Genomic DNA, 70,990 nt, shown 5'->3' with positions numbered 1-70,990 from the left:
TAGATATTTACAAAGCTTGGCGTACAAAATCATATATTTATGCAGCGTAGTAAATTAGAGAAGGGAAATCCAGCCAATCTTCATCCAGCTCCCAGAAAGATGACTGATATGGGCAGGAATGGTTTCATTTCTAACGGTATGTTTCTGGTCACAACTACTTCTGCATCAAAATGTGCATAGTAAATATCAATCGTTCTGGATATGTGTGCTGAAAATAAACCACGTTCCATACAGCGGGGTGCAATTGTTCAAACGTGTCAAGATAGTGGAAAGCCTCTCACAAAAATACCTACCCTTTCGCTGATACAGCTGACAATTTTGAAATATGTTGAAACGCTTCACTTCTTTACTGATGGCTGGTTATCTTTGGCATGAAGATCATAATGCCGGTAATACAAGCAGAGCCTTTTCATACTGGTATCACGTAATGTGCCCCTACTTTTTAATGTCTGCATTCTTCAGAACGAAGAACCCAACTTTTCTGCATGTTCATGTTTTCGCTGATTTCCACATTCATAAACCTCCGATACCAATCGCGGAATTAATCCCTTGGAACATTGAAGCCGGCAACTACCCATTCCCATGCCACAAAGGCCCCCTGTGCACCCAACGTTTGCACAGATGATTCGGATAGTAATGAGACCGTCTGACCCTCACTGGAATTTGTCGATTCTTAATTGCGATGGGATCCCCTCTCATTTTAAAAGTAAGAAAGATAGAGCCCGGTAGAAAAAAGGGATTCATCTTGGCAAAATTTCATGATTGCATATTACTCAGAAGTGTCGTGTTTCAAAATCAATATTTATTTCATCATGCCGGATCATAAAGCAATGTTCTCTTAAAATCAGACTGTTTCAGGTCTACATGCAAACGTGTATAACACCAGGCGACATCATACAGATGCGCTTTCGTATAATCTGCAGTACACTGGTACGTGTTTCTGTGTTTTCAGGAACTATGTATGATGTAGAACTTCCGTGGACATGGCAATGCCGTTGCCGCCGACAGTGATAGGCGGGCTCACTGGCTGCCGACCGCCACCCAGCTGCGGCGGCACGTGCGATCTTGGTTTGCACACGTAATATGGGTGCGAGTTACTACATACAAATGCGAATTCTGCCTTTAAGCTTCCCATGGATCACCCGTACGATGTAGAAAGTTCCATTTCAGATGGTCAACCCGTTTTTAAATGTATTTATACTGAGGCGAGCAGCTGCGTGTTGCTGCCCGCGCCGTTGAGTTTGCCGTACAGTGCTCCTTAAAACATCAAACAAGTACCGCATGTATCGTATCCACCCCCATCAGACTGGTATGAATGTGAGAGATCCGGCCGGCGAGAATGTTGCCGAGAATATCCTGGTTTGGATGGCTGCTCTATCTCGCCCCGTCCAAACCACGAGATAAAAAACACCAAGCGTGCAGTGGGGCTCGGTGGCAGCTGAAATGATTGGTGAGGACAGAAAAAGCGCTCGGCGTGAGCTGGTACTCAGGCGGCTCTGTGACATATTACCGCATGGGCTCCACCACGGGACGTATCTGGGAAATAACTCCCAAAGCATTGCTGATTTGCTGATTGCACCATTACTTGAGTGGTTGCATCGAGTTAAACCCACCGGGTGACCTCCCACTGTCAGTGTGTAACCCGCGACGGGGTCACAGTATTACTGAACGTGAAGCAATATCCCCCACACCCCTGGGCCAGGGCTGTGGCGCAGCAGAGCCACCTGGTCAAACAGCGCCGCAGATGAAAGTGAACGTCGGCGCCGGGGATCCGCTTCTGGCCGCCTCGCATCGACAATCACCATTACATCAGCGCCACGTCAGCGCTTACTCGGCCCTTGATAGAAGTCGAGACTACCAGCTCACACGTCCGGAGCCGGACGGCCAGTGACATCACACCGGGAGGATTCAGTACGGGCCAACCGGGTAGGGCGATAGCAGGGTGCAAATGGAGCTCGGCGTTTATCAGACCTCTGACTTTCGGACATTGTATTTCGGCCCTTTCATTTGTTTCCTCATAATGAAATTTACACTACCGAGCATACTTCATCTGCTGCAATTTTTTCCATGGAGGATTTATTTCACATGGCAAGATGATGAAAGCCCGAATTCTTTCGAACAGCTCGCATTATTAATTAGAGCCCTTGTGATCGACGCAGAAACGTGTCGTCCGTCGTTCATCGAAGGCGATCTAAGGCGCAGAAAGTAGGGTTTTAATAGAATGCCGTGGCCTTGACATGTGCGGAAGAGAGCCTTTGGAAGCTTTTCAAGCATACTACCACGATATACCTACATATAAAAGTAGAGTTGTGCTTCATTATTTGTTACAACTGGTGCCTTTTGCTGTCATGATTTGATGGGTGTGGAATGACTGATGGCTGCCGCTGGTGCTAGTCGAGTTTTGCTATTCAGCTAGCAGCCACGGTCGTGCGGTGGAAACGCTTTCCACTGCGGAGAGAAACATGTCTTAACTCTAATCTTGGCCAACCTGTTCTTTTAAAAGCTGCCGCATATTGCAGTAAATTGTTATTTATCCTAATGCAGGTGTCATCACTCGAAAACTTGTCAAGCACACGGAGACTCACCTGGCATTTAATAGAGTTGGTATAACAAAACATTAAGCACCTACAGGACACTATTTGGTGCCAATGAACATAATACAGATAGTGATGCGTCTAGGTTCGAGCACTCCACGCTTTGTATCAATCCAAGGATTTGGGATCAGTACACGAGCCTGGTTGGAGCAGATCAGAAATTCCCACCAAAATGTAGATTATGACCGGACCGGATTTTTTAATTTTCCAGCTTGCACGAATTGTAAGGAGTTAAGCCTAATCCAATGGAATTATCTCTAAATGGTTCCTGAAATACTCAATCGAGATACCAACTTAGGCAAGCACCTTTAAACAAAGAAAATTCGGCAAGCGATGCATAAAAAGCTACAGAGCACATAGGTCCCCCGCTTATTCCATGCAAATTGTGTTGTAAATAGATTTCATTCACAAATTGTCATGAGTGAGTGACACTACTAAATGCTGCGGTGGAAGACAAGACTCTTCTCTAGTGTTCAAATAACAGTCTCGTAAGTAATCTACTATCCTATCTTAGCATTACATAGCCACCGTTTTTCATGATCATGCCAGCGATTCCATTTAACCCCAGTGGGTGGCATTACATTTTAGAGTTCAGCAACTTGGCAGAAGCATACTTTGTCGGTAGAAAACACACCACATAGTCTTGAAATTCAGGCTTCTGCCTGAGAAAAGACATTAGTAGTATTAGCATTATTCCTTGGAGAAAAGGTAGGAGAATAGAGGTATGTTGGGTTGGTATTTGGCAACATCCCCTTATCATATCAACCCGACTATAGCTTTATTCTCCTGGTTTTTTTTTCGAGGAATAAGGCTATTACTACTGTTTTATCTATGTGAATAATGTTTCTCGCTAATGCACTGAGCAACTTACGTAATGTTGCTTGAGAAAGGTTAACTCCATGGCAACACTATGGTCTTTGTTGAAATAGTCAGTTGGCCAAAGCTATGTTGATCATCAGTTTCAAATTAAGTTGCTTCATCAGATCCATTTCCAGGTGCCTGCCAGAACAAAGATTGTTGCATCCTCAGATTATATGCATCCCTCCCCCTCCCCAATTATTGTATCTCAAAGAATGAGCACGCTGTCCTCTACAACCAGGGAACCAAGGTAGCTTTCTCACCTAACAGTTCGCTGCTTGATGTGAGGTGGGCACTCTCGCCATTCAGCAACAAAACTTTGGCTTTAGGTAGTTACTCATTGATTTGAGTCCTATCTGTTCTGCTCAGACTTGCTCAGCCCATGCGCAAATTGGACGCCAACAATGCAATTGCATGCCTATTATGCTTATGTAGTGGTTTAGAAGATCCAGTGCACATGACACAGAAAGCCAGAACATGAACGTGGGTAAACATGCCACCGAAAACCGCCCATTCATAGCTCAAATGAACATTTAGTAAGATTTGGAGCAGATTGTATTATCACCAGACCCGTTGGCAAGTGCATATGTGCATGTATAGGCAATGCCTTTATTTGAACTTATATTTGTTTGCTTGGAACTATCCATGAGGTGGCTTTCCAAGTCTTTGGTTCGTTACGATGTTTGTTAGCCCCGATTCGTTACGTCACTCAATCTATTGTTACAAACATTACCAAAAAAACTATATAAAAGACAGTGCTACGAAATATACTATAAAATTATAGAACAAACTAGATTAGAACGACATTGCAATGAAGAATACCATATAAAATACTATGATGAATCCAACAAATACTCTAAATGGACAACAGCCGAATTCGCCAAACCCAGCGTATTTTCACGAAGATGAATGCCACTAAATTGTAAGTTCATGGTATCCGTATTGACTCGCCAATATCACACACATGCATACACATGGCATGCATCCGCAGAGGTAACTAACATAGGCTTAAAACTGAGAGGTATTACCCAACATTTACGTTTTGAAATGCAAGAATGTAATCCCTCACAAGTCCAACATGAAGGTGTGGTGATGGTTGGAGGCAGGCAGTTCCAAGTTGACGCGGTGCTACAAGGAAAGGCCCGCACGGCTTTCAATCGGCACCCGGGCAAGTGGGGAGACATTTACATAGAGGAGCGCGTCTTCCTTGGTGAAACGGGGGACTGTGGCTTAAAAAGAGATCGGGCAGGCGGGGAGCTTTACTTTTTGCGGTGGTGAATAATCTAGCGGTGCATGCGTCTGAAGACACAACGATTAGTCCTTCTCTGACGTGCTGTCCGACGTCTTTCTCAGAAATTTACCCCAAAGCCACTGCCTGACCATATGGGGCTCCGCAACTTTCACGAGATGCGTAAAAAAAACAAAATAAGAAGCACACGAAGTTATGTTGTTTTAGCTTGTGTGGCTTGCTTTAAGATGCTCTTAAACAAGCGAGGAACAATGCCAACCGCATGAAAATAAAATCCTAAGTTGCATGATGAGAAGCTTGTGATGGAAAACGTGACATGAACATCGCACAGCATTACGCGTGAACGCCGTACCAGTGACAGCTTTGGGTTTGGCTGGCTCCACGGGCATCCGGTCTGAGTGCTTATGCCCGGCAGACAGTGAGCGCTGTAACACGACTGTGACCACAATCAGGTGGTCACGGCTGCTGCCAGTACCCGGTCAGGGAGTGTCAGGCCACGCCAGTCCTCCGGCGCCGTCTCCGGCTTCTGCGGGGTGCAGGCGCCGCCGGCCGTCCCGATATGGCCGCCACTTCGCGGACGATCGCGTGTCCGACGCCGGCCGAGCCGGAGCGGCGCGAGCGCTGTCGGCGCGCCCGGAACGGCCCAAGTCCGGGAGATGATTGCACGGCGGGCCCGACAATCTGACAGCGGATCGTCAACACCACTGAATCACCGACCCCGGTTACAGCACACAATCCTCTGGTGTCCGACCGCGGTCGCATGTTTTACGTTGCAAGATGAGAAGACGATATGGTTCACTAAATGTCATTCCACGAACTAAAATCTGTAGGTCACATCATCCAGCCTTAACTCAGGCCATCTGTGCAATGTAAAGGAATCGCTTTCCAAGCACAAATAGCCAAAAAATCATGCAGGTCATCCTTGTACTTTTCGTGACATTTTTGTGTCATATTTCTAGTAACACACAACATTTGACACAGTTCGTCTTCCGCTGTCCACCACCCCTTATTTCGTTGTCGCACCCTCTCAGCTCTTAGGGTAATAAGGTAAATCCTATACACACAAAGCTACCCGTATGACCTGCTCCGTGCTGCATGTCACACGCGCCTTGGATGCAAATGTTGATATGAGAATCGGTTCAGTTAACCGTGGGACCTCGTGGGAGCTTTGAGTTGCCCTGAGCAAACTCCGGGATTATTAGAAAGTTCGTGAAGCCAGTGAAGCGTCAACAAGAACGTAAGGATTTTTAGACGCGACTGTCACAGTCTTGGGCGCATGGTTCTAAAGGCAGGGCGTGACCGGTAGATTGCCATGAGCGAGTCTGACTGAACGCTGGAGGTACTTGGGCCGCCGCGAAGGCATTACAGCCGATTTTTTTAAGGCTGGTGGCCAGCCGTACCGACAACAGAAGGTCGTCCGACTGGCAAAAGGAAAGTCGTGTCCATACCCAGAAAATGGTCATCAAGGCAGATGCCCGCTTGGCTCAGGCAGTACCGCACGATCGTCCCAGCAATTGTGGACATGCCACATTTTGTACGAGCTGCGTTCTTCCACTTGTACGTACGTGCCTCTGCATGAACTCTAGCAGCTCTCATCCCATATACACACAGGGTGTGTGCACGCTTACATATTGAACTAAATCCGACTATGTGTTGCGAGCGTGTTTTTCGCATTTTGCCCTCGCGTGACTGATTCCGGCTCACACTCCAAGTGCGAGGAGTTGATACCGTTTTTTTTTTCTTTGAGCGGTGCATCACATGTCTGAGCCAACTTAAATTCTGAATCAGGATATGTGGCCCAATTTTGTGATTGCCATGGATCGATCTTAATGAATCTTACAGAGATCCTATTATTTCATATCCGAGATTTACCAGGTTTACAGGGTATAGAAAGGCTAAACAGCAATTACCTGGATGCTCTACTGTCTGGCAAGACCATTGGTACTTTGTAGACCTTGGAAATTTTCCAGAACTCTCTTGTCTGTAGCACAGTGCAGAGTTCTGTGATTCTAGGGAGCTGATCAGATTTTGGAGTCTGACCAGTTCGTAAAAAGGTTTTGGTCTGCTTTGATCTGTTTGTGTAAGGTGAAACAGCGCTGGTGGGGACGTTAGGCTGAGCCGGAGCGTCATCCAAGTCCTACCTTTCACGTTCTCAAATTTGGCTCGCTTTACTGCTGTCTTCATTTCTGTAAATGTTGTCTGCAGTCGAGGTATGTACCCCACTGTGTAATCAGGATTCCGACTATCTGTTTCTGGTGTATCTAATGTTTGCAACATGGCGCTTATGTAGCCTGACCACATCCGGGAGGTTCAGGGATTCAGATCTGACAAGTCGATACGAGACAGCGACCTACGATTTCGTCACAACGGACATGGGTTTAACTTCGACACGAGTACATCACTGGCTCTTGATGGCAGACAACACTGGCGAGAAGGCTACGGGGGAGGGGGATAATGACTCGCAGTTAGGAAATGAGGGACAGGAAACTTATCATGAGATGAGATGAAAACGCTACTTATTTTCCAACTGTTAGTATCTTGCAGCTTCAGTATTGATATAATCTATCCCACATGCAGTTCAGTGCAGAGGTGTTACCAGCGTGGGGGACGAGGAAATAATGCGTCCTCCCAAGACGTTTCGAGTTCGACCCTTTTTATGAAGGACTGGAAGGAACTACTCGAATACCCGGTCGTCCCCCTCCCGCTCCTCCCTCCTCCCTCCCCCCCCCCCCCCCCCCCGGTTGTCAATTGATGATAACGCCTCAATAAGCCAGCATAAGCACGCTTATGCAAAAGTAATCCGCATCAATGAGTTGTGGCGCATGTCCACCACTTGATCGAGAGGGTGCCGTTAGTGTAGTAGTTGAGCTGTGTGGCTGGGAAACCAGAAGTACGGGGCTCGGTTCCTCGCAATGCCCGCCCTTCTTGCCAGGGTGAGACAGTGTGTGTCATTGGGGCTTTACGACGCAATCAGCTGCTGAGGCTATATGGCGTCGCTTGCCTCTCACCCTGGTAGGAAGGGCGGGTGAGGCAGGCGGCACCATACAGCTTCAGCAGCTGGAAGCGTCTTAACACCCCAATGACGACAGCGGTCCTTGATCGAGACGACATTCAGCTTTGACCAAGACTAAAGAGCTGTAACGTTTCGGAGAGAACACTTCTTATTTAGAGGGCCACGGACTGACTGACAACAAAAGTGCGGTGTTCGCCCTTGCCGCCCGAGGCCAGCTATTTCACTTCACAGCACAAACCGCGGGACTCGCGTGTTCTTATCCACACTCCGAACAAGAAGCGTCGGCGGTAGTTAACAGAGAAGAGCTCAGGCGCGATGGCTTCTGCGTTCAGGGTTCGATGGCAGCTCACGACGCACAGCATAGCTCCGCTCAGCCCGCACTGGTCCAGGGTAGAGCATAGGCACGGACGTCTGCTTCCTTCTCACCGTGGATAATGATTGTTCAGGTGTCGCAGTGGTCACTGGCACATTAGGTACAACTACACCAGTGTCGAGGCCCATTCATCATCTTGAGGAATGCGATGCCTCCTGCAGGCTTGGCTTTTTGCAGACCGTGACATATATAGCGAATTTTTTAGGCGGGCTGCATTCGTGTTAAAAAATCGGTTTGAAAATAAAAAATATCGAGGCGAGAGAGCTTGAGGTCATTGCTATACAGCTACCGAGTCATAGCTACTATCGAGCAGCTTATTCCGGCCGCGGCATCCTCCAGCAGCTCCTCGACCTCACATCATGTTCAGGTGTGGTTGAAAAGGAACTTCAGCAATTGTGTGCCCAGTAGGATGACACCCCAAAGAACTGGTGGAAGTAGGTTTGGGTGTTCAAGTCATGGTTATCATTACTTTCATCCAATTCTCTGGGAACTTTGTGTTTTCATGGGAGCTTTGGCCTTCTATGCGTTTCTCCGCATCGGCATGCTCTATTGCCCGAGACTTTTCGCAAAGGTCCGGGCAGAAAGCAACTTATTCATTCCCATTTTCAGCTTCGTTTTCGTTGGGAGGGCGGCGAAACGCCACGTCTGGAGAGGTATTTTGAACGGCTTGACTGGTATTAACTTGTATTTGGAGCAAGTATTTATAATGCTGATTTTCTGTAAATGTAACAGTAGTCCTGTTCACAAAGCACAACTTGGTTAAGTTACCTAGAGAACTTTCACGAGCGGCCCCAGGATCGCCGGACTGTCCATTGGAAGAATGCCATGAAATACATTCTTTTCGTCTTTGCCGGACATAGGTACGTACGTTATCTTTGGCTTTAGTTCTCCAGGAACATTTATCGCGCTCCGCTGCCCAGTATCGTCGGCATTGCCGGTGATCGACAGATTCGTCGGTGGCTGACAGCCACTCAGCTGCGATGCCACATGCAATGCTGGATTCCGCATGGAGAGTATGGAAAGTGGCCATCACAGACATATACAATCTCTGCTGCTTAAACTGAATATGCATGACCTTTACGAAGAAGAAAGCCTCATTTCAAATGGCTCAAACGTAATTGCGATATTCGATTTAAATTAAGTGGGCGAATCCACCCCATCGCACGCACTGGCAGAAAACATGTCTCTTCTCAGGGACCAGAAGAGCTTGAGACACATTTTGGCTATCAAAACACGCCTAATAAAGGTATCGGAGGCTATTGACAATATTTGCGATTGCACCACATGCCAGGGAGATGATTGTAGAAAACGTATTGCCCCTTTCAGGGTGAGAGCAAAAATATGGCTTGTAGATAACGATGCCCCAGTGCCTGAGAATGACAAGTGCATTGCGCTAAAATAGATCTACCAAAGAGTGCACCAAACTTGACATGTGCGAAAATCGCCACTCAGAGCAAGAGATGCTTTGGACGATGTTGACGTAAAGAAAAAATTATTTGGACAGCCCTGTACACGGGGCCGAGTGTCACGCCTCATGCTTTACAAGATTCTGTCCCGTATTCTGTATGCTGATCCTGTATCTGTATCTGTATTCTGTATTCTGTAATTGCGACCGCTCGGCATCAGCTCTGGATCGCAACTCAGGCCTTCCGCATAGGGCAGGGCTAGAGGTAGACGCGGTAGACAAAAGACAGATACCAGGGCAGAAACTAAATGAGAACAGCAACAGCGAAAACAGGAATCGGTGCCACCTTGCATGTTAGTCCAAGAAACCTAACTGCTGACATAACAATAAATTTACAAGGAAACAGTCCCCGGTCAAAATCAACTGTCATGGCGAGAGACCATGACGAGCATAACGCTGGACCACAGACGTAATGTGGACCTCCACTTCAGCCGGTCTTTCTATAGAAGGGACTACATTTACAATTCGCATTTTATCTACATTGGAGGACGAAAACAAAACAAAGACGAAAACGCACTTAAGGGCCGGTGGCGTCAGAGGGCAGGACGGACCGTGCCAAGGATTGCAGCATGTTAATATGCGTCCGGATGGCCGGTTAGATAGCCTTCGGTACCCAAACTGACCCTCGGGCGGGAGGGTCAAATTGACCCTCTGAGATCTCAGGAACTAAGAAAGCTAGAGACACCAAATTCACAGGCTGTGTTATTCTGTGCGTGAACTCACCTAGGTCAAAGTTTGAAGTTCCCCAGAACGTATATAACTGTTTCACAGTAAAACGTCACACGCACATTTAACGTCAGTGATTTTTCTTCACCTTTTGAAGGTCATGGTGACCAAAATCCTATAACACTGCTCTAAGTTTTGCATTTGAATTAGAGACAAATATTACGCTAGGCAGTAAGCTTCTAAAAACAAAATGTTGACCTGGGTCATTTTAGGTCAATGACCTTTTTTGACCTCTAAGAAGTCCATGGGAGATGCATAATGCGGTTCCTGCCATCAATGAACTCGAAATGGGCACCGAATTTATCCCATACAGAAAGCCCAAGAGTAATCAAACAGGTTGGTTTTGACCTTGGTATGACCCTCATACCTGACCTTAGGTCAACGTAATTTTCTCATTCAATTGTTGTGTTGCCAAAGAAAGCATCTCAGATGTGTATGGCTTCGTCTAACACTCTGTTGTTGGATCAGATTGAAGGATTCCCCAGAAATTGCCTTCGCTGAAACGATGGCCTGATTTTGATCTGCCATAGGTCAGCGAGCTTAAAAGGTACATCTAAATTTTGAATTTAAATCACTGCTCTATTTAATTGTCTACAGCTGTGCAAAATTTGACGTGGCTACGCCGCGCCTTTCGGAAACCATTCTGGAAAAACTTCAGGGGGTCAATTTGACCCTCCGCCCGAGCACGTGTTAAACTTTCGTTACCAACTTCTGCTGTGGATCTGTCATTGCGTGATCGGATGGTAGGAGCCAGGGCTCGTACACAACGAGCATGCTTAGCGTATGCCTGATCCCAGAAATCCATCCATTCAAGAGGTTCGAATGATATCTAAAAAGCATAGCATTTCCTTCGTGTTACTGTCCCTTTGGACAGAAGAGTTGTCCTGACTAGCCTTAGCCCTTATATCCGCCCTGTATGCACACAACTTTGATTAATATCTTGTTGTGCAGGTTAAGGAATGTGGGTAGAATAAGAGAGCATAGCTTGGTTTATTTTGTATATTTTTATAGCTCCATAGGCACATAGCTTATGTATATTTTTACATCTGCCTGCACGCCCTTTTCTTAAAGTCATCCTTATCCCCAGGTCACTACGCTCTGAGGCTGAATTCATGGTCTCGTTTAGTGGTTAAGGATTGAGGTCAGCCTGTGTAGAAAGTAAGAAAAAGCAGAATTCATCACCGGTTCCGATAACGGGATACACCTCTGTGTCAAGGTGTATTGCGTTATCTTAACTGTTTTACTATTGTAAGCGCAGCAAAACGCATTCGATAACGTTGCAGCCTTTCATGTGAATGCATCAAGCTGTTTGTTCTTTGCTATGGTCTATGTCAAGTGTACCATCACAGCGAGCATTGAGTTTCCCAGTTAACTTGCATTCTTTGTTAAAGGTCAAGAAAATGGTTGCCTTTTGTAGAATTCGGTGAATAAAGACGTTTTCAACTAGATATCATGGTCCCAAAAGTGGGAATGATGCTTACCATCACTGGCACTCCTACTCTCAAAAGTATAGATGCCATGGCAACCACGGAGCCCCCGCTCCTGAGCCCATATGTTTGTGAATGGGAGACGCGTCTTGGGCTGAGCTTGGGCTTTGGCTTTGGTCATGCTGAGACTAAAACTATCTGAAGTCACTGGCGTTACACATCCTGGGCTTGGAACTTACATGAAATGCTTGAAACCGATGTAAAAGATAATTTTTAAACTTCAGGAGCTTAGCATAAGCCGTTCTCGAGCCATGCCCGAAAGGATCACGTGGGATACATTACCACATTCATGAGAAGATTTAGCAAGAACATATCGTACAGAAGCTTTCATAGTCCATGCAGCGGTTTGTTGGGTAAGTTCTTGAACTCTTCACACACTGACACCCCTGTGGATCCCCGCTTGGTTTGGCCGGGGCCGGAATCAGATTAGATGCGTGCTGTATATAATTTCGTGAACGTGGTCTCAGGCGTTGTGGGTCTGCGCGCACAAGACGAATCTGCTCCGGCTCGAGCCCAGAATGTGCAAATAATGTAATTTCAGACTAGAGGCATGTTACTTCCCTTGTTGAGCTCGAGCTTGGCTGTATATGATGGTTATCGATGCACTGTGAAGGTGTGGAGTGTACGGCGTTATTATCTACGCGATTGGTGAAGAACGACACACGCGTAAGGTCGATTGAAACGTCGTTCAGGCATTCTGCCAGAATCCTGAAGGTTTATCTACATGACTGCTTCTAAGGCTAAAAAAAATGGATTTGAGGCCAAGGGCACAGTTCCCGAAGGAGCGTGCCGTTAGGTTCCTTGTGTTTACAATGTGAATTGTACCTCAATGTTCAAACACGACTTGCGACTGACATAGAATAAGAAACATATTTTTATCGTTTAGTCTGGATGCTAATAATTGGTCCTTAATCGCAAATCGGAATAAAATGAGTACCAAGCTATTTTGTACTTTTCACTTATTGTTGCATCAATAGCTCAGATTTCGATCTGAAGTAGCCTACCACGCGGAAGAAATATCATTTAGCTCACTGCTCACCACAATGAAAGTAATGCTTTCATTTGCCTGGCTTTTCCCGACGTGCGTTTTATGTAATGTTTGCAGTGCACCAAGGCGTCAAAATATGCTTCGAAGGCTTGAAGCATTCTATTCGGGCAAAAAGATACGCCAACATAACACGATTACCCCGCGACTTCGACGAAACGTTATACTTTGGCTTTGGTTTCTCCCCTGTGGCATTCACCAGTGTCTTTTTTCGAGGCGCACTTTGGCTCTGAGAATGGGAATATCACCTGATCCACGTTACGTACTGATTCCAACCTCGGTCAACCAATTTCACGTAACAAGCCCTTACTCGTTGAGGCAATCACAAACGTTCTTTTATTCGCACTAGCGCAGGGGACGGTTGCTGTCATGACAACGGTGGTCGCAACTGGTGGGAAGAAGCATAGTGCGGTTTCAAAGCGTTGGCAGCGTAATTTGGATTCAAAAATAATAAAAACTGATGTCCTGGCCATTGACCAAACGATTAACGATTCGTGAACGACATCGTTTTATGATCCGCAAGTAAAGCGATTCTGTTGTATTAAAAGTAAATGTGAAGCAAAAATAAAATTATTAGTTCTCCAAAAAGAGCTGTGGACGCGGGACGGTGGGGGACTTATGGGATGATGTGGGATGAATCAATGCTGGATAATATCATAGGAGATTATTGATTTAATCAAACTAAATCATTACATTTGGACTGTGGATCGGCAAAAAATCGATTCATACAAGGGCAAAATTATCACTTGAATCAGATCTGAATTAACATAAGTTGTTCAGAGCATAAGCGGGGAGCATTATTCAAATAGATAAGACAGCAGTATTAGCATTATTCTTCGGAGGAAAACCAGGAGAGTGGAGATACAGTTGGGTTGATATTTCGGCAACATGCCAATACCCAAGGCCATGTAATAAGGTATGATCATGCGGGAATTTTTCCGGCACTTTTCCTTCACCATTACGGTGACGCCACAAAGTCGCAGCCTGGCATCACCGCGCCGCCTGCATCACCTTCGCGTCTGCTGCACCGGTGCACCTACTAAAACATGCATGTCATGATCGCCACAGGGCACTTTACGAAGCACTATGAGGAAATATGAGAGGGGATTTTTGCCACGCTGGTTGCATAATAGCGAACATAGGCCCAAGAACCAGGACCCCGTGTGTCATTGAGTCTACGGCGATGCATTGAAATTAGCCAGCCTACAGCTACTTAAATGTAGGTTGGCGAACCTGCCCAAGGTCCAGCCACTGCCAAAGGGGGAGCTGGGCGGTACCTGGATCATCAACCTACCTGTCGCGTTGAACCTCAGCACTATAAAGAATGACGCGCCGGGTTGCACTGGTGTGCGATTGAGGCAGTTTGAGACGACGGAAGTGGTACGCTGTCTGGCAGAACATAGGACATTGTGGACATTGCACATTGCGTCAATTATGTCACGAAGCCAGCGGAGGCCGTTGCGTGCAGCGTTAATCAAGATCAAGAAAGAAATAATAAAAAATGGATGTGGTCCACCTAGCCCGGGCGCACTTTTGGTACTCTGGTCATGCTAAGAACGTTTCATGTTCTGCATGAGGTACTCTATATCTACTCGCTTCTTCAGAACGCGTGTACGCGTTCAACAATTTCGGGTCTATCAAAGGCTGCGACGACAGTCCCTCACGATTTAAAAGTTGTTAGCGACGCGTCGCCTACATCCCGTAACCAGCACCTGCCTTGTTGCCTCCATGGCTACATCCCTGGCCGCTCCAACTCTCTTTCACAGTCCGTAGGTGGATTCAGGATTTGGTTAAGGGCGTACGGGACCCCACAGCATCGGAGAAGAACGTGAGTAGGGTGCATGCTCGACCGCCCACCCGGTTTGACCTGTTTGACCTGTTTGACCTGTTCTTGCTAGACCATCGGTCCCCGCTAGACCATTCGTCCGCGCTAGACAGGGCATCCCGCTAGACCACTTGTCCGCTAAAATAGCTGCCTCTGCCAGACTATCTGTCCCTCCCAAAGCAGCTGTCCTTTCCGGACCCCACGTTGCTCTCCGACTCCTCGTAACTGCCCGACCACCAGCCCGTACACGGAGATCTCGGCATAATTCGACCGCATTACTGCGTGGCAAGTCTGTTTGCTTGCGGCTTAGACGATCCAAAATAAGTCAGTAACCGGCTCCGGGATGCCTCCGGATCTTTCGCGACGCCCCGCCCCCTCACACCTACGCAGTCACCTAGCACGACTCGCAGTATTTAAGAGGCCCGCGGACCACCTGCAGCCACCAGTTCGACCGCTGTGAGCATTCGAGAAGATTCTTCATCATGAAAATGGTTTGTTGAGCAGATCGTAAAAATGAAACGTTTCACTTCTGTTTTTCGCATTTTCCAATTTATTTAACGATTGTGGGCTGAATAGCATTCTCGCATGCTATTTTTGGCTATTTTGATTTGTTGCTGTTCACAAGATACGAATCTTCCTCCAATGCTACAGCGCTGCATTGGAGTCATCATAAGGCATGGTATAACGAAGGCAACAATTTATTTTCATTAATTATTGATGTCTAGCACCCAAAAGTGCTCTGACTTTTGGTATCACTGTAGAGAAAATATGACGCAGAAGTAAATGTTAACATACGTACCTACTCATACTGCCTTGTCAAAGTGTTTCAAAGTGCAAAAATGTCCTGTTATTAAGGCCTTATTAAGGCCACTGACCGTCGTTCGTGTTCTTTCAGTGAAGCTAACACCGTACTTTGGCTGTTGGTCAAGCCTTATCATCAAGGCAGGCATCGTTCTGAACATAAGGGTCGCCATTCGGGTGGGAGCCATGGCGCTTAGAATCACTTGAAAAACTCGAACTCACCTGTTTATAGATTCTGTGGGTCCGAGTCCACATCATCGGATTTTAGCCAGAGCTCCAGTAGTTGGTGCTGAGCCGGGCGTTCGTTGGATATTTTGCATTGACTCTTACCTTTTGTCCAGCAGTTTCCGTTATCTCTGACGAAGCCCTGTCCGGCATTTTTCTGATTCACGTTTTGTCCGACAGTTTATGCTCGCCTGTCTGGTGGCTGTGGCCGCTGCTGCGCCACAGCAGGTCTTTGACGAGTTCGGCAACGTTGTGGTGGAGCAGTTCAGTCTGCCCAAGATCCGGCTGATTTCACAGCGGTTTGTACAGGACGGTCGAGGCAACTACGAGTACGGATACGAACAAGACAACGGACAGAAGGTGAGCGGAGGGAGGCGAGCAACGCTGCACTCTAGCCTGTTAAAACTGAATCCAACGCACGCAGTTATTGTGGCAATGTGTGCTGGGACTCATGGGTTTCGCTTTGCTTTTCAGCTCATGCGTCTGTGTTTTTGCTGCCCACGTGCTGTGTGCATCTGTTGAGATGTTTTGCATCAAACTCCTTGCGTGTGGATAGCTGTTTGTACAAAAATGCCACGACTGGTTGTCTAGTGGTCACCGCTCCGCCGTCTCAGCCCAGCATCTAACCATCGCATCGCGTCACCTGCTCGGCCACGACATCCCAAGATGACGGCCATCCTGTCCCCTGTCTCCTGTGCTCTTACCCTCTGCACACGTGAAGCAGATGTGGTGCACCTACACGGAACACGAGGCAGTGAGGGGCTGATGGTGTGTGTCTCTTCACAGGTGGAGGAGGTGGGTCGCAGCTTCCCGGGACCCGAGCCGGGGACGGGTAGCATCAGCAAGGACGGCAGCTTTGAATTTATTTCGCCCGAGGGTCTGAAGTTCCGTGTCGACTACCAGGCCGATGAGGGCGGCTTCAAGCCAGTGGGCGACCACCTGCCCGTGCCGCCGACGCAGCTCCCGGAGTACGCCCAGCTGCGGGCCCAGAACCCAGAGCTCTTCATCCCATCCCCGTAGAGGCCCTGGCAGCGTTTCCGGGAGGGATGTTCGGGGCAGCATGAAGGCTCGCGAGACGCCTTGCATCGGGACCAGTCACCAACACCTGTGTCGTCAGCGTTTTGTGCTCCGACTCGCATGCCACCCAAGCTCTGCTTAATGGCTGCGAAAGCCTGTCTGTGAATGTCTCCTGTCCCGTGACGAGTCGTTGTGCGCCGAAGGCAAGCATCGCATTATGTGTGATAGAAGTGGGTTTGAGTTCCCGAAATTTAGTTCGCAGTGCAACTGTAATAAACTGGCCGTGTTTCCTTTACATCAAGGCACAATGGATTCTGTAAAGCCGGGAGCGGAGAAGGCGGTTTTGCGCCGTTGGAGGTTGGCATTCGATCTTGGAAGGTGATTTCACCGCCAGTGCGCTAGGCTCGCAGCTATCTCAGAGTGACAAATAGCATATACAGGCGGTGTAAATGCTTTCTTCGACAAGCATCCCAGTCACTGGGAGCCAGGCGTCTGGTCGGACCGTTATCGAGCCACGCCGAAACACATTGAGCAAACCTGTTTCTTATCATTCTTCCGTTTAAGAAACGACCTGTGCAGTGCAGATGCCTGAGGATGTGTGTCCATAGGTCGTGGAAAAGTTGCATATCCATTTCTGTCCTAATGGGGGGGGGGGGGGGGTCATAATCACCCGCCACCTCGCAGAACACGCCCTGATCGTGAGTCATGCTCGGTCACCAGTCGCCTCGCAGAACTCGTCCAGATTTGGGGTCATCATCGGTCACCAGCCACCTCAAAGAACTCGCCCTGATCGGGGGGTTATCACTTCACCAGCCACCTCACAGAACTCGCCCTGATCGGGGGGTTATCATTTCACCAGCCACCTCACAGAACTCGCCCTGATCGTGGGACATCATCAGTCACCAGCCACCTCAGAGAACTTGCCTGGCTGGCTGGTAGACCATTTCTTTGGTAGAACAATATTTTCCGGGAAATGTCGTCTTTACCTGATAGATTTCGGGGGCGTTTTCCTGAGCAGCACATAGAACTTGATAATCTCAGTAATAATTTTTTATTTAGCATCGAGTCCTCTTGGGTTGTTGAGTCTTTAGCATCGACCTCTTAGTCTAACTTGGGTTGTATTTACCTGTCACATCATTACCCTTACTCCGTTGGGGTGGGGCTCTTACCCTCCTAGCTCTGGGGGGAAGGTGGGTTAGATTCGCTTGCATACATGTTTGATTACTATATATATATATATATATATATATATATTACTTGTGTGTGGGGGCAGAACTACTCATTTTTCTTTGATAATCCCCAACTAATTTTGCAGCACAATACACCCGCACCATATCTATCTTACCCTCACCTCCACGCCCACACCATACAAAATGTGATACGATGAGCATCAAATATTAATGCATGGCTATGCATCGGCTGATTATCCCTCGACCCCCTCCCCCTTCCCCCCCCCCCACTGCTTGCAGTTTGAAGGGGGCCATAAGCGGCGAGACGAATTGAGTTTTAACATGAAATGTGAAAATTGCACACAGGGGCCTGAGTCCCCACCCCCTAGAATGCTCCTTTGATTATCCCCAATGAATGTGAGCAAAAACGGAATATTGGCCGAACAAATACTGAACAATTATCTTTAGTAGTATGTCAGGCAGTAGGCTAGAAAAGAGAAGAAACACAACATTATTAGTACCATGTTAACATTGAACCAAATAGCATTCTGCTAGTGCACTATGTTTTTGTTGTGCTAACACCTTCGTACATCAAGCCAGTACCAAATAGCATTGCACACCAGGTACACAGTTGGTACACAGTGTTTTGTCGTGCTAACGCCTTCGTACGTCAAGCCAGTCTGCAAATATCTGACAAGCTTTTTTCCAAGGGCAATGCCTGGATTGTGATCAGGAACAATTAACCGTAAAATTCCGCAATTTTTAGGGGTACAGGGTGGCCCAGATAAGAGTTAGCGTATGAAATCGTGGCTGTGGTAGTTAGACAATACGATCAGGGACAGTAGTGGCAATCAGTGATCCGTTTCTTAGACAAAATGGAATGTTTTTTCAGGCATAACACCATATTCTAAGTTTTTCGAAAGAAGACAGTCCACATTACCGTGAAACAGGAAGTCATTCCTTCGCAGGAAACAATTTTAAATCAATGAAATATTATAGTTCTTAGATTAATTATGTTCATACCAAGCGCACAGCTTCAATGTTAGGCTAGTGATATGTTTTTTCTCCTATTGAGTTCCAACTTTACTTAACGTGATGGTTATCGATGCATTGTAAAAGTTAGAAGTGTACAGCAATGTCATCTGACCAACTCGCGAAGAACGACAAGTGCGAGACATTCGCCGACATATTCGTCATTCGCACATTTTGTCGGTATCCTGAAGGAATATCTACATACCTGTTTTTAAGGCTAGAAATACTGGATTCAGGGCCAAGAGTACAGTTCCCGATGGAGTGTGCCGTTAGGATCATGGTGTTAACGATGTGAATTGCACCCCCATATTCAAATTTGATTTCCGACTGACAAAGTAAAAAACCATTTCTCTGTTGTTTAGCCTGGACGGTAATATTTGGTCCATAATCGCAAATCGGTGTAAAGGGAGCATCCAATCTGTTTTGTAATCTTCACTTATTGTTACATCAGACACGTACAATTTGATCAGTAATACCAGTATTCTTGAAATATTTCTGAATAGCTCAGATTTGGATCTGAAGTAGCCCACCATGCAGAAGAAATATAATTTAGCTCACTGCTCACCGCATTGGAAGTAATGCATTTCATTTGCCTTGAGTTTTGCAACGTGCGTTTTCTGGAATGTTTGCAGCACACGAAGGTGTCAAAAAGTTTGTGTATGAAATGCTTCGAAAGCTTAAAACACTCTATTCAGGGAAAAAGATACCCCAAGATAACACGATTACCCCGCGACTTCAACGAAACGTGATAATATGGCTTTGATTTCTCCGCTATGGCATGTACCAGAGCCTTTTTCGAGGCGCACTTTGACTTTCGGAATGGGAATATCACTTGATCCACGTTACGCACTGGTTCCAACTTCAACCAACCAATTTCACAGTAAAAGACCGTTGTTCGTTGGGGCAATCACAAGCCTTAGTTTATTCGCATTAGTACGGGGAACGGTTGTTGCCATAACGACGGTAATCACGACTGGTGGGAAGAGGCAAAGTGCGGCTTCAAAGCGTTGACAGCGTGATTTGGGCTCGAAAATGGTTAAAAAAATGATGCCCCTACCATTGTTTTACGGGGCGCGATACGAAACCTCACTGTAGTTACGAAGCCGTATCCGCATGATTAATGAAGATAACAAATATGTCATGTCCTCGCAGACGCAAGGACTGCCATGACGCTGCTTGGTTTACATTTTTCTCACTTGCTGTGTATGCCTAGTAACGCATGCAACATTTCGGAATCGGAAAAACTCAAAATATCCACTGAGGAACTTTTTAGCGCGCAGCAAGGTGCGATAATTTTTTGGCGCCGCGATTATCTAATTTTATCAATTGTCGACACTTCGTCACCGTGCTGACAACGATGTAAAAATGTAATAAGTATGATACGGAGTCCGGGCCTTCTGTTCTTAATGCCAACCGGCTTTGTGCCTTATTTCACCACAATGACGCCGGAAAATGCTGGTAAAAAGTCGTTGCTGGCAGCACCTTTAGCACCGATCACGCCCCAGTCAGAACGGGGCATAGTCCTACGAGAGGTAGTGCAACGTGCGGTCTGGCTATAATCAGCACCAAGGCCGAGCTCACAAGAGACAACGCAGGACCGAACGAAATTATGCACCAGACTTATGTTTGATTCAAGATGAATCGGTTAACGATTCGTGAATGACATCGTGTTATGATTCGCACGCAAATGGATACTGTTATATTAAAAGTAAATGTGAAGCATAAATCCAATCCTTGGTTTTTCCAAAAAGAGCTGCGGGATGTGGGACGATGGGGGAGTTGTGGGACGATGTGGGACGAATCAATGCTGAATCATAGCATATGTTAGATTATTGTTTTAATCGAATTCAATAATTGCATTTGCAGTGTGAATCGGCAAAAAATTGATCCATAAAAGGGTAAGATCATCACTTGAATCACAGCTGAGCTTATCATCAGGGGCTATGAATCAGTGATAAATCAGTTCTAAGAAATCAATCAAACACCGGTCGGTTAGAGACCTTGAAAATATGACTTGGTTATTGACTGTATTCGTCTGTTGCAAAACTTTTCGTTGCTTTATGAAAGAAATGGTATGGCGTGAGTCAAGTTCCACACCCAGCGGAAGACGCATTGGGGCCACCTAAACATGGAGCATACCCAAGCAAAGGAATGTAAGCTTTCATTTTTATTGAGCAACCCGCGAGGAACCCGAATATTGCAAGGTACCGAATGATCGAATCTGTGATTGCACGTTCTGGCATTTTCAGTGGGAGAGTATTCCCATGGTGAGGATTCTCGCGTTTCGTGTTAGATTTGCTATTATCACGGCATTCTAAAAACTTTTCGGGAACATTGCGCTTCAAACAGACACACTGGAGAAGCCTACTGACTGCTCTTACGCCGCGCCTCAAACAGGTGCAGCTACGAAAGAGAAACGGGAAACAGGTCAGAAGAATAACGGCTGAGCTTCTTCCTCTCTGAGAAGCTACCGTTAGCCCTATGGGTGATGACTAGAATGAAATAATAAAAAAGGGATATCGGCCATCTAGCCTGTGCGCACTTTCGGTCCCTGATCATGCCAAGAACGTTCCACGCTCTGTATGAGGTTCTCTATATCTACTCACTTCTTCACATCGCGTGTACGCGTTCAACAATTTCGGGTCTATCAAAGGCTGTGACGACAGTCCCTCACGATTTAAAAGTTGTTAGCGACGCGTCGCCCACATCCCGTGACCAGCATCTGCCTTGTTGCCTCCATGGCTACATCCCTGGCCGCTCCAACTCCTTTTCACAGTCCGCAGGTGGATTCAGGATTTGGTCAAGAGGGTACGGGGCCCCACAGCATTGGAGAAGAGCGTGACTGCACTGCTTGCTCGACCACCTGCCCTGTTTGACCTGTTTGACCTGTCCCTGCTAGACCACCGCCCCCCCCCTCCCCCTAGACTATCCGTCCGCGTGGACCATCCGTCTCTGCTAGACTGTTCGTTCCCGTTAAACCACCCATCCCGCTAGAGCACTTGTCCGCTAAAATAGCTGCCTCTGCTAGACTATCTGTCCCTCCCGAAGCAGCTGTCCTTTCCGGACCCTACGTTGCTCTCCGACTCCTCGTAACTGCCCGACCACCAGCCCGTACCCGGAGATCTCGGCATAAGTCGATCGCATCACTGTGTGGCGAGTTTGTTTGCTTGTGGCCGAGGAAACCCAAAATAGGTCAGTAATCGGCTCCGGGATGCCTCCGAAGGATCTTTCGAGCCGGCCCGCCCCCTGACACCTCCTCAGTCACCTAGCACGACTCGCAGTATTTAAGAGGCCCGCGGACCACCTGCAGCCACCAGTTCGACCGCTGTGAGCATTCGAGAAGATTCTTCATCATGAAAATGGTAAGTAGGGTAGATCGTAAAAATGAAATGTTTCACTTCTGTTTTTCGCATTTTTCAATTTGATCAACGACTGTGGGCTGAAGAGCAATCTCGCATGCTATTTTGGCTTGTTTGCTTTGTTGCTGTCCACAATGTACAGATATGTCTCCCATGTTATAGCGCTGTATTAGAGTCAGCATCAGGCATGGTATAATTGAGGCAATGTGCTATGTTCATAAATTCTTGTCGTCTTGTGCCCAAAAGTGCACTGAACTTCAACATCACCGTAGAGGAAATACGAAGCAGAACTAATTGTTTAAATACGCGCTTACGGACATTGGCATGTCAAAGTGTTTCACTGTGTAATAAAGTTATTTTGTTAAGGTTTACGCCTTATTTGGGCCACTGAACATTAATTTACATGCTTTCATTAAAGTTCAAACCGTATTTTGGCTAATGGTCAAGCATTACCATCCAAGAAGGCACCGGTCTGAGCATAAGAATCCCCATTCCGGTGGGAGCCATGGTGCTTAGAATCACTTGGAAAGCTCGAGTCCATGGGTCCGAGTCCACATCATCGGATTTCAGTCAGAGTCCCGGTAGTTGATGCTAACCCTTGTGTCCGTTGGATATTTTTCATCGACTGTTATATTCTGCCCAGTAGTTTGCGTTATATCTGACGAAGCCCTGTGCGGCGTTTTGTGCTGACTGACGTCTTGTCCGGCAGTTTGTGCTCGCCTGTCTGGTGGCTGTGGCCGCTGCTGCGCCACAGCAAGTCTTTGACGAGTTCGGCAACGTTGTGGTGGAGCAGCACAGTCTGCCCAGGATCCGGCTGATTTCACAGCGGTTTGTACAGGACGGTCGGGGCAACTACGAGTACGGATACGAGCAGGACAACGGACAGAAGGTGAGCGGAGGGAGGCGAGTAACGCGGCACTCTAGTCTGTTGAAACCGAATCCAACGCACGCAGTTATTGTGGGAATGTGTGCATGGACTCATGGGGTTTTGCTCTGCTTTTCGACGCATACGTCTATGTTGTGCTGCCCACGTGCTGTGCATATCTGTTGAGATGTTTCACATCAAACCCCCGGCATGGGGAAGCTGACTGGATATAGCTGCCACGACTGGTTGTCTAGTGGTCACCGCTCCGTCGTCTCAGATATAGCTGCCACGACTGGTTGTCTAGTGGTCACCGCTCCGTCGTCTCAGATATAGCTGCCACGACTGGTTGTCTAGTGGTCACCGCTCCGTCGTCTCAGATATAGCTGCCACGACTGGTTGTCTAGTGGTCACCGCTCCGCCGTCCCAGATATAGCTGCCACGACTGGTTGTCTAGTGGTCACCGCTCCGTCGTCTCAGCCCAGCATCTTACCATTGCATCACATCACCTGCTCGGCCACGACATCCCAAGATGACGGCCATCCTGTCCCTGTCTCCTGCCCTCTTACCCTCTGCACACGTGAAGCAGATGTGGTACACCTACACGGAACACGAGGCAGTGAGGGGCTGATGCTATGTGTCTCTTCTCAGGTGGAGGAGGTGGGTCGCAGCTTCCCGGGACCCGAGCCGGAGACGGGTAGCATCAGCAAGGACGGCAGCTTTGAATTTATTTCGCCCGAGGGTCTGAAGTTCCGCGTCGACTACCAGGCCGATGAGGGCGGCTTCAAGCCGTCGGGCGCCCACCTGCCCGTGGCGCCGACGCAGCTCCCGGAGTACGCCCAGCTGCGGGCCCAGCACCCGGAGCTCTTCATCTCATCCCCGTAGAGCCCTGCCAGCGTTTCCGGGAGGGAGGTTCGGGGCATCATGAAGAGTCGTGGGACGCCTAGCATCGGGACCATTCACCAACACCGGTGTCGTCAGCGTTTCGTGTTGTGCCTCACGTGCTACCCAAGCTCTGCCTAATGGCTGCCAAAGCCTGTGAATATCTCCCGTCCCGTGACGAGTCGCGCGCCGAAGGCAAACATCGTACCACGTGTGGGTTTGAGTTCCCGAAATTTAGGTCACAGTGCAACTGTAATAAACTGGTCGTGTTTCCTTTACATCAAGGCACAATGGGTCCTGTAATGTCGTGCGCAGAGAAGGCTGTTTTGCGCCGTCAGAGGTTGGGATTCGATTTTGGAAGGTGATCCCATCGCCAGTGCGTTATGCTCACTGCCATCTCAGAGTGGCAAACAACATAGACACGCGGTGCCAACGGACCCTTCGATAAGCATCCCAGCCACTGTCAGCCAGGCGTTTTCATAGACCGTTATCGAGCCACGCTCAAACACATTGAACAAACCCACTTCTTATCATTCTTCTGTTTAGGAAACGACCGGTGCAATACAGATGCCTACTTGAGAATACGTGTCCATAGGTCATGGGAAAACTTGCATATCCGTTTCTGCCCTAATGGGGAGGGGGTGGGGCCATAATCACCAGCCACGTCGCAGAACTCTCCCTGATCGGGAGTCAACAGCAGTCGCCAGCCGTCTCACGAACTCGTCCTGATCGGGGGTCACCCTCGGTCATCAGCCCTTTCACAGAACTTGCCCTGATCGGCGGTCACCCTCGGTCATCAGCCATTTCACAGAACTTGCCCTGATCGGGGGTCACCCTCGGTCATCGGCCATTTCACAGAACTTGCCCTGATCGGCGGTCACCCTCGGTCATCAGCCACATTACAGAACTTGCCTGGTACGGTAGAACAATATTTTCCAGGATCTTCCGTCTTCACCGGATAAATTTCAGATACGTAGTCCCGAGAGCACGTAAAACTTAATAATCTCAGGAATATTATTTTTTTTTGTAACTTTGATGACCAGCCTGTTAGTCTAACGAGGGTTGTAGCTATCCTTTTCAGCATTACCTACTCCTACTACGTTGGAGTGGGGTTTTTACCCTCAAAACTCTGGGTGGGTTAGAATGGCTTAGATACGTGTTTCATTAAGGTATGTATGTATATTTATATATATATATATATATATATATATATATATATATAGGTATATTATGCTCGGATATGGGCAGAATTAGTCATTTTTCCCTCATACTCACCAGCTTATTTTGCACCATAATACATTGCATCAGATCTGCTTTGCCGTCACCTCCTCGCCCAAAACACTAAAAAAGTCTGGCACGATAAAGATTAAATATTGATAACGCTACCAATGTGCATCGTCTGGCTGTCCTTTGTCCTCCTCTCGTCCCCCCCCCGCACCCGCTTGTCCACTGCTTGCAGGTCGAAGAGAACCATAAGCGGAGAAACTGGATTGAGCTTTTAACATTAAAGGTGAAAACTGCACACAGAGGCATGATACTTTTTCAGCGGCCTAAGCCGCCACCTCCTACATTGCTACTTTGATTTCCCTCAATGCATATGGGCAGTGCTGGGCCAAATAAAAACCGAGTAATTAGTCTTAACTATTAGTATGCCAGGTAGTAGATACTTGAACACATCACTCTTAGTACCATGCTTATTTTTTACCAAATAGCATTCGTTTGGTAGTTATGCTTTTGTCGTGCTAACGCCATGCATCAAGCCCGTCTGCAAATTTTTGACAAGTTCTTTCAACTGATAATGCCTGGTTTGGCAGAGGCCGGAATCAGATTAGATGAGTGGTGTACCTGATTCCGGGCGTGTGGTTTCAGGCTGTTGTGGGTCTGCGCGCACAAGACGAATTTGCTCCGGCTCAAGCCCAGAATGTGCAAATAGCGTAATTTCAGACCAGAGGTATGTTACTTTCCTTGTTGAGCTCCAGCTTGACTTGACGTGATGGCTATCGATGCCCTGTGAAGGTTTGGAGTGTATGGCGTCATCATCTAAGCGACTGGTGAAGAACGACACGTGCGTAATGTCGTTTGAAACGTCATTCAGACATTTCGTCGGAATCCTGAATGTATATCTACATGACCGCTTCTAAGGCTAAAAACAATGTATTCAAGGCCAGGGGCACACTTTCCGAAGGAGTGTACCGTTAGCTTCATGGTGTTTACTATGTAAGTTGTACCCCAATGTTCAAATGTGACTCGCGAATGATATAGAATAAAGAATATATATTTATTGTTTAGTCTAGGCGGCAATAATTGGTCCTTAATCGCAAATCGGTTTAAAGGGAGAATCCAACCTATTTTTTACTTTTCATTGATTATTACATCAATAGCTTAGATTTGGATCTTAAGTAGCCCAACATGCAGAATAAATGTAATTTAGCTTACTAGTGCGCCTATTCGAGGCGCACTCTGGCTTTGGGACTGGGAATATCACGTGATCCACGCGACGCACTAGTTACAACTTTAACCAACCGATTTCACCGTAACAGATCGTTTGCGCGCTAGGGCAATCACAAACGTCGTTTTATCTGCACTGGCACGGGGGACGGTTGTCGTCATGACGACGGTGGTCGCAACTGGTGGGAAAAAGCATGCTGCGGTTTCAAATTGTTGACAGCGTAATTTGGACTCAAAATAATAAAAACTGATGCCCTAACCATTGACGTACGGAGTGCGAGCCGATACATGACTTTACGAGGTCATAGCCGCATGATTGATGAAGATAACAAATAACGTCAGCTTTTCAGTGCATTAGCGAGGAACATTATTCACATAAATAAGACAATAGTATTAGCCTTATTCCTCGGAGAAAACCAGGAGAATGGAGATATTGTTGGGCTGATGTCTCGGCAAAATGCCTTTATCGAAACAATAGCAGAAAATGTCATTGTCGAAACAATAGTGCTTCTGCTGTTCTTTCGATAAAGGCATGTTACCGAAATATCAACGCAACTATATTTCCATTCTCCTGGTTTTCTCTGGGGAATAAGGGTAATACTACTGTCTTATCTATGAAGATAACAAATATGTCATGCCCTCGCAGACACAACGAATGCCATGACGCTGCTTGGTTTATGCTTTTTTTTTGGCGCAGCGATTACCTAATGTTACCAATTGTCGACACTTCGTCACCGTGCTGATAACGTATGCAAAAATGTGATCAGTATTATTCGGAGCCCCGCGACCTTCTTTTCTGAATACCAACCGGCTTTGTGCCTTGTTTCACCACAATGATGCTGGAAAATTGTGGCAAAAAGTCGTTGCCAACATCTTCAGCACGGATCAAGCCCCAGACAGCACGGGGCCTAGTCCTGCGAGAGGTAGTGCAGCGTGCGGTCTGGCTATAATCAGCACCAAGGCCGAGCTCACAAGAGACAACGCAGGACCGAACGAAATTACGCACCAGACTATGTTTGATGCAAGATGAATCGGTTCACGATTCGTGAATGGCATCGTGTTATGATTTGCACGTAAATGGATACTGTTATATTAAAAGTAAATGTGAAGCATAAACCAAATAATTGGTTTTCCAAAAAGAGCTGCGGGATGAGGGACGAATGGGGAGTTGTGGGACGATGTGGGACGAATCAGTGCTGAATCATATCACATATTAGATTATTGCTTTAATCGAATTAAATCGTTTAATTTGCAGTGTGAATCGGCAAAAAATTGACCCACAAAATAGTAAAATCACCACTTGAATCAGATCTGCATTAATCATCAAGGGCTATGAATCAGTGATGAAGCAGTTCTAAAAAAAACAATTAAACACGGGTCGGTTAGACACCGTGAAAATATGATTTGGTTATTGACTGCATTCGTCTGTCGCAAAACTTTTCGTTACCTTATCAAAGAAATGGTATTGTGTGGGTCAAGGTCCAGCCTAAGCGAAACCCGCATTGGGCCCACCTAAACATGCGGTATTTGCATTGCATTCCCCATCAAAGGAATGCAAGCTTTCATTCCTATGGAGCAACAGATCAGGAACCCGAACATTGAAAATCACCGAATGATCGAATTGGTGTTCGCGGGTTCTGGCATTTTCAGTGCGACGATATTATCATTGAGGGGATTCTCGCGTTGGGTTTTAGGTTTGTTATTTTCACAGCATTGTAAGAGCATTTTCGGGAGCATTACGCTTCAAACAGACGCAATGGAGAAGCCTGCTGACTGCTCTTGCGCTGCGCTTCAAACAGGCGCAACTATGAAAGAGAAGCGGGAAACATGTCAGAAGAAGAACGGCTAAGCTGCCTATTCTCTGAGAAGCTACCGTTAGCCCTATGGATGATGACTAGAAAGAAATAATAAGAAATGGATATCGGCCATCTAGCCTGTGCGCACTTTCGGTCCCTGGTCGTGCCAAGAACATCCCACGTTCTGTACGAGGTTCTCTGTATCTACTTGCTTCTTGACATCCCGTGTACGCGTTCAACAACTTCAGGTCTATCAGAGGCTGCAACGACAGTCTCTCACAATTAAAACGTTGTGAGGGACGCGTCGCCCACATCCCTTGACCAGCCCCTGCCCTGTTGCTTCCATGGCTACATCCCTGGCCGCTCCAACTCCTTTTCACAGTCCGCAGGTGGACTCCGGATTTGGTTAAGGGATTACGGGATCCCACAGCATCGGAGAAGAACGTGAGTGCGGTGCTTGCTCGACCACCCGCCCTGTTTGACCTGTTTGACCTGTCCCTGCTAGACCGCCGGCTCGCACTGGACTATCCGTCCGCGTGGACCATCCGTCTCTGCTAGACTATTCGTCCCCGCTGGACCACGTTTCACGTTCTGCATGAAGTACTCTGTATCTACTCGCTTCTACAGAGCACGTGGACGCGTTCAACAATTTCGGGTCTATCAGAGGCTGTGACGGCAGTCCCTCACAATTTAAAAGTTGTTAGCGACGCGTCGCCCACATCCCGTGACCCGCACCTGCCTTGTTGCCTCCATGGCTACATCCCTGGCCGCTCCAACTCCTTTTCACAGTCCGCAGGTAGATTCCGGATTTGGTTAAGGGGTTACGGGACCCCACAGCATCGGAGAAGAACGTGAGTGCGGTGCTTGCTCGACCACCCGCCCTGTTTGACCTGTCTGGCCCGTCCCTGCTAGACCACGTGTCCCCGCTAGACCATTCGTCAGCGCTAGACAACCCATCCCGCTAGACCACTTATCTGCTAAAATGCCTATTCCTGCTAGACCATTCGTCCCTGCCAAAGCAACTGTCCTTTCCGGACCCTACGTTGCTCTCCGACTACTCGTAACCGCCCGACCACCAGCCCGTACCCGGAGATCTCGGCATAATTCGACCGCATTACTGTGTGGCGAGTCTGTTTGCTTGTGGCCGCGGAAACCCAAAACAGGCCAGTAATCGTCTCCGGGATGCCTCCGGATCTGCCCACAATGTACAGATATTCCTCCCATGTTATAGCACTGCATTGGAGTCATCATTAGGCGTGGCATAATCGAGTCAATAAGCTATGTTCATTTATTATTATTGTCTTGTGCTCAAAAGTGCACTGACCTTCAACATCACCGTAGAGGAAATACGACGCAGAAGTAAATTTTTAATTACGCGCATACTGTAATTGGCATGTCAAAGTGCTTCACTGTGTAATGAAGTGCTTTCGCTAAGGTTTACGCCTTATTTAGGCCACTGAACATTATTTGTATGCTTTTATTAAGGCTCAAACCGTATATTGACTAATGGTCAAGCATAACCATCCAGGTCGTCACCGGTCTGAGCATAAGAATCCCCATTCCGGTGGGAGCCGTGGTGCTTAGAATCACTTGAAAAGCTCGAGTCCATGGGTCCGAGTCCACATCATCGGATTTCAGTAGCTCGCAGGTCAGTTCAGTAGGTTTTCAGTAGGTCGTGGAAAAGTTGCATATCCGTTTCTGCCCTAATGGGGGGTCATAATCACCAGCCACCTCGCAGAACTCGCCCTGATCGGGGGTCACCTCCGGTCACCAGCCACCTCGCAGAACTCATCCTGAAAGGGGGTCACCTCAGGTCACCAGCCACCTCACAGAACTCGCCCTGATCGGGGGTCACCTCAGGTCACCAGCCACCTCACAGAACTCGTCCTGATCGGGGTTCACCTTCGGTCACCAGCCACCTCACAGAACTCGCTTTGATCGGGGGGTTATCTTTGGCCACCAGCCACCCCACAGAATTTGCCTGGCTGACTGGCTGACCGTTTATTGTTAGGACAATATTTTTCGGAAACTTCCGTCCTCACCCGACAGACTTCAGGGGCGTTTTCCCGAGCGGCACGTATGACTTGATAACCTCAGGAATGTCCTTTTGGTAAAGCATTGAGATGACCAGCCCTAGTTGTTACCGTTACGACCCTACGACCCTAGTTAGACCGTTAGTCTAACTAGGGTCGTATCTACCCTTCTCAACATTACCCCTACTCTGTTAGGGGTAGGGCTTTCATTGACCCAAAAGAAGACCCCCCAAACTCTGGCAGGAAAGTGGCTTAGATTCGTTTAGATACATGTTTGATTAATATCTGCTTATAAAGTTATATATTACTTGTGTGTGGGGGCAGAATTAGTCATTTTTCCTTTATAATCCCCAAAATATTTTGCGGCATAATACACCTGCGCCATATCTATCTTACTCTCACCTCTACGCCCAAACCATACAAGATATTGTACGATAAGCATCAAATATTGATGTATGGCTATGCATTGCCTAGTTGTCCCTTGACCTCCCCTTCCCTACCCCCTCCCCCCCCCCCCCCCTCCTCCCCACTGCTTGCAGTGCGAAGAGGGCTATAAGCAGCGAGACGAACCAAATTTTAACATGAAATGTGAAAATTGCACACAGGGGCCTGAGTTCCCACCTCCTACAATGCTCTTTTGATTCTTCTCAATGCATATGAGCAAAGAGGGAATGCTGAGCCAAATAAATACAGAGCAGTTATCTTAACTATTAGTATGCCAGGCAGTAGGCAAGAGAAAAGAAAAGAAACACATCACTATGGCATGCTAATTTTGTAGCAAATAGCATTCTGTTGGTGTCTAACGTGTTTGTCGTGCTAACACATTCGTACATCAAACCAGTCTGCAAACATTTCACAAGTCTTTTCGCGATTAACGACCCCTGGATTGTGATCAGGAACAATGAACCGTACAATCCCTCAGTTCTTAAAAGTACAGGGTGTCCCAGGCAAAGGTTAACGCATGAAATCGTGTCTGTGGTGGTTAGACAACACGATTAGCGACAGTGGTGGTAATCAGGGATCCGTTATTCAAATTTAATAGATTGTTTTTTCGGGAATCGTACCCTATCCTAAGTTTTTCACAAGAAAACAGCCCATATTATCTTAAAATGAAAAGCTATTCCCTTGCAGAAAACAATGTTCAATCTTCGAAATGCTTAATTTCCTAAATTTATTTTATGCTAACACCAAGAGCGCAAATTCAAGTGGCCAAAATCCGGGCATCAATCAGGCGTTTAGAAGTATGTTAGTCAACCTTTTCGACTGATCCCCCAACCGATTTTGGAAGGTAACACCCCTGATTGCGCGTATGCAGGTATCGAGGCAATTAGGAAGGGCCCTAGGTCTTCATGAAGGCTTGTGACCCATAACAACTCTTAGTTGCTTGGAAGGGTCGTGACTGGAGGAGTTTTACGGGTCATCATGCTGTCTCAGGATCCATTGCAAGGGCTTACGCAGCTGTCCGTAGTCCTGTATATAAAGCTGGTTATCGCACCTGATCGCTCAGGCGCGTTCCACTGCTTTTTTCAGTTCGCTTGGAAGGCTCTACGCTGTTGACGGTGCCCTAAACGTTGACCTGGCCTGCGCTCTCGACCGCTCAGAGAAGCGTTCACCTGCATCTTGGGTCTTCTCACTCTTTTCCAGGGCCTCGCGCTGTTGCTGGGCTTCCCATAAGTTAGCATGCCAGTTCTCTCGATATGCTCAGGAGCCTTCCTCTGTGGTCTTGGGAGCCTACTTTTTGCCGCCGTTTGTGAAGGGCTTTGTGGTTTTGTGCAAGGCTCTGTCTGCAAACGCTTACGTGGCCAGACGTGATCGACCGCCCGGGGGCTCACTACATCGGTTTTGAGCTATTCTCGTTTGCTCGGATGACCGTCTGGAGCGGAAAGGCTCTGCGGTGTTTATCTGCCGCATACTTGATCATACAGGATTGGCGTACATTGGTCTGGACATTTCCCCCATTCTCGGAAGACCCACGCCGTTGATGGAGGTGCTAAATACAGGACCTCCGCTCGTAAGAGCATTTGGTCTATCATGGAAGACTTAGTGGTTTCCGCTATCCTACTAATATTCTTGACTGATGGAAAAATCTGGCGATGTCATGGGTTCTAGGTGGAATTTCTCGCTAGGCTTGAAAGATAAGTAATGAGCCGCGTTGCTTTTGTCACTTACCGTCATTGCTGGGAATATGTGCTGCATCGAGGTCGCTGTTTGCAAATGCCAGCGCTGCTGTCACTCATGGAGTTTTTCCTGAATGCAGTTGCTACGAGGTGGGGAATGGGCGGCATTGCCGGTGTTTACTTGTGCTTGGATTTACCTGCCGTGTTCCTTAACGTAGCAGCCTTTCATTCGAGGAGACACCTCGAGGAAAGAAAACGGATGGATGAATGCTACTGATGGACCCATTCATCTTGCCGCTAGCGCAGGTAGGCTGTTGTGAACGCTGATGTGGCATGATCTGTGAGCAGTGTCCTAGAATTGCCGACTTCGGGTGTAAAGCAACACCCTATCAGGAGGGATTTTTCACTCCTTTTCCCCACATTTTATGTGAATTTTTCACTCCTGCCTGACATTGTCTAATCGCACATGCCAAACCCCTATTTCCCTTTCTGAAGTTTTCAGATGTCATCCAAGACCGAGCTCATTTGAAACCACCAAGCATAAACGGGGCTCCGCAGAACCTGAACACCTATGGCTATGTCCTGCCTCACCCACATCTGAATCATGTCTATATATGCACAGAGCAAGGGCGCCAGGTACCTCCAAGCCAAAGAACCCAAGCGACCCCTGCCGCTTGCACGCATTAAATTTGGTTTGTTAACAAAATGCATCACAATCTGCAGCTGTGCGCCAAATGCGAGTTTTTCACGCATCCCCTATTTTTTCGTCTCACCACCACGCCACGAATGCAGAGCCTGGTGCAAACACCAGCAAGGCCTGGTAGAGAATTTTACTCCACGTATTTCTTTTTTCCCGAGAAAACTTGACCACTAAATTGCATCACTTCCGAAATGCATGAGTGAAAAGTTCAAGAAATGTCTTCTAAATCAAACTTACGAGATGAATGTCACCGTTTGAGCGCTTATATTAACAGATTTTAAGTCAAGTCAGCTGATCACAAAATTTTGCGAGAAATGTACCAGTCTTTATAATTATTTAGCAACTTTTGTTTTTCTTCGTATTACACCAGTGTGATACCACTTTATTTTTCCTTCCTTTTCGATTGCCTTTAGAAGTACCATCTGGTGCTTAAAACTTTGATCAATTTCTCTGCAAGATACTCCAACTGCAAACTTGTACGTATTTCATACATAGATTGGATTAATTCGTCAGCCGCCCAAACATGTTTGATATGCACCCAAGCGTGAACAATTCACAGGGAATGAAGGAGACAATTTGAGACAGGTAACTTATTTTTACCGCCATTTTTGCCCTCTTAAACCTTCGGTTAACAGTTCTCTGGGTGCATGGCGGTGCTCAATAATGATAAATCCAAGCCTTTTGAGTGTCTGACTCACCCGGCTACCTGGCAAGGCTCTTCGAATGCTGCCATATATAGCCTTGGGACAGACCTGACGCAGCTAATACAGAAGAGTTTGATGGCGAAATTCTGCCCTCTGGAGATGTTTACCATGCACACCTCTTACCTGTTTCGCATTTTAATCTCGAAGATTGGTGGGCGTGATTCATATTTATATTTGCGGGATGAGTCGGATAACTCTGTCCGCCAGCAGACCATGCAAAAGGTAATGAATTTTTGTTTTGGGGGAGCAAGAAGAAGCCAGTACGCCTCCTGTGGACCAAGTAATTGCTTACCTTACCTGCTTTCAACACATGACTGGTGACCCGAGTTAGCCACTTTCTGTTTTAATGCATCGAGTTTTACCATAAGACAAAGTATGATGCCACAAGGCATGCAATGGGCTTATTTTGTTCCATATTCTAGGTTATTTGCCCCAAATCTCTTAAAGTGGTCCCTCATGGCTGCTTTAACCAGATGTTTTCTACAGTTGTCATGGTTTGCTGACCAGCAAGTGACGGTACCGTATATATGCACCAGATTTTTAGCACAGGGATACTCTAAGCTGCATAGCAATTATAATATGAGTTAAATATTGGTATGTAACAAATAGTCAGACCACCCCATTTAAAATGTGAGGCCAACATCTCAAACTTTGTCATTAAATATGAATCAAAGAGCCCAAATGGATGCATTTGCTGCAGCTGAAAAGGCAGCCAGCAATACTGGCATGGTCATCTAAAAGTTACGTTGTTTTTGGAGAACAGAGATTGTTTTGTGGAGCATACCCATTATTGCCCTTGACATAGGTTAACCATGACAATCAAAATAAGTTGTTCAAAGTGATTTAAAGTGTTTTAATTTGTGTGTTGTCAACTTTGTCTGATGTCAACAAGCATACACAAGCGAACTGAATAAAAATGCAAATTGAAACCAGCCAAAAACTAGCTTTAAATATCATGTTTGTATCACAAGTGCTGCTGTCAACAGATAGGTGAGTTGAGATGATGTTCATCATATGGGCTACTCTAAGTTAGGTTAAGTTGGTCAAGTGCATGGCAAGTGGCAATAGAAATTGTGCAAGAATCAGTAACTCACAACTGCTGCTGTGATACAAACAGGTTATGCAGGGTGAGAGGATGTAAGGCCTCTTTAGGTTAGGCATAGGCTACTTTCATGGAAATAAGCATTGGTATTTTGTAAGAAACGGTGACAAAATGTTTGTTTTCCCTGACCCCATCTTAACAGAAGCCAGAAGTATGTCTATTGTGTTTGACTTGGTGATGGGCTGATGTGTAGGAGTCCAAGGTTTTTTGTTTGAGTGTTTTATGCTTGTTGAATTTTCTGCTGTTATTTTGTTATTTAATTGCTTTGCTTTGTTTTGTTTTAAAAGTGCTGTGGAAGGGAATTGAAAAGTGCAGCATCAAATTATTGGCGTTAATAATTTGCTATGCTCATAATACTGTCATGAAATTACTATGCTTTAACACGCGCCCGACTGGTCGGCTAGATACCCTTCGCTCGGGTGGAGGGGGGTCAATTTGACCCCCCCCCCCCTCTGAGATCTCGGGAACTAAGAAAGCTAGAGACACCAAATTTACAGGGTGTCTTATCCTATATGTGAACTCACTTAAGTTAAGGTTTCAGCCTCCTAGGTTTTGACCTTCAGGTTGAATAAGGTCAAACAAGGTCAAATTCCAGGTCGGCCTCCAAAGCGCCCCCAGAATCTAGGCAACTGTCTCTAAGCAAAGGTCACAAGCTTATTTGAGGTCATTGCCCTTATTTGACCCTTTGAAGGTCATGGTGACCAGAATGATACAAGACTGCTCTGCGTTTTGCATTTGAATAAGCGACAAAGAGTACGTTAGGCAGTATGTTTCTAAAACAAAACCTTCGACCCGGGTCATCTTAGGTCGATGGCCTGTTCTGACCTCCAAGAAGTCAATTGAAGATTTATGATACGGTTCCTGCTGTCAATAAATTCGAAATGAGCACCGGAAACTATCCCACACAGCAAGCCCTAGAGTAATAAATCAGGTTGGTTTTGACCTTGGTCTGACCTTACCCGACCTTAGGTCAATGCGATTTGCTCATTCAATATTTGTGGTGCGTAAGAAAGCATCTCAGAGATGCATGTCTTCGTCAAACGCTCCGTTGTTGTATCAGGTTGAACGATTCTCTAGAAATTGCCTTCGCTGAAACCATGGGCTGACTTTGACCTGTCATAGGTCAGCGACCTTGCAAGGCACAACTAAAATTTGCATGTCAAACGATCCGCTGTGCAAATTTCTACAGCTACGCAAAATTTGGCGCTGCTGCGGCGCGCCGTTCAGAAACCATTCGGGAAAAGCCCTCGTGGGGGGATCAATTTGCCCCACCCCCACCCGAGCGCGTGCCAATGTATTCTGTTTTACTTTAATGGCTTAAGATGTTAAAAAACAAAATAGATTTGTCAGGTTCCTGATATCACGTCCATGCCGACTTGAAATAGATGTCTTTTTTTTGCTAAAGCATCAGTCACGAGCTCATAAGTTCAATCTTTTGTGAATTGATTTTTTCACTCCCGGACGGTCTTTTTGCGATGGAATTTTTCACTCCCACCCTAGTTCAAAAGCGATCCTAGCTCCCTGTTTGTGAGTGGGTTGACGTAGGCGTTGGTGTGGCATGCTCTGTGAGTGGGTTGACGTAGGCGTTGGTGTGGCATGATCTGTGAATGAACTGACGTAGGCGTTGTTGTGGCATGCTTTGTGAGTGGGCTGACGTAGGCGTTGGTGTGGCATAATCTGTGAATGAATTGACGTAGACGATGGTGCGGCATGCTCTGCGAGTGAGCTGACATAGGCGTTGCAATGGGTTTGACCGATCCACACTTTTGACGAGCCGTAGGGAAGCGAAGTCACTGAATCTTTCCATACTGATGTAATCTATAAACATAATGGTTCAACTGAAACAGAGTCATCTTGCACCGTGTAGTATATGTGTTTTAATCCCTGATAAACCAAATGTCCTGTGCATGGCCATAGTACTTTTCTTCCGTGTCTTTTAGTTCGGGGCATACGGGAGATGTCAAGATTTCACTAATCTTGAGGAAGGTGGTAGGGGTGTAGCCCCCAACCCCAACTTGGACTCCTCTCCAACCTTGAGAGAAGAGTGGGCCAAATTCGGAAAAACCTATTTGTTGGCGAATTTTGGGGTAGATTTCATTATTGTTAACGGTCAGAACGCCCCCCCCCCCCCTCCCTCTCCCACCCTCACCCCACACTCACTATGCAAAAATATGCCATTGACGGATGGGAACGTTGGTAGTCCCACCTAGAATCGCACGCTAGACCGGACTTGGATCGTTGCAGTTCGAGATGTTTCATTCTTGCAGTTGAAATATATTAGTATTGTTTTTTTCATGTGTGCCTGTATATACCCACCGACGTGCTGGAGCCAGACATCAGCACAAGCCGTGATTCCATGAAGCATGCGCCATTCCTCAGAAACTCAATGAAACCCTCACAGTGTGAAAAGAAATGTTGAAAAAGACCAACAGCTTCTTAAGTCCGGTAGGAGAATGTTTAACAGTTGTCCCGGAAACGGTAAAAACTGTCTATAGAGATATCGGGCTGAGTTGCGTCATGCCTTCGTCGTATCCCGGTGAATTATTTAATTTTCATACGACGGAGAGCAATTTTAAGTCACTCAGCTAACGCGCAACAGCTCCCCCTACCTTCCAGCGTACTTCCGGTTGCACACGCGCATGCGTCTTGGAGTGACCGCGCCACATATGTGTTTAACATGTCGTTGAAAGATGACGATCAGTGTTGATATGTTAAAACCGGCATTGACCGGACTCCTCAGTAATACACCATTGACTGCATGGGGCATATTTGCCCCCCCCCCCCCCCTGCTGCTTATCTCAAGAACGGCCAGGCCGAATTCGAGAATTTCAATTGCAATCGATGTCGCCATGACGTGCGTTCGCAGACTATACAACAAACTCAAGTTAAGTGTGTGTGAAGGCTACGGCTCAATGCTGCATTCTATAAATGGTACTTTGACGCATCTGACCGCTCTCACAACGCCTTTCATTTAAAAACGTATCTTATGATGTGAAATCATTGCACCATGGTCACACATGCCACATGAGAAGGCATCCAATGTTACACGCGCCTTACCAAGCCTAGAGCCAAGGTTACGTGTCATGCAAGTGAGAGATGAAACCTTGGTCTGTGTGTCTGTTTTGTTCTATGCCTATGCCTATGTTCACGGCTATGTGCTATGCTCTATGCCTCTCCATCACATTTGACCGACAGCCAAAATACTTTGACGTACCAATGTCAGTAATCACGTAATCTGACATATATTTTTACGACGCCTTTATCGTACAGTGAGGTTGAAAGTCAGTGCACTTTTGAGTACAAGTCATCAATAAATAGCTGAAATAGCTTGTTGTCTCTGTCATGCCATGCCCAAAGCTGGCTGTAATACAGTGCTACAACATGGGAGTAATTTTGGTGCGTTGTGATCAGTAAGGCACCAAAATTGGCAAAAATAACCAGCGATAGTTCAGACCATAATTGCCCATCGAAATACACGTTGCCAAACACAGAAGTGAAGCACTTGATTCTAACGATCGCCCCACTTACCATTTCCATGACGAAAAAGCTTTTTGGATGCCCACGACGCTGGGACTGGTGGCTGCAGTTTGTCCGCGGGCTGCTTCAGTGCCGTGAGCCGTGCTATCTGACCGCAGAGGTACTCTCTGCGGTCAGAGAGCATCTCTACGCCGCTCCGCAAGTGAGGATGAGCTGCGCGAGCAATGCGGAGACATCCCGGGGCTGATTACTGAACTATTCTAGCTCTCCAGAGCCACAAGACGACGGGCCCACCGCACAGTGCTGCGCCCTGGTCCGGTCGACGGAATTGGTGCTCTGATCCAAAGCCGTCACTTCGTCGGCCAAGCAGTCAGCAGCTTCGTTACTATGACTGAAACTAGATTGACGCAGTTCCCAGCGCACAGTCAGATCGTGTATTTGTCATGCAACGCGCACCAGCCTCTGCATTTAAGCGGAACGGATAAGTATCTGACCGAATGACACCTCTCCCGCATATCGTGCAATCGAACTTAAACTTTTGGTATCCTCTGAGGCGTCCATTGGACTTACCTTGACGTAGAAACGTGTTCTCAGCAGTTCTAGTTTCTGAGAAGTTCGTGTCTTTTAGGAGCATCGCACGGCGATCCATGGCTGGCGCGGGCCACGCTGGCCCAGCCACGCACGTACTAAGGCCAACGTCACAACCGCCCTGGCTTTTGTTATGCCAGGAGATGACACTTTAGTACAAATGAAGTTTCGAAGAAGGGAAAATCCTTATGGTGCTTATTACGCGTTGCAATTTACTTACCTTTGTTCTCGGGTATCGATTTTAGACTGATATTGCCACGGTTTCTCGCATATTTGGTTTCGAGTGGCAATTTAGGCCGTTCCGAATTTGAGTTTAGGCTGTTCGTTTGAAACAGACATGACACTTTTTAGCCCTGTGTATCTGTTTGCACACTAATGGGGCAGGGATAACTAGGTGATGTATACATTTAACTGTTACGATGGCAACGCATCAATGCGTTGTTGTGTATGGTGTTAAATTTGCTATCGTTTGGCAGTGAGGGTTAGGGTGTGCTTGGTGAGATACATTGGTGTAATTTCTTAAAAACGTTGAAGGCTGGTGAGAAAAAATGACTAAATATATGTTCAAAATAAGCCAAAACGGGTTTCTAACCGAATTTAAGACACTTTCCTCTTGGAATTGGGGGGGGGGGGGCGGTTGGAGCAGAACCCAAACTAGGAAAACGAAATTAAATTATTGCTACGACGAACAGGTTGGTCACTTTAGATTCAACAGAGAGATGTCTGACTTTATCAAGCTCACGTTTTCCACCTGAAAGCTCCTATGAACTTTATAACTTGGTGAAAGAAACTCTCTGAGAACATTACCTGACCTATGAAACATTAGGCCAGTGAGCCAGGCCAGTTGAGGTGGCTGGTGACCAGTGACGGCCCCAGATCAGGTCTCTACCCCAGGGATAATCAATGTGGAGTGCCTGCCCTGTTGAGCCAGAACCACTGCCTGCCCTGTTGCGCCAGGACCACTGCCTGCCCAGCTGAGCCGGGACCGCTGCCTGCCTTGTTGAGCCAGAACCGCTGCCTGCCCTGTTGAGCCACGACCACTGCCTGCCCTGTTGAGCCAGAACCACTGCCTGCCCTGTTGCGCCAGGACCACTGCCTGCCCTGTTGAGCTAGGACCTCTGCCTGCCCATCTGAGCCAGGACCTCTGCCTGCCCAGCTGAGCCAGGACCTCTGCCTGCCGGGCTGAGCCGGGACCGCTGCCTGCCCTGCTGAGGCAGGATCGATACCTGCCCTGTTGAGCCAGGGCCTCTGCCTGCCCTGCTGGGCCAGGATCGATGTCTGCCCTGTTGAGCCAGGATCGCTGAATGACAGTGCAAGATATCACCGATTAATGGTGTTTCTCATAAACCTAGGTTCAAAGCGTCGTCACACAGACAACTGGAAAGTGGAGCAATGTAGCCATGTTAGTACCTCGCTTCCTCAACATTGCACAGAAACAATTCCGGATCACCTCATTATCATCTCATTTGGTTTGTTTTCGACGAGAAAGTGACTATGTTCGAAATCGGACCGCGGCTTGCGACGAAGCTTGGGCTCAATTGTGGAAGCCAGTGCTTAAACGCCAGGTGATGGAATAGCGGGGGGTGCGCTTCACACCGTCTAAAATAGTGCATGATTGCTTGATCACCATTGCTTGATCATGGGGTGTCCTCTTTGATGAAGCGGTGCTGAGTGCATGAGGCCTCTCGACAGGCACAGGCACTACCTCGTTACTGCTCTGTCTGAGGTCCGCCGGGCCATCGTGCCTGCTCTGCCTGAGGTCCGCCGGGCCATCATGCCTGCTCTGCCTGAGGTCCGCCGGGCCATCGTGCCTGCTCTGCCTGAGGTCCGCCGGGCTATCGTGCCTGCTTTGCCTGAGGTCCGCCGGGCTGTCGTGCCTGCTCTGCCTGAGGTCCGCCGGGCTATCGTGCCTGCTCTGCCTGAGGTCCGCCGGGCCATCCAAAAGAAACATAAACAGCTGGACGCCAAAGGGATCGCCCTACTCCGTACGAATGCGACGCCCTCAAGAAGAAGATGGCGCCAAAAAAGATGGAGGCCTGGGATCCTGTCTAATTTGTGAGATACAAAACCGTAAAGACAATTTTTCCTTCAACCTGTGTAGATGCATTCATAATTAAGCACCTGCATTAGCCCCGGTCGTTTCGTAACATGAACTGAGTTAAAAAGCGGGTTCACCCTATGCGTTTTAGCGTGGTTGCATAATGATCTGGCTGGCGGTGCTTTAGGTGGACTTGGGCTACAGAGTCGTATCATTATCTTGCCCTATTAACCAAACCAAGATGTTTCCATTTTCGGTTCCGCTTCTTGTCTGTCTTTCTACCCATGCCGGATAAAGGAAAAATATGTCGTTTAATATTATGAAAGGATAGCTTTGTGTTCACTCCAGCTGCCATGGGCGTGATCCGTTGCGTGTACCTGCATCACAGCACCAGCAAAGGTGCTGTGTTATTTTGTTTACTCCGGCACAGCCTCATGGGTCAGGTCGAACTGGTTTGGCTATTTTCCTGCAGACATTTGTTCAGTCTGCTAGTCTGTCAAACTCTCAACACACTCGCAGGGCTAGGCTGACACCATTTTGCCATTTGCCAGCACGCCTTTAGTCGAAAGTCGAGCGAAAGTTACACTTGCCCCGGGGCGTGCACCCCGCCCCGCAGCATTGCCAGTTCAGCACGTGCCCATCCGACCACGAACCCTGTGGCCCGGCGAACGTAACAACGCTCTCCCTGCGCAGCAGTTCCTGTTCTAAATTGCAATTGTATGCACAAACAAGCCACGTTGAAGCGGTCCAGAGCCCTTTGCAGATTCAATCAATGTATAGCGTATCTTCTGAATTATAAGTTGCTTCATCCAGACAGACCCCAGCCAGCCACAGGTTCCTTATCTTTGAGTTGAAAGCCTACGTCCACTTCCATGCACAGCAAGCCAACATGTTTTGGCCTCCACTTGCTGTGATGCTAGTTGGTAGCTATCTCTCGTCTGATGCGCAGGCAGTGTCCAGAGCATTAGAGCCCAGCGATATGACAATTTGCGATCCACCTATCGTTTGTTTTTGCTGACCTGCTGTTCCTCCGTCTCCCCTCACACGACATTCTCCTTGCACCGCTACAGCTGAGTCAAAAGAAGAAGACATAACAAAACGGACTGGGCTGGACGCAGAGAAAGAAAATCCGACGGTCAAATTTCCCCGTCCCAAGGCGCTGTAATATCGTTCTTCAGTGTTACTTTGTGAAAAAATGTATTTTATTTAATGCATGTTATTGAGTCATATGAAGGTGAGTTTCACAAACGTTCGTTTTTAATTGTTACCAGGTGCGAAAAGTTATGGTTTATTTGATGCGTTATATTGGGTAACAAGATTGTGGCTTTCACACACTTCATAATTTATCGGAATGCATTGTCCTAATAAAACAACCCATCCACCGTCTTTTCCTGCCGTCATTCTGAAGACGTCATTATGGTTTAAAGCTTTTCGCTTTTCGCTTAAGCTTTTAGAATTTCTCACCTGAATGGTGGATTTTTAGTTTTTGTGGCCTGGTTTTACAGAAAATAGAGCGTTGCGAACTTAGAAATAGCAATTGTTATCATGCCAGATACAGGCGATCTGCGTCAGTCGATAACGAGACAGAATAATAGCGCCGGCCGGCCCAGATTATCTGGGCCAGGTGATCACAACCATAAAATTGAAGACTAGGACGGAAAAGCTATTATCGTTCCCGTTCTTTTACGGAGTAGCAGAATGCATCCTGCAAGGTCCTCTGGCTTCGCCACGGCTTGCCGGACGCTTGGCTCATCACCAATACGACGCTTGTCAAAGGAGACCCTTACACGACATTTAAATATCTTGTCTGCGACACTGCGATGACGGCGACTGACGATGGAACCACGTTACAAATGACTCCCATCCTCCGACAATGCTTAGCAGCCTTTTCTATCACGACATTATAGATCATTGTGTCTTGACGTAAAGGAAGCACAATCAATTTATTATAGCTGCACTTCGACTTGAGTTCCCAGGACTTGAACCCATTTCTATCACACATGGTGCGATGTCCGCCTTCGGCGCACATCTCGACTCGTGACGGAACAGGAGACATTCACAGACATGTTTCCGCAGTCATTAGGGAGAGCTTGGGTAGCATGCGAGACACAACACGAAGCACTGACGACGCGGGTGTTGGTGACTGGTCTCGATGCCGGCGTCGCGTAAGCCTTTACGATGCCAGGGCCTCTACGGGGATGAGATGAAGAGCTCCGGGTGCTGGGCCCGCAGCTGGGCGTACTCCGGGAGCTGCGTCGGCGCCACGGGCAGGTGGGCGCCCGACGGCTTGAAGCCGCCCTCATCGGCCTGGTAGTCGACACGGAACTTCAGACCCCCGGGCGAAATAAATTCAAAGCTGCCGTCCTTGCTGATGCTACCCGTCCCCGGCTCGGGTCCCGGGAAGCTGCGGCCCACCTCCTCCACCTGTGAAGAGACACACAACATCAGCCCCTCACTGCCTCGGGTCCCAGGTAGGTGCGCAACATGTACTTCAAATGTGTAGGGTCAGAAGAGTCACGACACGAAACAGGGGACAAGAATTCTGGGCTGAGACGGTGGAGTGGTGCCCACTCGACAGCTACTCGTGGCGTCTTTGCTCAGTCATCTATTTGCGCTAAATTCACCAAGTTAGATATTCACTTGCAAAGGACCCGACGCTCAGCAGCTCAATAGATATACATCATTACGTGAACAGGCAAAAGACAGAAGCATGAGTCGAAAAGCAAAGCAAAGCCCATGAATCCCAGCACACATTGCCACAATGACGGCGTGCGTTGGATTCGGTTTCAACAGAGTGCCGCATTACTCGCCTCCCTCCGCTCACCTTCTGTCCGTTGTCTTGTTCGTATCCGTACTCGTAGTTGCCCCGACCGTCCTGTACAAACCGCTGTGAAATCAGCCGGATCTTGGGCAGACTGTGCTGCTCCACCACCACGTTGCCGAACTCGTCAAAGACCTGCTGTGGCGCAGCAGCGGCCACAGCCACCAGACAGGCGAGCATAAACTGTCGGACAAAACACCGGTCAGCGCAAAATGCACGACACAGCGGAAGACAATGCAAACTGTCGCGAATCAGACCGAAACCAGAAGACTTGGGCTGAGGCGCCTGTGTGAAAAAGGGGCGGACTGGAGTTCTTCAGCTGACTAAAAACACCGGAGTACACACCCGTGCTGAGAATATTGGACTCTAAGCGATGCCTGCTTTTAAAGTCCAGGGAATTAGTCCAAGTACAGTCTGAGCTCCGATGAAACAACAGGCATCTTGGCCAATGGTGCAAATAAGACTTAAGCCTCAACGAAGACATCAAGAATGAACTGAAACGGCATGGTATTCCTGCAGTTTGACGCCTAAAAACGACTCCAATACAGCGCTCCAGCATGGGAAAAATGTTCTGGCACAGTGTGGTCAATACGAACACGAAATAAAAAAGCATAGCATACGGGAATACTGCTCATGTCCAAGCCATTCATGAAAGTCCACCTTTCGAAGACTAGACGCTGTAAGTTCAAATCTAACCATTTCCTTTCTACACGTTAGATAAAGTATCACCGACTAGAAGAAGGCAGAGAGCAGTCATAGTTAATGATATGATTAGACCGACCACTAACCCTTTTCCAGTGCCAAATCGTTATAATTAGTGTCAGTTGGGTGTTCGGGATGTACACAGGGCTCGACAAGGTCTGATCACATTAAGGCTAAGGTCAGTCTGGTCATCGTGTGAGCCTAACTAGGTAAGTGCAAGTGTGTTGCTTACAGTGTCCAGAGGCAAGTGTCACGTGGTGGGCGTTGCCAAAGTTGGCTGCATAAGCGAGCGTGCAATTACCGATACACCACCTATACTTGTACATAATGAAAGCGTTTTTTTTATTTTTCGTTAGAACTGAAATGTGAAAATTCTACTCACCATTTTCATGATGAGGAGTTCCTTGGCTGCTCACAACGTCCGAACTGGTGGCTGCGGATGGTTCACAGGCCTCTTAAATACTGCGCGACGCGTTGATCTGGCCGCAGGGGTGTGAGAGGGCGGCGTGGCGGGAACGACCACCGAGCCATCCTGAATAGGATTACCCACCTACTTTAGATCTCTTTAGTGGGAGAGGGCGGGGCAACGGGGGTGGCCACCGTGGCTCTCTGAATAGGATTACCCATCTACTTTGGCTCTCTTTAGCCACAAGAAAACACGCCGGCCTTACAGTGATGAGGTCGATCGATGTTGAGATCTTCGGGTACGGATTGGTGGCCGGGAACGGACGTGTAGTCGGAAAGGAACGTGGAATCCGGAAGGGACAGGTGGCTTGGCAGGGACGAGTGATCGGGCAGGGATATGTAGTCGGACAGGGACGGGTAATCGGGCAGGGATATGTAGTCGGACAGGGACGGGTAATCGAGCAGGGGTATGAAGTCGGACGGGGACGTGTGGTTTAGCAGGAACGGTTGGTTCAACAGTGAAGAACGATCGAGCACGAACAGGAGTTCGAACGGGTCAGGGTGGTCGAGCAGAGACAGGTGTTCGAGCAGGTCAGGGAGGTCGAGCACGAACAGGTGTTAGAGCAGGTCAGGGTGGTCGAGAAGAGACAGGTGTTCGAGCAGGTCACGGTGGCCGAGCAGGGATAAGCAGTCGAGCAGGAACGGACGTTCGCCCAGGCGTGAGGGGTCAAACAGGGACGGGTTGTCATGCTAAGAAGGTTTGACCGGCAGGGACGAGTGGTCCGGCATGGACAGGCTACCGAGCAGGGACGGGCAGTCGGGCAAGGACAGATGATCGAGCAGGGCGGGTGGTCGAGCAAGCAACTCAGCTTCCCCTCAGCAGCAATTATGTCCGCGGAATCCCTTGGCCAAATTATGGCTCACTTCTCGACCATGAGAAATATTTGGAGGGGCCCACGAAGATTGAGGGAGGCGTCCCCCACCATATCCATTTTTGATTGGTTCTATTCAGTCAACACTCATAGAGCGAACGGCAGTTTCTCAGAAAGTGGTAGACTCAGCCGCTTTCCTTCTGACCTGTCTCCCGCGCCTCTTTCGCAGGTACTCCTGTTGAAGGCGTTGTGTGACGACAGTCTATAGATTTCTTCGGTGCATATGTTTGAGGTGTGGTGGTCCCGACACTACGCTCATAATGTCATGAAATTAATAAACTGAACACACTACGCGCAAATCATCTCGAGGAAGGATTCTCGCACTGGTAACGCCACAGCACGCGGACACCTCTTGGATTATTATTTGCCTTCCTCATGCCTCTCAGCTGATGTTCCATAAGAACGAACTGAGTATACTTTTACGGGGGAGTGTCCCCATGGTTAGATGTCCCCAGTTTTGGGCTAGGCCTCCGGAGTGTGAAAATGTACCCACGACACCACACTTTTCCGCTAAAATAATTGCTTAGAATCTTTTAAAAAAAGATCGAAATAGCTCAGAGTTGATATTTGCACGGTCTCCTCGGTCTTGCACTGGCTCTGGTGAGCCCGGCCTCTGTGCAGGCCGGACGCTGCGCTGGCTCTGGTGATACTAGACCCTGTGCTGGTTTGGGTGGGATCGAGTGCTATAAATGGCTTTGATCGGCAAATCCATATCAAACTATTCTAGCATTTTTATGGTTAGATGTGACACAAAAATTGCGTATTCAAGGAGATGAGAGCCTCCAGGGCACGTGTAACCCGTGTCAAAAAATTATACGCATTGATATGCGTGTGGTACGTCGGGTCTGCACTTTTCAACAACGTGTGCAGTTTTATTGTTAACGATTGGAAACTGAAGTTACACATGAAAATAAAAATGCTAAAAACATGTCATGTTACACGCCATGCAAGAACTTTCCCGCCCTTGCGACGCGTTTGAACGTGTTTTTCAGCAAACATGTTTAGCTTTATCCCCACTTCGAAATGTTATATTCGTTACTAGGCAAAAATGCCGCTTTTGAGACAGATGGGTGGAGGCGCGTCTGCACAATCGTCGTGGCTGAGAGGGCGTTCAACACATTTCGTGTACCCATAGTCAGGCTACGGTCGCGTTCGGAACTACAGTCGCGTATCGCCCCGTGCTGCGTAGGCTGGTGGTTAGGACTATAGATGATACGCAAACAAAATGTGCAAAGGCGCGTTTTTCTCACCCACACCATAGACAGCCAGAGTGAAATCTATTCTATCTTAACCTGACTCGGCATGTTAACAGGTAGTAGTAGTAATTAACGACGAGGTCATTACACAGCAAATCGACCACGGATAGTTGCACTTCAAGACGGCACCCTCTTCGAATTTGAGGAATAACAATGTGGTTATTGTCCGTCCAAAACACGTTTCTACGGATTTTACAGCTGTACAGCATGCTGAAAAAGAGGCAGGAACGAACAAAAATACGTGATAACAGCACGAAATCCATGTTTTATCTTACGTCAGCGCGGCCCGCTTGCGGAGTGAACGTTTGTGGGGAAGCGCATCAGAAGGCAAAACGACTGTCTTGCTATAAAACATAAGTCAATACAACATTCGAGGTCATTTAGGTACATGTGGCTTGGTGGGACAGTTAATCTCATTTTCTGAAAAAGGTCGTTCATTCGATTCACTTTAAAGCAATGTGAAATTAAAGGCAATATATCATTGTTCGGACTGAAGAAATGTTATCTTTTCTAGGCTGGTCACCAGTCGAATTTGAACAATAGCGGATGACGCACGGCGCCGCGTCATGGGTCGACTGGCCGGTACTGGGCGACCGGGCGCGATCGTCTCACTCTGCTGTGAGCTGTGGCCGTAACTCTGAAACCAGTCGTTTCATCCTTAAAGCCAGTTATTAATTTTTTTAGGATTATGCAACACTGTCTGCATGGTAAATGCATTTTGATCGATCGCACGCACTTATCGTCCTTTACAAGTCGCGTAAATGGCTGCGTCGTTCGCTCCGAGCCTTCACCGTGCATTGAAAACCATTTCATAAAAAACCGTTTCAGTTGAACTAAAGCTCAACATAAGAAGAAACCGACAATTCATCTAAAATTATATAAGTTACCCAATCTGGCCTTGAGCACGAGAAGGTCGCCTATGTGCTTGCCCACCGTGTCTGTAACCCCAAGCATGGAATTCGACACAGCACGCATCTAATTCGACGCTGGCCACGGCAAACTAGGCCGAAATCTAAGGGATAGTTTGTGTGGGTAGTGTCACATCGCTTGGATGTCGCGAAAATAAAGACCTGCAGTATTACCGTTTTCAGAAAGTGCACAAGGGAATAAACACCAGAAAAGCTGAGTGAACATGGTCGAAGATGAACAGAAAAGAGGCTTGCACAGTGTTACCATATTCCCACGAATGCGGTGCAAGCCACTTGCCATCACCACGAATAACAGTTGTGCACAAAAGCAGCTTGTCACGTTGTCTCAAACGTGCAGAGTTGCCATATACAGCAACTGAAAACATATGTAAATCAATTTAGCCGGAAGCTCAAAGGAACGAGCAGGAGTTTGAGCAAGTTTACCGACATTTGTCTACTGAAGAACCCATTTTATTTTTGCCATTGCCTGCCCAACCTCTTTATAACAAGGTTTGGAGAAGTTTTTTTCGTAACTTGCGTTTGGCTTTTAGGAAAAAGTATCGTTATCCGCCTTTTAAAATCTTGTTGCAATGTCGTCAACGAATTGATGTGCCGGAGCCCCCGAATGGCTATGAACATGAGCCCCGGATCCAAAATCAATCAACGTTAGTGATGAGATCGAGCTTATGCACGCGAGGTCTGAGTCACCATCGCGAGATCACCTTGGAATGATTGCACGCAATATCGCTGGAGGTGGAGAAAGTGAAAGGCCACGGGGCTAGGGCTGTAGAAACTTCTGTCTGGTCGGCTGAGAACAATTTCTTGTTTCATGCTCATGTGCAGTAGGCGATGTGAGCATGCCCTCTACCATTTATCTGCGTGTGTTACCCGGGTACAATGAAAATTATATCGGTAGCATTTGGGTGCGGTACTTTGTAAAGAATAATCCAGCACAAACCTTAAGACCACGTTCAGCTTATTTGCCAGGTTGACAACGGCACCGCGCTCGTGAACGAATTGTTCGCATTTACAGGGGCTGATGGAAGCTTATTGGCTGTAGGAGGCACGAAGAAAGTTTGTTTGCTGCCTCAAAAGACGTTGTAGATCGTTTACTCACTGGCCATCGCCGATTTGCTCCGCGAATGTTCCTTTTATCGTGCAAAACACAGTTTGTCACCACTATCGGGACTATACACTCAATATGGCACTCAAACGACCATAAATCCAACTGTGGCATGATTTAAAACCGGCAATTGCCTCGTCAGCTAAAATATCTGCATCATCAGTGACGGTTTAGCTTATTTATCACCCATAGTATACCGTTATCAGGCAAAGATGCCATTCATGTCAAAAAGTCCCCACCCAGCTGCAAACCAATTCATTACTTTACATATCACTGTGTGGCCCGATATAAAGCAAGTACAACGTGAACAGGATCAAGCCCTGACAGCGCAAGATAAGTTTCGTGTCTGCCCCCACCCCGTCTGCTCATCAAGATATGTTTCGTGCCTGCTCTCAGGTTAGTGAACAGATGCATCATGGACGCGGCTCGTGAATTGCTTTATGGAGCACAAGACGAAGAACCGCAAACTCGTGCGTCTTTCACTTGTAATTTGCCTTTCATCCAGCTATGAATAATGGCGGGATTTTTTTGCAATGTATGTAGTTCTTTCCCGTTTTATTTTTATTCGGAGGCATGCTCTTCACCCACGTGACAACGGATGAAAACTGCAAAACAGAGCAACGCTTGAAAGACAGGTTTAAAAACTACGAAGGCTGAAAGCAACTCGCAGCTTTAATCATAATGAACTTGGTGGTGAATGCATCTTAGCTGCCGTTACATCATTGAGCGCAACTGTTCGCACTTTTAAATGATCCTGTGAGAAATGAATGTGGCGCAAAGCATTGAGTGCGACGGGCTCATTGAGCAATATTCATGGCATAAAATCTACAGTCAAAGATTTCGACCAGCCTGTTTTACTTGACGAAATATGGTTGTGCACTAAGCTGTTACAATAACATTTGACTTTCTATCTACGAGATGTGTAATGGAAGGCAGGTATGTAAGGTCGATCGCAATGCACGTCTTTTCTTCCAATCATCCACCAATGTTCAAATGTTCAATTTCCTTGCAATGGCATACCAGCTGAAACATGTCGAGAGCTCCCTGTTTTTTTCAGAGCACGAAGTCGTTGGCCACATTAGGTTACCAGATTATGTAACTGATCTGTAATGTTTCATTTGCCTTTTTCCCTATGCAGACTTTTAGCTTTCCAAGGATTTTTCCAAGACGTTTTCTTCTGCAAACTCACTAGAGCAAGATGAAAAATAGGGTTCGTGACGTCAAGATCACCACAGGACTACCAGACGTCAGGTGGCGGAGTCACGTGACGTCAAGATCACCACAGGACTACCAGACGTCAGGTGGCGGAGTCATGTGACGTCAAGATCACCACAGGACTACCAGACGTCAGGTGGCGGAGTCATGTGACGTCTGGTTGCGCTGTGGTGGCTGGATTATGCGGCATGCTTTTTAATCTTCTGGCATCGTGTGAATGCTCTATCAATACTCGTCTTCTATATTAACCGTATTCTCGCCGACCCACAGAAGAGCGAGTGCGTATTCGTCGCATATACAGTACAGATATAAACAATAGAATACCCTCCCGGTATGAAACCGTGTTTGTTCCTACCGCCAGCCAAAAACCGCAACAATGCAAGGCATAAATGAAGCAATAAACTTAAGACATTTAAGACGATAATGCGCACGAAGGCAAACGCAGTGTCCGTCCTGAAGGCTCCGTTGGTTGGAGCACTTGCAGTCCGATTCCTCCAGCCGTGGCCAGGTGAGTTCGAGTCGCTTTAGGAACTCGCTATTCGCCTTTGACAGGTATTACCTGCGGTCGGTGGCAGCGGCCGTAGTAAAGATCAGATGACGCCAGAGGACAGGACGGACCGCGCCGAGCATCGCGGCTCGTCAAACCTTCGCCGCCAAATTCTGTCGTTGACCTGGCATTGCAACGATTGCATGGTAGTGCTCAGTGCTCACATAGCAAGCTTGTTTAGCGTGAGCTCCGATTCCATAAAGGCATCTATTCAAAATGGTCTGATGTCTGTTTTTAATAAAAAGCGAAATGAAAATCTCCCGAGCTCTGGGCGCCCCAAAAACATACGATTTTAGGACCAGACCATTGGCTACCAATAGCAATCAGCGGCCATGGAGGGAGTGGACCAGGATTGTAATGTAATCTGACATCGTCCCAGGCAGTTAGATGTCGAGTGACGTTGATAATCCACCTACATCCGTGAATAGCTCCTACCCATCTGGGGCTGAACGGGCTGAGCAGCGCGCGTCTGTCTGCATCAGCGCGGCGCACGGTCAGCCGGCGTGTGGGTGAGGCGAAGAGGCGTCCCCGTCCACCCTGACTCGACGTGTCGGCACCCTCGCGACACAGGCTCTGCCACCTCCGGGAGACCATATCCGGCCCAAGCAGACGACATGCCGTCCGAGTCGCAGGAAAGCCCGGTGTGACGTCACCGTACGGCGGAGCACACTAATCGCATCCGCGTCTACCGGCACTGCGCAGAGCGTGTTCGGCCAGGTGAGGGTGACGTGAGCAGGGGCAAACCTTCTCCAGGGCCGGGCCGGGCCCTCTCCAGCACTGAGGGTGGCAGGGAGGGGAGGGGACTTATAGGCGTTTCGATTCGCTTTCTTCCATGCACGACCACGGGCCTAATGTTGCATATTGTCTGAGACGTCGGAAACGGCCCTTTACATCGCTACAATTGAGGCGTCCAGGGCGGTGTGCTGCAGAGTCGGCGGTTGTCTGCGCCAGCGGACGTGCCACTCACTGACGGTACGCAGACGCGCCGCTGGAAAGCGACTGGTGCCGGTTACACAGCTAACATTAAGGTCTACACTAACGTGGCCGCGGCTTGGGCACTGGCCTGCCCGACCGACGAATGGAACCGTCCGTTAGCGCCTAGCCAAAACGTGTCGGCTCATGGAACAGTCAGTTAGTGGCTGACGCGTGTCGGCCAATGAAACGGTTAGTTAGCGGCTGACCAAAGAATATAATGCAATAGAGCCGCCAGTTAACGGCTGACCAAAGCGTGTCGGCCAAGGGAACGATCATTTAACGGTTGACTTACGCGTGTCGGTCAACGGAACCGTCAGTTAGCGGCAGACCAAAGCGTGTCGGCCTGCGGAACCGTCAGTTAGCGGCTGACCAAAACGTGTCGGCCGATGGAACCGTCAGTTAGTGGTTGGCCAGAGTGTCGGCCTGGCACGCAGCAGTCGTGACTACCTGGCTCTGCCCGACTACCAGTCCGTGCCCGAAGATCTCCACATAAATCGAACACATCACTGTGCGGCAAACCGGTTTTCTGGCGGCTAAAGAAAGCCACCACGGGTCGGTAATCCGCCACGGGACGCCTCCGCGTCGTTCCTGTCTCCTCGCCCCCTCACATCGCTTTGGTCAGATGCCAAGAATCCCGGTACTTAAGCAGCCTGTAAACCATGTGCAGTCACCGGTTCGAACGTTGTGGGCAACCGAGGAGCTGTTCATCATGAAAATGGTGAGTAGGGCAGATCGTTGGAATCGAATGTATAAGTTCCATCGTTCCAGCGCGAATTGTGACGAAAATCGGGATCTGAGCAGCAATTCTCTTTGTTATCTTTACAACTTTTATCTTCGCTAATCAAACTGTATTTGGGTTTATTTCTCTCAAGTTTTAGCACTGTATTGGGGACAAGTTCAGACATGACACGATAAAAACACTATGCTCTTTCACTTCATTCTTTAGGTCCGCCCGCCACGCTACTTTAATTTTCTGGGAAGTGCATTGGCTTTCGAAGTGATCGCATGGTGTAGACGTCGTTACAAGCAAGGATTAATGAGCTGTTGACTGAAAGGGCTCATCAAATGTGTGCTTTTAATGATGCTAAGGCCTTATTTGCTCTCTTGACCACCGTTTGCGTTCGCGCTCTTGACCAACGTTTCCGTTCGCGCTCTTGACCAACGTTTCTGTTCGCGCTCTTGACCAACGTTTCCGGTCGCACTCTTGACCAACATTTCCGTTTGCGCTCTTGACCAACGTTTCCGTTCATTCACTGAGGCTTTCACGGGCACGATGTATTTTGCTCAAACCATTTGCAACGCATGAAGCGATTTCCAATCAGCTATTTTCACCCGTTACCCATCCGTTTGCATTTCTTCGAACATTTTTGTTCTTTATTATAGGGGAGTCTTCGAAAAGTTTCCACTTAAACCAACTCTTTTACGCTCATAGTTGCAGAACGAGAATGAGTGAAGCTAATCGTGACAAAATGAAGCATAAGCTTTCCCAGCGTGTAGTATTGGCAAAGTAAACACCCAGAGTTTATCAACGTTGCCTATCTCCGTACCCACATCCATAATTTTCCTGAAACTTGTACACAAACCAAAACTTGTACTTGTTACCGATTCCGTATACATGCTAGCATATTCCATACTTACAGCCATGTTTGCTTTGCCCAAGCCACGAAATTTTCCACTTAAATCTTACTTGGAACTTTCACCAAGCATGGCCTTAAAAGCAGCCATCAGACCGAGTCTGAGAACCTGAGTCCACGTGTTGCCATTGGTGTTTTGAGTCAGCCGAAGAATTCGAGTCTACCCATTTCATATGTCATGGGTCAGAGTCTATGTCTTTAGATTGAATTCTGAGTCCTGGCAGTTGGTATTGACTCTGGCGTTCGTTCGGCAGTCTCTACCATCCATGCCGCTCTCCCTAGCCATTTTTATTGAGTCTACCACTGTGTCCGGCGATTTGTGCTGACCGACTTCCTGTCCGGCAGTTTATGCTCGCCTGTCTGGTGGCTGTGGCCGCTGCGGCGCCACAGCAGGTCTTTGACGAGTTCGGCAACGTGGTGGTGGAGCAGTTCAGTCTGCCCAAGATCCGGCTGATTTCACAGCGGTTTGTACAGGACGGTCGGGGCAACTACGAGTACGGATACGAACAGGACAACGAACAGAAGGTAACCGCAGGGATGCAAGTAACCCCTGTTGAGAATCTAAGGCTCGCGGGAATTCAGCCTATCCTGCTTTTGGATTCAGCCATAAATATTCACCTGTTCGCGTGTTGGTGTTCGTGTGGTCCTTAGAGCTAGTTTGCTACAAGACCTTTGAAATCCTTGCATGTAGTTATGACATGTGAAGGAGGCGGGCCGCACATACCCGGAACCCGAGCCGGAGACGGGCTGATGCTATGTGTCTCTTCACAGTTGGAGGTGGGGGACCGTACCTACCCAATCCGGAGATGGGCTGATGCTAAGTGTCTCTTCACAGGTGGAGGCGGGGGCCGCACTATCTCGGGACCCGAGGCAGTGAGGGGCTGATGTTGTGTGTCTCTTCACAGGTGGAGGAGGTGGGCCGCAGCTTCCCGGGACCCGAGCCGGAGACGGGTAGCATCAGCAAGGACGGCAGCTTTGAGTTTGTTTCGCCCGAGGGTCTGAAGTTCCGCGTCGACTACCAGGCCGATGAGGGCGGCTTCAAGCCAGTGGGCGACCACCTGCCCGTGCCGCCGACGCAGCTCCCGGAGTACGCCCAGCTGCGGGCCCAAAACCCAGAGCTCTTCATCCCATCCCCGTAGAGGCCCTGGCAGCGTTTCCGGGGAGGGAGCTTTGGGGCATCATGAAGGCTTACGCGACGCTGGCACCGGGACGATTCACCAACACCGGTGTCGTCAATGTTTTGTGTTGTGTCTCGCATGCTACCCAAACTCTCCTTGATGGCTGCGGAAACATGCCTGTGAATCTCTTCGGCCGCGTCATGAGTCGAGATGTGCGCCGAAGGCGGATATCGAACCATGTGTGATAGAAATGGGTTCAAGTTCTGGAAATTAAGTCTAGGTGCAGCTATAATAAGTTGATTGTGCTTCCTTTACGTTAAAGCACAATGCGCTACATGGTCATACACAGAAAAGGCTGCTAAGCGCTGTCGGAGAATGAGAGTCGCTTGTAACGTGGTTCTACCTTCAGTGTGCTAAGCTCGATGCCATCTCAGTGTTGCAGACAATATAAACATGTCGTGCAAAGGCCCCCTTTGACGAACGTCGTATTGATCAAGAGCCGAGCGTCTAGCAGGCCGTGACACAGTTAGAGGGTCACAAGGGGCGTTTTTAGAGTGGTAGAATACCACTCTGAAAAAACATGGGACGGAAACGACAACAATTTTAGGCCCTAGTTTTGGTTTGCAACATTCACTTTTCAATGCTTGAGCCAGGTCATTAGCCAAAATCACATCCAGCCTATGGTTGACACGAAATGTCTGTTTTAAGAATTTGTTGAAATTAAGTATGAAAACATTCATGAATTTCGTGTTATATCAACCCCGTTTTTTTCGGATATCATCAAAACTCGCTAGCGGCGATAAGCTTTGGGCCTTTAGTGAATGGCGAATTAGAGCCTCTGGACAGATTTCGCCAACACATGCTCCCAGACTCCGCGGAGCCGCCTGGCGACGGGCTGTATTGGCGACGTATTGGTGGCCGTCCACCTTCATCCTTCTGGCGGGCTGGCCGGCACAGCCCGCCGCCGAAGCATATGGGTATCTCAATCGCTCTACGGCGTACCTTTCCTACTAGCCCGCAGGGTTTGTGGCTTGACAGCCTGCTTTTCATGGAGCTGTGAGTCCAATTCTACTCGATCAATTCGATGAAACCGGCACCAAACAAAATATTACTTGTGTTCAGGCAATTCTTGCCAATTTTTGTAAAGAGAAGCAAAACTCCCACGGCGTATCGGGTCAATATTTGCGTGCACGGTACGCCGTGAACTTTCCGACACTCGCCGCAAATCAAGTAGCCTTTATCGCTTTATCAGCGTGCCGGATCCAGAAATGAAAGGTGTTGTGTTCAAAGCCGGACCGTTCTAGAACTTTTCTACGACCTCCCTTTGGGACATGCTTGATCGTTTGCCATCAGCGTATATATGCTAGCAGTGCAATGTGGTGCGCGGCGTCTTGACAATGCAGTCTGGGCGCAACATGCATTGCATTTTTTTATAGTGGGCCAATGCGAGACCTCTTTTTTCCCTCGACGGACCTAGTCACCTCCGAGTGAGGGAGATCTACTTCCGGCAAAAGGCCAGGCAACGATTACGTTAAACCGGCTTATGCTGTCCGGCGCAAAGCGAGGGGGAGGGTATTTGCAAGTGACGTTACGTTAAGCTGGCTCATTTTTGTCCAGCAAGGTCATAGCAAGTAAATCAGACCGCAGCGACAGATATATTTATTTCATGACGACATAACACGCATTCAGTACGTTTGAACAAGTGAGCCTCCTCACCGGCCCTTCCGCCTTACTCCTGGGGTGCCATGCGTCCTGCGTGGTGTGTTCGTGTCAGCGATGGCCTTGGCTCAGCTGACTTGTCGGCAACCTGTGTGATGGATGGGTGCCGGCCCGCTTCATCGCAGCAACGGGGAGATCAGCCCCGGGCTCCGCTGCTCGGCACGACCTTGTGGTGTTGTGTGATGTTAATGATGTGATGATGAGTCCTGGAAAGTCCTAACTAAGGAAACCAGGACTCCTAGCCAATAGGGAAAAACCTGCAATCTTTGCCAAATTATGCGGGAAAACCCTTTATTCAAATGAAAATATATAATCCTGTACTCTGTAAAAACTCAAAGAGGAGAACGATCAAATCAGGATAAGAATCACCGAGAACAGAATGGAGATTGAATGGAAGACGATGAGCTTTGGTGTAATTGATGAGCGGCCGCCTTGATCGTTGATATACAGGACACACGAGGAGGAAGTGATTTATTGTGAAAGGGATACCGCAGCGATGACACAGCGGAGGAGGAGTGCGTTCAAAAAGGTGGCAGGGGGTGATTTCGGTGTGACCGATACGCAGTCTGGCTAGCAGCACTTCCTTTAGGCGATTATCTTGATTAATTGTCGGCCAGTGCTGCAGTATGGGTTTGATTGGGTGAAGGTGGTGATGAGCGCGTTGATCCCATTCGGATTGGAGAAAGGGACAGAAATGTAAGTTGATAGCCGCTAGAATATCAGGAACGGGACAATGAGGATGATTACGTTCCGGAAGCATGAGACTTCGTTTTGCTTCTTCGTCAGCAGTACCGTTTCCATGAATATTTCCGTGTCCAGGTATCCAGAGAAATATTACGTGAGTGTGTTGAGGAGGGGAGCAGAGCGTTCGTCGTAAGCCGTTTAAAGTTGGGTGGGATGAATTATAGAGAGTGAAGAGAGCTTGTAACGACGAATGAGAGTCGGTGCATATGACTGCCCTTTGTAGATTACCTTGCTTGATGTAAGGCAGGGCTGCCAGGATTGCTGTTAGTTCAGCCGTATACACAGCATTGTAATTTGACAGGCGGCTTGATTTGTGGTAATTATGATTTACGAAGGCAGCTCCTTTGCGACCATCGCGTCGGGAGCCGTCAGTACAAATAAATGTGTGCTGGTCATATTCTCCTTTGAACTCAGCGAAGAGTGCATGTACTTCGGTTTCTGATACGTTAAGTTTTTTGTGTTTAAACAAAAATATTACGTTAGGTGTATTACTTTAGGTGTAGGGTCGCCCCAAAAGGGTCGGGGACTGGGAGTTGGGTTCCAGGGAATGTCGGGGAGATTAAGCGCTCGCTGCGCCCCAATAACACGAGTGCTGATGGTTGGATGCTGGAGTTCCGCGTTGGTAAGCGTGCGGTTGGGGGGGGGGGGGGGGGGCGAGGTGTGCGAGGGCGTTGTATGTGTGGTTACCAACGTGCGCTGTGGCGCGTGCGTAAAATCTGAGAAGTTGTAATTTTCGTCGGTGTGATAGGGAGGGGATATTCGTGTCCGCGAGTAGATTTGGGACCGGGGAGGTGCGAAGTGCACCATTCACTATGCGGAGGACTGCGTTTTGGATGGTCTCCAGGGTTTCAACTTTTTTGGAGGAAATATCATCGAAAAGAAACCCATTGTAGTCCAAGATCGGGCGTATCAGGGAGGTATAGAGGCGGAAGAGAGTGCGTCTGTCGGCACCTCACTCCCGCCCTGCTATGCATTTCATTATGTTCAATCGTCTGGCGCAGCGTTGCTTACGGTCAGCAAAATGAGCACTGAAAGTAAGACGACGATCTAATGTTTTTGCAAGGTATTTAAAACCGTCAACTAGAGGACTTATTTCACCATTAGGTTTCAGGGAGGTGGGAGGTTGAACATTATTTCGCCTAGAGAAGATAATTAAAGCTGACTTTGCGGGGGAATCTGCAGTCCCCACCGTGCACACCAGGTGTGAATATCATTTACAGCTAATTGTATATAGTGCAGTGCGCGACCGACGTTAGCGTGCGTATGCCACACAGCCAGGTCGTCCGCGTATAAAAAATACTGAAAATGTGGAGAAATATTATTAATATTATTGAAAACATCATCTATCATCACAAGGAAGAGGGCTGGAGAAAAGACGTGTTCTGAGGAAGACCGTGATCCCACGCCGTCGGAGAAGAATAAGTGTGTGCACTCCGATCTCATGTAATTTAATGAGGAGGGCACTCTTATACACCCTGTCGAAAGCGGCCTTTAATTCCACGAATTGTGCTACCGTAGTAGATTTAGTCTGAAATCCGGGCTGAATTGAATCTATAATATGGACCAGGTTGTCCGCCGTGGAGCGGCCGGGACGAAAGCCGTTCTGAAAAGGTGAAAAAAGCATTTGACTCAAGGAACACCCTGATACGTCCGTTGACCATTCGTTCGAATATTTTAGAAGCACAGCTGGTAAGAGAGATGGGGCAATAGCTCGAAGGGTCAGAGGGAGGCTTAGAAGGCTTAAGTATAGGGATAAGTGTGCTAGAGCGCCATGAGGGAGGGAAGGAGCCGTTAACCTACATATCGTTGAAAGCCGACAGAAGGTTGGCGAGTCCAGACCTAGTAAGATTTCTAAAGGGGTAGGCTAACTGGTCTGGACCGACAGAAGTGTTTCTGCACTTACTGATCGCAAGGTCCAATTCATAGGGTGTGAAGAGTACGTTGAATGTCTGTGTTAGCAGACGTGAAGTTGAGTGCGAGCAGTGTGGCATTAAGTGTGCTAGTGATCTGTTGGGAACACTGCTCGGATGATGATACACGGGCGAAGTGTGTGGCAAATTTTGTGGCGACTTCGAATAGGATGCTGTAGTGTTGGTTGCTGACCACAAGGTGCGGGGTTTTATAATGTGGCATGCGTTTGTTTGTGAAACACCGAATCGGTGACCGTATCTCAGATAGAGGGGTTAAGCGGTTGAACGTATCTGAAAATTGATCCTATCTTTCCTGTTTTGCGCGTTTAATGATTATATCGGCTTGATGTTTAGCTCTGCGAAACTCCTATTCATGACCTACGCAAATGCAATTACGAAAGGCACGCATAGCCCGGCGTCGCAGGGCTACTGCGCGCTGACACTCATCGCTCCACCAGGGTGCATGTTTGTGCCCTGGTCGACCATGAGTGTGTGGAACGAACTGGTGCACTGAGGCTAAAATAGTGTTTTAGGATGTCGGGAGTTGTGCCTGAAGGGTGTGCATCATCTATATAATTTTGGAAACATGCCCGGTCCGCTCTGCGAACATTCCATCAGGGAAGAAAATTGAAGTCTATTTGCCCTGATGGGACCTCTAAATTTATGTGGATCGGGTAGTGGTCGCTAAAAAGCGTGTCTGATTGAACATTGTTCGTAAAGAGTGGTGCTATGCGTGGTGTTGTTAAGGCTAGATCTATAACAGAGTATGTCACTGTGTCTCCGTGGTGATGTGCATGCGTATGTGTCAGTTCGTTGATGCATTTGAGGTCATGAGTGTTCGTGTGTGCAAAACTCTCCCCCTTACTTTTGTCGTGCTACAACCCCATGCGCGATGATGGGCGTTCAGATCCCTAAGGAGACAGGGCGAGGGAATTTGTGCGAGTAAAGCGGAGAGATCGCTAAGGAGGCAGGGCAAGTGGGGCTAACGTATATATAAAGAAGAGTAAGATCTAACTGTGCTAATTTTACGTTCATTGCAACTGAATTGAAATAAGCATTAAAATGAACTTGACGATGTAAAAGGTTATTTGAGACAAACAAGGCCGAACGGCCTTGGCGCAGGGCTTCATGTACGTTACGCGTGTAGAGGCAGTAATCATTGATCTTAAAGCTATAATTAAAAGAATCCGAGTCGTTAAATAAGGTCTCTTGAACGGCGGATATCAATGGTTTGTTTTGGATGATATATTCCTTGAATTCTGCCCAATGGGACACCCGAGATCTCGTATTCCACTGGAGCAAGAATTCACCGAACTGGGGATTCATTTCGGGCAGGGAGGGAAACCATCCAGCGGAGCGGCAGTGAGAGGGCGATCGAGGGGCGCGACGGCCGGAGCGCGTCATGGGTCGGGCTCGGCGTTCGACTGAGGGACTGCCCCGGGGGGTTGGCGTCTGGACCGCGGCGGCTGAGGCATCGGATGGGGCTTCTTGGGACGCCAGCACGGGTGAAGTGGACCAACAGCGACGTGTTGGGGTGGGAGAGAGGCTCTCCGAGTTTGATGGGGCGGCTTCGTGCTCAGGGAGGCTCGCAGCCGCAGGGTTCGCTGTGACTGGGTCAGCTGGCGCGGGCTCGGTCGTACGCAGCACTGGACGCGGCTGACCTGCTGGGGAGGGGCGGCGTGCTGAGGAGGAGCGTTGTGCTGAGGCGCGACGCTGGTTCGATACCTCAGGCTCCTCAACAGGACGCGGAGGAGGGAGGAGGCGCCGCCGCGGAGCTGGCGTTAGAGGGGGAGGATGAGGGTATGCCTCCCGCGGCGTGGGTCGATAGTCGATAAAGTCGATAGAGGTCGATTCTCTTGGCTGGAAGGTGGTAGTTGATGGCATCAGACCGACGGATGGCGGAACATTAGTGATACCAAAGGTACTGAAACCGCAAGATGTCAGCCAGCTGAGGTCGCTGCTCGGCTCGATCACGTACTTTGGACACCTGCTGCCCGATCTGTCCACCGCTGTGCGAGCTGACGAAGAAGGACGTCCCATGGCCGTGGACGCAATAGTGCTCAGCGGCGGTGAAAAAGGTGAAAGGCATGCTGACATGCCCACCGGTGCTGAAGCGGTATGACCCGGCACTACCGTCGCAGCTGGCAACGGATGTCATTAGCGTCAGCGAGGGAGCGGCCCTGATGCACGTGATGCCGGATGGAGCAGAACGACCAGTCCTGTACCCCGTCCACCGTCTCGGACTCTGATAGCGACAGAGAGGGAGCTCGCACAGGTCGAGCGGGAGGCGGAGGTGGTGTCGTACGGACTGAGTCGATTTCACCAATTCCTCCACGGCTGCCACTTCACACTCGTGGTAAATAATCACGCCCTCTCCCGCATCCTGAGCCCCGACAGGAGCCTGTCGAGCCTAGCGGCTGCTCGACCGCAGCGGTGTGCGCTGAAGCTGGCTGCGTATCCGTACACAGGGGAGCTGCGGCGGCCTGAATAGATGAGCGTGATGATGATGATGCATTACGCAGGAGATGCACGCTCGGACCTGTGTCCTACGAGGTGGGCGTCGGGAGCGCTCTGTGGTCGCGGCACGCCGGCCGGCTGACGGCGGGGACCGCAAGCGGCGGGACCGGCGCCGTCGGAGGAGCCGGTGCGGCTGTCGGGACCGCAGGCGGAGTTGGCTGGAGCACCGGCGAAGCTGGCTGGAGCACGGACGAGGCTGGCTGAGGCGCTGGCGGACCCGACGTGGGCGGAGTCGCCCTCATCCCCACCCACCCCCACTTTAAAAAGTGTGTGGGGTGTGGAATATCCCCCTGCCCCCTTCCCCTCCCCCCGTTCCCACATTTATGCATTCAGCTGAAGGCGTTTCTTTTTTGTCACCCGGCGGACCATAGTCTGGGCTGTCGAGAAGTCCCCTGACTTCATGAGACTTTTCCATCCAGCACCGCTTGGTCAAAAATGACGCCCTAGTAATCAAAGATTCTCGCGTGCATGACTTCATGGCGCGTGCTCTGTCCACGTATTTCTTTGACGATGGTAGAGCGGGGCCCCTCCATTGCATGCTCTGACTTCCACGATTGTGCCCAGACTTCGTCGGACGTCACGGCCCGATTTTGAACCTTGTGTCTTTCTCGCCGAAAGCGAACCAAATGAACGGACAATGAGGTGACCCGGAACTGTTTGTGTTCAATGTTGAGGAATCGAGTTACCCACATGGCTGCATTCTTCCTCTTGCCGGTTCTCTATTTGAAGACGCTATAAACCTGGATTTATGAGAAACCCTGGTCATGGGTGATCTCTCGAACTGTCATTCAGTGGTCCTGGCTCAACAGGGCAGGCGGCGGTCCTGGCTCAATAGGACGGGCAGCGGCCCTGGCTCGACAGGTCAGGCATTTCACATCGGTGACGTAGAAGTAGAGGTCAAGCGGGCCATCACGGGACGTCAATGCCACAATTTGTTCGAGCTCAGAGTTCCCGCGAATTTGGACCAAATTCCAGCGAAATCTCATATCGCGTAAACCTCTTTCACCCCTTCGTTCAGAGGGTTAATGGTCAGTAGTCCCACTCAGTCACGTGCGTATGCATGCGCATGCTGGTTTGTGTGCGAATAAATGCCGTTCAAGCTAGCTGGCAACAAATTGAGATTCATATTCAGATCAAACAATCCAAACAGCGGACAACAGTTTAATAAAAGTGAATGCATTTGAGATAAGGGGATTTTTTACTAATCGATAAACACAACGTTGAAGCAACAATAGAGGCAGCACAAATGGACGAAGATATGATAGCAGCGATAACTATGGTACCCAACTTTTCTGTGTGTAGCTTTTCAGACCAATCCGAAGTGTCCCCTGAATGGCAAATATGAACGTGGAGCTGAATGTAAATCGGGTGCCATTTTGACGATCGTAAGTACGCGCGTCTTCGATTACCTCCGTCTTCAATAGAATTAGGCAGCATGCAGGCGTCGGGTCAGGTGTCATATCTACAGCGAACATTGCTCGCCTGCTGACTGATGGGCTGTGAGCTGCCGCGGGCTTGATGACGCGTCATTACGTGCCCTCACAGGTAGCCTGCTACCTTTACCCCGTCACACCAGTTCACAAAATCGCCCGGAGAGTGGCGGAATATTCACTTATTGCATGTGGCTTGCCTCTGCTGTCAGATATCTATTTACGCTACAACAGACAACAGTTCTGAACGGTTGTTGTCCAAGCAGAGGCACGGTGAAAGGCGGGGCCGCCGGTAGCTCATGATGGCAGCGTGTCCATTTCATTCGGCAGTAGTGTGTCAATTACACTCGCAGGCAAAGAACACAAGTGACATTCCAGTTGTTGAGGGTTTGGACGGGTTCAGAAACTGTTATTTAGAATCAGCACTCTCTTCTCATTCTTTAGATAAGATGAGGTAACTGTTGTGGGCGGAGTCCTTTCAAATGCGACACATCTAGTTAATGTATGAAAAATTAACAATTCATACGATTGGTGAACTATCCATTTGCTTTCGATGGCTATATAAATTCAGTACCTCGCGTCATCATTCTATTCACCATGGACACCGTTTTGCAACTATCACAGACATGGCAAACACTTTTTTGATCGAGACACCAGCACTGCCACACTTGAGTAGCTGGCTGCCCGATATCGCCGCAAGCAATACGAATTGTGCACCATTAAAACAACTTCGAACTCGGATACCACGTTTTGCAGTCTCAGCCCACAAACTGCATGCAATATGACATGACAACCGGTGACAGGCGATAAAGGAATGCAACGCATGACCTCATAACATGTCCCACGAGAATCGCTCACGGCAGCGAAGAGGCGATCCCGCAGGTATTGGCGGCTCGTCTGACCCGTGTCAGATCTCTGGCAGCTAGCCCAGCCGCGCAGTGACACCCGCGCCTCCCACAGCTGCCGCCGGCCGGTGGAGAAAGCTATCACTGCGCGGCAGTACCACGTGTGCTCGCCTCCCCCGCCGGCCGCCTCCCGCCCGCCGGTGAGCCTGCGCCGGAGGGAGTCTCCTCGCCGCGGCAGACGCCGTTAATCGCGGACACGCCCCAGACACGTGGCGCCAGTGCCGGCCCCGTCACGTGCCGCCGTTGTGATGCTTCCTGTGCACGTGCGTGACCAGCTGCTTCTTCCTGGCGAAGCCGATCTGGCAGGCGTCACACTGGAACGGTCGCTCGCCGCTGTGCTGCCGCATGTGCACGCGCAGCGCCGATGGGGTGCTGAACATCGTGTCGCACTGGTCACAAAACAGCCTGTGGATGCGAGTCACGCGGCATGTGAGAACAGTGACCCGCGGCGCGCTCGTCAGGCTCCGGGTTCAAAATCCTGGCCCGGCGTGGTCGTGTTTTGGAATTGTCACGACCTACGACGAGAGAGGCTCTAACTGTGAGATCGAATACTGTGTGTGTCGTAAACAGGAGGCTTGCGTGCGCCTCCACTGCCGGAGTCATTCGGCGAAGCTGGTTAGGGAGTCGAACGTCGTCAAATCACAGTATGTTCAGGGTCCTGTGTAGGAGCATTGCTTAATGAAGGAGTGTTGACAGTGAGCATTGAAACCCCTGCGATTTTGCAACAGCCAGGTGTTGATAGCGTCTCCAAGACCACAGTGACAACTGGGACACCTTGCAGATGCGCTGCATCGGACACGCTCCGACAAACGTCCCCCCCCCCTCGCATTCCACAGCCTTCCTGTCTCCGAGCCCCGAACCCCCACAGCCTAGGGGTGGACCACTGAGCCTGACCGGGAGGTCGACCGTTCCAGACTCAATACTCGCTGCGTTTCGCATTTCCTCGCCACATTCGATGTGACCGATCACGTTACCAAATCACCGTCGCCGTTATACGCGTCGTGAAGTGATAGTCTTCCGTCGCCCCGGTTCAAATCACCGCAATCTAACACCGGTGTGAGCCGGCCCGGTACAGCCGCCACCAGCTGCGGTCCGGCGGCGGGCCGTCCGGTCTGCCGTCCACCCACCGTTCGGGCTGCTCGCGGCGGCGTCTGTGGCTGAGCCAGGTGGCCACCGACACATCGCGACCGCAGCACTGGCAGTGGCGCCGCCGGTGGATCAGCCGCATGTGGTCGAGCAGGCGCGTCTGGTGGCGGCCGCAGATGGCGCACATGCCCTGCTCCGGCGCGTTGCGCTGCGGCCGCGCGCGCCGTGTCTCCGTCAGCATGCGACCCTGCAAGGCAGCCGCCGTCTAGGTCAGTCGCAGGCGAACACGACAGTCTCGGCCGACTGGGCAGGCGCGTGGTTCTGCCCACCGACGTTAGGGGCGACGGGGCAGGTCCGTAGCTCTGCCCACCGACGTTAGGGGCGACGGGGCAGGTCCGTAGCTCTGCCTACCGACGGTAGTAGCGACGGACGACGGGCAGGACTGATGGACTGGGGTACAGCCAGGGTGCCAGTCAGTGGCCAGTCTGGTGGACTTGGTCAGATGGTCACAGGCGAGATACCCTCACAGACGCCTCGCACCCCCAGGTTGGCAAGAGATCATCCATGCGGTACATGCCATTATGGATGGTTTATAAAAAAGGGCGCACGAACCCGGTGATGCTCCAAACAAATCACTCATATTGCAAGATCCCCCTCCCACACCACACACACGTCAGCACCACATCCTTGACACATCACCGCACTATCCCCACTTCACCACCAGTGCGGGGCGCCAGAGGTCGCTCCCGATCAGGTGCTGACACGCCGCCCTGTCCTGCCCCGTCACTCACGCCGTCGTGGTCCTCCAGCACGTGGCGGAGCAGGCGGCTGCCGCGGCCGACGCTCGTGTCGCAGGCGGCGCAGCTGCAGCGCCACAGGAACTGCCGGTGCGCCGCCATCTCGGTGTGCGTGTCCGTCACCAGACCGCACTGCACACAGCGCAGACCAGCCGCCGCGTGCCCCAGCAGGTGGTCGGGCAGCGACTCGCCCGGCTGCATGGCTCGCCGACACAGCGGACAGCCGCCGGCCGGGGCCTGCGCGCACGGACAGACGGCCGGTGGCGGCGGACGCCCAGCGGCGCACGCGGTGGAGGGGATACGACGCCCGTCTGCCGCCTCCAGACGCTGTTATCGCCCTCTCGCTCTTTACGAAATATACTGGCGGCTCTTCGCAGCTATGGTGCTGGTAGCCCCCCCCCCCCCCCCCTTAACAAATGCATGCGGCTCTGGGATAAGTGCAGGTGCCGCTCATCACTTTGCTGGACGGTGGTGACAAACGTCACGGTCTTGATCTGAACCACGTCATTTATAATCCTGTCTGAGAACACCCCGCTACAACACATCGCCCCCGATATCCCACCCTTGCACCATCTTCGTGAATTCAGTCCACCTCCACCCGCACACGCACACGCACACGCACGCCCACGCCCACGCCCACGCGCACGCACACGCACACGCACACGCACACACAAACACACACACACACACACACACACACAAAGGGTCGCTGGGTGCCTACCTTAGTCCTCAGGTGGTAGCAGGAGCCGCGGTCGAGGCGCAGGTGGGCGGCCAGCGCGGCGGCGCCAGCCCACACTAGGCGGCACGTGGCGCACGCCACGGTCGGCGCCTGCTCGTGCTGGCACGGCGTGCCGGGCCGTCGCAGGTACCGGTCCACCGCCTCCGACCGGCTGTCCACCAGCACGCGGCCGCACTGGTTGCACACCACCCGTTTGAAGCAGGTGAGGTGGGGTGGGTAGACGGCCGGCTGGAGCGCCCGCGCCGCCCGGTGCGAGGCCATGTGGCTGATGACGTCCTCGGTGGAGCCGAAGTCGGACCACCGACACGGCAGGCACGCCACGAACACGAACCAGTTGTCCGGCACTGCGTGCTGTGCGACAGAAGCGCCGCCGCGTCACAGTGGGCCACGCGGTACAAGTCAGTAGCGAATCTCAGCCGCTCAAGCGCCGCGGCTGAGCTCACGTGGCGGCTAATCGGTTCAGGGACGTCTGCAGATTTGGTATCAGTTCTCACTAATGCAATAGTGAGGCAATACTAACGCCTGATGCAATACTAATGCAATACTAACGCCTGACGCGCGCGCACTTGGATCATGTTTTCCGGTTCGGTCGTCTTACCACGTGCGTGAATGCTATGGCCACTACCGTCGCTCACGCCGGCTGTGGCGAGGCAACCGACGAGCTGGCAGTGCCTAGAGTCTCAAACCTCGAACGTATGGCCTCACAACTGGAAAAAGCTCACCCACGAGCGACGGCGTCCCCCGCAAACCACCACTGCCACACACAGACACCAGTCACGAAGTCCCATTGCCCACCAACATCGGCAAACACACCCTAGTCACGGAGTCCCTTTGCCCACCACCATCGGCACACACACACCCCATTCATGGAGTCTCTTTGCCCACCGCCATCGGCGCACACACACCCCACTCATGGAGTCTCTTTGCCCGCCTCTATTGCCCCCAGCCACGCGTGTATTTATTAGCAGCTCTCCAAGCGGTTGCAGCTACGCCCGGCCAGGCGGCCGGCGGAGCAGGGCGCGGCGGGTCACCTGATGTGCGAGCCGCAGGTGTCCCAGAGCCATGCTGGCCGGGGCCATGAGCGCGTCGCACATGACGCAGCAGAGACAGTGGCGCCGCTCCTCCCAGTGGTCCTGCATGGCCGCGTACTCGGTGAACACTAGCTCCGGACAGCGCACACACCTGAGGACAGCGCAACATCCCGTGTGCAGGTGGCCAGCTCCGGACAGCGTAACATCCCGTGTGCGGGCAGCCAGCTCCCGACAGTTGACCCTTGCGCACACACCAGATGCCGTATCAGACTGACGGGTCTCAACACATCCGGCGACGGCACCATCTCGCACCAACGTCACCACACGAGTAGATACAGAGAACCAAGACAAACGATCGCTAACCCGCCACGACATCTACCGTCCAGAAGACGCAGTAACGCGCATTACCTTGGGTAGAAGCAGAGCATGCATAGAACGCGCTCCGCACATGGCGGCGCGATTATGACAGAGGCACCACGTGGTGAGCCCAGATCGCGCACGCCCGCGCTGCACGGCCATGGGCCAGCATTACCATTTTCAGGTCGCTACGACCCCGGCTCAGGGTGAAGTGCCTGTAGCTCTTCCCCTCGTTCAGAATTGGCCAGTCAGCGTCGAGCCGGATAGCGGTCAGTCCGCATCTGGGCGCTTTGGACTTGGCGAATCGACCGGGCAGGTCAAATGCCAGGGTAAGGGCCTCATGGGCAACATGCTGGCAGCCAATGTTACGTTGCGCGTGTGAAGGCCGCAAGGCAGCCAGAAGTCTGGTACCCTGCACCTGTACATCTGTCACACCCAGTTAAATTAGTTTTGGAATGATGTGGTGATGGTACATGACCTGACCTGATGAAGAGAAGGCTGGCAGTGGGCAGGACGATGTGCTCCTCTGGCAGCTGCTGGGACAGGGACTTCCATGTGGCCTTCTCACGTTTGGTGATGTTGCGGCCCGAAATCTTGGCCACGGTGAGCTCGCTGCACACGTCCGTCGCGTCGTCGGCGTCCTCCTGTAACAGACAACGCCACCTGACGTCCTGCTGTAACAGACAACGCCACCTGACATCCTGCTGCAGCACACAACGCCACCTGACGTCTTAGTGTAACAGACAACGCCACCCGACGTCCTGATGTAACAGACAACGCCACCTGACGTCCTGCTGTAACAGACAACGCCACCTGACGTCCTGCTGTAGCAGACAACGTCACCTGACGTCTTCGTGTAACAGACAACGCCACCTGACATCCTGCTGTAGCGGACAACACCACCTGACGTCCTGCTGTAGCAGACAACGCCACCTGACGTCTTCGTGTAACAGACAATGCCGCCTGACATCCTACTGTAGCAGACAACGCCACCTGACGTCTTCGTGTAACAGACAACGCCACCTGACGTCCTACTGCAGCAGACAACGCCACCTGACGTCTTCGTGTAACAGACAACGCCATCTGACATCCTGCTGTAGCAGACAGCTTGATAGCGGTCGGCGCGCCGACCATCACCAGACGGCTGGGTCAGCAGACGTAACGCCCCCCTCCCCCTCCTCCCCCCCCCACAGGGACACGACATGACACCCCGACACCACACACGATCTGGGGGCCCACGGCATTAAAAAACTGTCCAGGCGACCAGTGAGATCACTGGGTGCCACTGTTCTCAGGACTGCGTTCACGCGGGGACAGCCGGCTCACATCACGTGCGATTCTGGCCAACGATCGCTGACGAACGTCACAGGGACAGCCGGCTCATATCAGGTGCGATTCTGACCAACGGTCGCTGACGGACGTAGTTGGCAAGGACAAGCCGACCCCACGGTCTCGTTATTCGCCACCCAATCACGGCATCCACGGGGCCGGACGACGGTCAACGTGGCTCTGTCGGCAGATTCTGCCCGCCCGGGAGCAGCAATGTCATAAACTACGCCACACGCCTGCAGGCGGACCAAACTTTGGAGCCTCTGCTGGAATAATACTGTAGAATGAATTGGGATATCGCTCACCACCAACATGCAAACAGGGCATGGAAGGAATGCGTTCAACACTGTCAACCCAATCAGCCCAGTAGTGGCGCACCCACCACCTCTCCAAAAGAAGCCCTGTGGTATCGGAGTCCACATTGTTTCAGCTGCTGCTCAGTGATTGCACACGACAAAACGGGCGAGTACCGAAGACGTGACAAGTGAAATGACGATTGTCTCACAATTCAGCCGGCCGCGACGACCCGTTCTCGTCATCGAGACATTGCACGAACAAAGCAGTCTGCAGCACACTAAGTCACTGGCACACATCTGTTGCAGTCATTCACAGTAAAAGCAGTCATAATCACACATCACATTGCAGTCAGATTGGATCTCGAATCATAATGTGCCACAGCAGATGACGTCTCACCGGGCGCTGCCGTTTGGCCGCCATGTGCCGTATCTCCGTCTGGGGCGGGGCGGCCGGGGCCGGTGCCGCCTCGTCTGACGGGGCGGCGTCCGCTGGCGCTGGCGGCTCCGCGGCCCCCCCGGTGGCCGCACCACCACCCGCCGGCGATCCCACATCTGCCGGGGCCGTCGGGTCCCCCTCCATTGACTGGAGAGAACACAACCAGGGGTGGTGTAGAGAAGGTGGGCTGGCGCGAGGCGGAGAGCCGGCACCCAGCCTGCTCTGCGCGTAAATGGAGTTCCGTGCATCGGCTGCTATGAGACGCCGCGCATTTCGGCGGCGCGAACTCACCATGCGGGGATGGCAGTCATGGACGTGGCCGGTTTAACCGAGAAGAAAGCATCGAAAGGTGGAAGAAAAGTGCCAGCCACGTTGATCACGGCCTGAACGTCTGGTTTATCCATTACCTATCTGTCCTGTGAGCTTCGCCTGTCTCTCTACAGAATGTGAGTGAACCATCAGAGGTCAATGGAACTGGCTTGCGCTGAGGCACGTAGCGATGTCGGAGCTGTAACCATATTGTCGCGCGTGTCCGACGCTGAATCATGGCGGACTCAAGCCGCCACTCATCACAGCTCAACAACAAGCACAGCTTTGGTAGTCATCTGCCTATTTGACAAATGCTGTGGGTTATAATATCAGTATTTACACTAACACATGATGTACCTGTAAGTAGACCAAGCTCATGGGCAGTGTGAATAAAATACCTTGTCTGGACCCATGGGCAGGACGTCAACAATGTGCTGAGACAGCCTTGAATTGTGTCCTCCACTGTTTCTGGATGCCTGGTAAACACTGCAACATGCAGTGTTTGATGGTGAGGAAAATATTTAAAGTGCACAAGCACCTGTGTCAGCAGTGATAAGCTGCAGTCAAAATAAAGATGTATATTTGAGGTATAAGACTGCTTGCTAGTTTCACACTCAACAACCTAAGTTACTAAAAGGCAGCATAACAATGTGCAACAGTTTTACATTTTAAAAAAGCCTGGAAACAATGTCATACATATCTAACATTAGTCCCTGAAATGAAGGCAGCCTGTTACTTATACAAATATACCTAAAAAATCATGT

At 49.5% G+C, this 70,990-nt stretch overlaps 4 protein-coding genes across 8 annotated transcripts in view; 2 read left to right on the top strand and 2 right to left on the bottom strand.

The window, feature by feature from the left end:
• Positions 1-15,086: 15,086 nt before the first annotated feature.
• LOC119103444 (endocuticle structural glycoprotein SgAbd-4) lies at positions 15,087-16,973 on the top strand. Of its 2 annotated transcripts, none has more exons than XM_037226980.1 (3): positions 15,087-15,126; positions 15,842-16,021; positions 16,448-16,973. In XM_037226980.1, the coding sequence occupies exons 1-3, from the start codon at positions 15,118-15,120 to the stop codon at positions 16,679-16,681; spliced, it is 423 nt and encodes a 140-aa protein (XP_037082875.1). In that variant the 5' UTR covers positions 15,087-15,117; the 3' UTR covers positions 16,682-16,973. The 2 variants fall into 2 exon arrangements, with proteins under 2 accessions (XP_037082875.1, XP_037082884.1); XM_037226989.1 differs by lacking the exon at positions 15,087-15,126 and adding an exon at positions 15,166-15,314.
• A 5,221-nt stretch (positions 16,974-22,194) lies between these two features.
• On the top strand, positions 22,195-56,739 carry LOC119103412 (larval cuticle protein 65Ag1). 3 transcript variants are annotated; one of them, XM_037226945.1, is made up of 3 exons: positions 22,195-22,241; positions 22,948-23,127; positions 23,752-24,558. In XM_037226945.1, the coding sequence occupies exons 1-3, from the start codon at positions 22,233-22,235 to the stop codon at positions 23,983-23,985; spliced, it is 423 nt and encodes a 140-aa protein (XP_037082840.1). In that variant the 5' UTR covers positions 22,195-22,232; the 3' UTR covers positions 23,986-24,558. The 3 variants fall into 3 exon arrangements, with proteins under 3 accessions (XP_037082840.1, XP_037082852.1, XP_037082845.1); XM_037226957.1 differs by lacking the exons at positions 22,948-23,127; positions 23,752-24,558 and adding exons at positions 53,849-54,028; positions 54,409-56,739 and having other exon boundaries at positions 22,206-22,241; XM_037226950.1 differs by lacking the exons at positions 22,195-22,241; positions 22,948-23,127; positions 23,752-24,558 and adding exons at positions 52,552-52,587; positions 53,849-54,028; positions 54,409-56,738.
• On the bottom strand, positions 41,827-45,004 carry LOC119103435 (endocuticle structural glycoprotein SgAbd-4). The gene is made up of 3 exons (XM_037226967.1): positions 44,891-45,004; positions 43,810-43,989; positions 41,827-43,409 (listed from the first exon to the last, which is right to left on the bottom strand). Exons 1-3 carry the CDS (start codon positions 44,897-44,899, stop codon positions 43,176-43,178), a joined length of 423 nt encoding a protein of 140 aa, XP_037082862.1. The 5' UTR covers positions 44,900-45,004; the 3' UTR covers positions 41,827-43,175.
• Positions 56,740-63,515: 6,776 nt separating the features above from the next.
• LOC119106386 (zinc finger protein 26) overlaps positions 63,516-70,990 on the bottom strand; it is a 9,390-nt gene continuing 1,915 nt past the window's right edge. Inside the window, exons 3-10 of one of the 2 annotated variants that reach the window (XM_037230025.1) lie at positions 70,625-70,712; positions 69,879-70,064; positions 68,340-68,500; positions 67,500-67,650; positions 66,451-66,819; positions 65,724-65,966; positions 64,974-65,179; positions 63,516-64,251 (exon numbers count right to left, since the gene is read on the bottom strand). In XM_037230025.1, coding sequence (XP_037085920.1) covers positions 64,077-64,251; positions 64,974-65,179; positions 65,724-65,966; positions 66,451-66,819; positions 67,500-67,650; positions 68,340-68,500; positions 69,879-70,064; positions 70,625-70,712 — 1,579 coding nt within the window. In that variant the 3' untranslated portion in view covers positions 63,516-64,076. The remainder of the gene's footprint in view (positions 64,252-64,973; positions 65,180-65,723; positions 65,967-66,450; positions 66,820-67,499; positions 67,651-68,339; positions 68,501-69,878; positions 70,065-70,624; positions 70,713-70,990) is intronic. The other variant, XM_037230033.1, reaches the window with a different exon arrangement.

This window comes from Pollicipes pollicipes, unplaced genomic scaffold (assembly GCF_011947565.3).
Source record: "Pollicipes pollicipes isolate AB1234 unplaced genomic scaffold, Ppol_2.1 Scaffold_2555;HRSCAF=2994_pilon_pilon_pilon, whole genome shotgun sequence".
Classification (NCBI taxonomy): Eukaryota; Metazoa; Arthropoda; class Thecostraca; order Pollicipedomorpha; family Pollicipedidae; genus Pollicipes; species Pollicipes pollicipes.
Note: the sequence above shows the minus strand (reverse complement) of the source record. Positions and strands in the feature narration are given on the sequence as shown.

Bases quoted from the DNA above. Each gene is read 5' to 3' on its own strand.
- LOC119103435 (XM_037226967.1), bottom strand. The intron at 43,410-43,809 runs GTGAGCGGAGGG...GTCTCTTCACAG, and splicing joins AACAAGACAACGGACAGAAG to GTGGAGGAGGTGGGCCGCAG.
- LOC119103412 (XM_037226957.1), top strand. The intron at 54,029-54,408 runs GTAACCGCAGGG...GTCTCTTCACAG, and splicing joins AACAGGACAACGAACAGAAG to GTGGAGGAGGTGGGCCGCAG.
- LOC119103444 (XM_037226980.1), top strand. The intron at 16,022-16,447 runs GTGAGCGGAGGG...GTCTCTTCACAG, and splicing joins AACAAGACAACGGACAGAAG to GTGGAGGAGGTGGGTCGCAG.